Genomic DNA, 72089 nt, shown 5'->3' with positions numbered 1-72089 from the left:
CCAGACTATATTTTGACTCCATAGAAAAACACAAGGAAGTTAGTCAAGTTCCACATTGTGCCCGCAGTACAGACAAAGGAAAATGAAGGAATGGTAATGCTTACAACAGAACATTTACCACTTCATCCTCACACCACGTTACAAGTATCTGTACTCAAGACTGTATCCTAACTCATTTGTTTATTACAGCATATGATACAAGCACAGTTGGTACACCCTCATACACTTTCCTAATGTAAAATCATAGCACTTAAAGTTTCTTCTACTTAGTAAAATCGAAAGCATATGTATACTTAATTTTCTATAACCAAATATTTCTAACGTAATTTTATGTTTATTTTCCTATGAGCAACTGAAATGGATTTCATTTGAGAAAACATCTGTAAGAACAGCCCTGCCTACTACATTTTTTGCTTGTTCCATTTTATTGCTTGCCAACATTATACAAGCCATTTTTTTTTTTTAAATCTTAGATGCATGTGGCATTTCAGTAATATACTCATGGTAATATGCATTCCTCCAGTCTTGGCTAGATAATTTGTACTTGTGTTAAGTGTGTAATTTTGATAGCAAATATATAGTAAGTTAGGTTGAATAATACTGGGAACAATGTTAAATTCCAATGCACATAACCTTCCTTTGTTTGCAATTACGGCTTTTGATATATACCACATGTATTCTCATCTCTGGTATGCAATTCTAATTCACAACATGTGTTTCTCTCCAACTTCCTTTGTAATTCAATATAAAAACCATACACACTGGACTAGAGAAATGGCTCATCCGTTAAGACACTTGCCTACAAATCATAATGACCTGGGTTGGATTCCTCACTACCCATATACAGCCAGACACACAGTGATACATGCATCTGCTGTATGCTTGTATGTTTCTCTTCCCCCTATCTCTTTCTGTTGGCAAGTAAATGAATAATAAATAACTAGGTGAATTAAAATATTTTTAAAAAATGTGCATGTGCACAAATCACCACATTGAAGGATCATTGCAGGAGACAGTGCAATCACACTTCTCACTTTCCACTTTTGCACTTGGTATTCAGAGTCTGACCGTTGTTTGCTTTTGTCTCTAATCTTTCTGCATGAACTTAATATAAGATTTCAGAAATTATATTCATAATGAACTAAGTTTTAGTGGTGACTTATAAGCTGGAGTCACTCCCATTTTTAGGCGTCTATTTATTCTACTCTTCAGGTTCTCTTATGGTTCATCTCCATGGAGTCTTCTGAGTCTACTCAAACATCTACAGTTATTTGAATACAGGATACAGTGTCTAAAGAAATTAAATGTGTCAAATATTTTTGAAGTACCCTAAATAGGAACAGGAAAAAAAATAGAACAAGCTCATAAACTATAATAAAAAATTGTGTCTTCAGATATGAGATCATGTATTCTTCCAGATATTTAAGGAGGAGATAGCCTTGACATTACCTGAATCACTCCACAACAGAGGAAGAAAGAGTAACCTTCCAAATGACCTTGATTTGATCCAGTATAACAAGCATATTCTCAGGACAACCATATATATAAGATGTGCATGTGTGTGTGTGTGTGTGTGTGTGTGTGTGTGTATGTGTTTAATTATGAATTCTAATTCCTGTCACAATTGCAAGTGTAAAGTCCTACGAAAAAGGTAACAAAAATTAAACTGAAATAAAAAATAAAATAAATGAAGTAATTTTCTAGTGCTTATATCAGGAATTTAAATACAATGCATAGTTGAAATATCAAACTATGTGATTTTTTTTTTCATAGTACTAGGGAAGATGAAAAGGAATATGAACAACTCACTTTCTGAAAAGGAATTTGTTTGACATAAATCAGAGGAGGATTAATTATGAAATGTCTAAGATTAATTTGAGCAACATCAATAAAGGTAAATTGTTGAGAATGTTTCACCTGAATTTCTAAAAATATATTTTCTTGATTTATTTTCTTGCAGAGAGAGACAGAGAAGACAGGGAGAGAGAAAGAGAAATAGAGATAACAACAGAGCCTCGAGCCACCATGTACACACTCCCTTTACTTGGGTACTAGGGAATCAAACCATAGACATTAGGCTTTGCAGGCAAGAGCCTTAACTGCTGAGTTATCTCTCCAGCCCTGCACCATCTGAATTCATAAATACCCATCACCATGGGCATCCTGCACTTCATGGCCTCATGAAGTTTTTAGTTCATCTAATGGTGTAAATAGAACTCTTATGCCGTCCATATTGGCTTTCCAATGATCATAAAGACTTATATTGTGCACTTTCCTGCTGTATTTATAAACATAGTCCCATCAGAAGTTTCTAAACTCAGAACCTTAACTTTGCTTTTTATAATTCCCTTATTTATCTTCTATATCTTCATAGGTAGATATTTACTTGCTGAATATGACACCGTTTCACTCATTTCAAGTATCTTTCTTAAGTATAAGGCTGTGGCTGTGATGTCACCCCAATACTAAGACGGACCCAAAACAAACACAGTCAGTATATTTCAATGTAATCCATTGCTTCATAAAATTACAAATAATGGAAAATTTCTATACAAAAGAGATAAGAGTGCAATCTAATGGGAGGAATGATAAATAGTGCTGTTTGTCTTTCTGCACAGGAACTCATGTTGCCCAGCACCACAATGATTATTTAAACCAAGTGAATGTGCCCATATCTGGGGTCTTGATGCCTCTCACTTCTTTTGTAGAAAACTATAATTTCAAGATAAGTGAAAAACAAAGCACCAGAATCCCTATGGAGCCTTTAGGGGCACCTCATTTTTATAGGTATATTTTATAGTTGGACAAGGAGTTCTAGTGGACAGAAAATACACATCATAGAGACATACTTCAGAACAGTGATTCTTGACTTTCATAATTACAACTTAGAAACTTAAAAAAAATGTAAGTTCTAAGATACAGTTATCTATTTTTTTAATAGATAATGATATAAGTGTCCTTTTAAAAGTTTTGTGAAGGTTAAGGTACAATTCATATGATTAAAAATATGCTGGAAACACTTTAATAATACCTATAAATTGTAGATATTATCATTACTACAAACCATTCATGAGGTATATTTTAAAATTAGAGTTCTTTCTTGTCTTGTGATACATCATAAATGCAAATGATTTCTAGGGCTTGGAAAAATTGATCTGATATTCCTGGAATTTATGTTGGGCTCATGGTAAATGACTGGACTAGGCCTCGAACTGCCCATTTCCTGACTAAAACATTCATACTGTATGTCCACCTGAATGCCCACCTGCAGGAAAAAGAAGCTGCAGTCTGCATCAGTTAATGTGGACAGCAAGAAATTGCTAAGTCTGGGGCTGTGGCAGAGAATGACTGGAGTTATGAACTTAAACTAGACCCTATGGGCCCAGGAAAGGGGATACTTGTGTTAATCTCTGAACAATGGCATCAGCTCTACTGAGACCTAATGCCTCTCGTGGGTCAAACAAGAAGGTGTTGGTATTCCATATGGGCACAAACTAAAATAAATTAATAATAAACTGAATGAAAAACTTCAATATCCAAAAATTCATAGTATGTCTGTAATACATGAACTTAGAAATTAATAAGGTCAGGGAGTGATAAATATTAATCACTATAATTCAAGAAACATTGGAAGAATTTTGAAAATATTACAACTTTTTAAAAAGTTCTAAAAGAAAGGCTATACATATACATATATATCTAACAAACAGAGTCCAGGAACAAAATACTTAATACATCACAATTAGAATATAGGCATAAAAAGAAAGAACATATAGGTTGTTGAGGTTGTAGTCAGAATATATGAATATATCTGTTGCTACAGAAAATACAATAGCCCAAGCCTGTACCAAGAAATTTACATCCAGGCCACTGTTAACAGGTGAAAGCCTTTATAGTAACAAGGCATACATGACAAGAAAACAAATAGTCAAGAAGACTTGTGTTTTCAATAGACATACATATACTCTTTAATCCAAAATAACACCAAAACATCATACACTTATTTAAAAGAAGTCTACAATTTGACACAAAGGGGATTAAATCAACCAAATGACACACAAATTTTATATTAACATGGGAAGAACTACATCATTTATAAATTAAAGTTTTATAAGTACACCCCCCAAACAATGAGAAAGTTCAGAAAAAAATACATATTTATATTTAACACTTAACATTATATATCTATTTAAATGTGCACATTTTTAAGTACTGTCCACGAACATGTTTTAAAAGTATTTTAACATCAGTAATAATGAGAAGCCTCAACATCAACATGAGGTGTTATATGCCATTGCATGTTAAAAAGGGGGGGAGGGATTCTGATCAACTGCTTGATTTTGAGAGAAAGACAAAGGAGAAAAGTGATGAGTCCTAGTCATTACATTTTGATAGGAATGGGGCCACTTTCAGTAAATTAGGATTATTTACACAGCACATAGACATCTACCTTAAGGAAATCCCACTATTCCAAACTCTGAGTATAATTATTTATTTGGATAAGTGTTCACTAACAACTAAGATATTGACTCCTCATATAGCTCACAAATGCAAAAAGTAGAAAAAAATAAACATATCATGGGCTGTAGAGATGGTTTACAGATTAAGGTGTTTGCCTATAAAGCCAAAGGACCCAGGTTTGATTCCCCAGGACCCATGTCAGCCAGACGCACAAGATGGCCCATGCTTCTGGAGTTCATTTGCAGTGACTAGAGGCCCTCTCATACCCATTCTCTCTCTCTTTCTCTCTCCCTGATTCTTCCTTACTCTGTCAAATAAATAAATAAAAATTAAAAAATAAAAAAGGCAAAAGAAATATATCTTTAAGCATATCTTTAGAGGTAGATATTAAACCTGTTTCTGCTTTCAAATCTGATAATTTAGAAAAGCAAATTAAACATTGGTCCAGCCTATCCAGTAGAGTTCTGTATAGATATTACTATATGCATTTGAGTAAGCAAGGCAAAAAACCCCAAAATTATTTTGAATAAGTCATAGGCATATATATGTTTTGTTGTTGTTGTTGTTAGGGTCTCAACCTAGTCCAGACTGACCTGGAATTCTCTGTGTAGTCTTAGGGTGCCTAGACTTCAACTCACGGTGATCCTCCTACCTCTCTCCCCTGAGTGCTGTGATTAATGATGAGCACCACCATGCCCATTGATAAATATGTTTTTGTTTCTCTCAAGCATCAGTATTGCTTTCAAGACCACTGAGGGAATGGGTGATGAAGAAATATAAATTTGGGACTGGAGATATAGCTCAGTGTTTCAAGGCATTTGTCAGCAGAGCCTAACTACCTGGGTTTTATTCCTCATTGCCTAAGTAAAGCCAGATGCACAAAGTGGCAAATATATCTGAAGTTTGTTGGTAGAAGCCCTGCATGTACATTTTCTGACTTCCTCTCTTTCTGTTTCTTCTCTCTGCTTGCGAATAAATAAAATTTAAAAAAAATAAAGAAATACTATGTGTTTCAGTTGCTACTTAGAAGGTAAAATTAACTCTGTGATCAGTATTTAATTTATAATAAACTATACAGCAACAGTATGGAAGAGCATAGACCATGTGTAGATATTACATGCTATCAGACACCACTAAGGACACAATCTCTTAAATACATCTGATCCAAATTCTTGAATTTATATTTTACAACAAATTGTGTTATTGTAGAGGATGTCACCTACTGTGGAGATGATTTCTTCAGAAGCACAAAGAAAGAATTTGGAGCCACCTGGAAACAGTGAGATGTACCTTTGTGTCATTGATGGGAACAAATAAAATGATTCAGGATAAGTGGGTGTGTAAGGACCATATGAATCTGACATGGAGAAGGTGCATAGGCTTTCCTCATTTAGAAAATCAAATAGACAAGCGCATTCTATGACAGGTGGTGTGACTGTGAAATGCAGATTAAATGTAGAGAAACGGAAACCTGTGACGTAAACATGGGGGCTAGAGCAGATCAGGGGAATGCGGGCACACGTATGCGTAGCTATGTCCTGAGTGAACCACTGTGAGTTTACAACTTAACTTTCCTTGTTTCTTTCTAAATATCTATTTTGTACATGTCATGCTATGGGGATGCTAAATATTTTAATTAAAATATCATAAAGTCTAGATATAAACCATAAAAGAGTTTTGCCCTGAATATGATCAGAATGCTTCAAAACAAACTCCAGAAGAATGGAGAGTTGTAAGGCAATTTCCCAAAGCTGACATATAAGAAACAACAAAAAGGAATTATAAACTATAAATTGCAAAGGAAGTGTATCATATGCGTAGATGAGGCATAGGGTCTAAAAGTCATGAGGAAAATCATATTGGGCATATCACTGAAAGGTGCCTTATAATGCATTTACTAGTATTTTAGCATTAAGTTTAGAGAAGGTTTTCTTTTTCACCTATGAAGTAACTGAATGGAGGGTTGTACACAACTTCTCAAGGCTTCATTATGACTAAGCAACATCTTTAATGTGGGTTGTAACTTCTTTCTTCTTTAAATATTTTTATTCATTCATCTGCAAGCAAAGAGGTAGAAAGAAAGTGAGAGACAAAGGAGAATGTGCAATGCAGGGCCCCTCCCTCTTACAAACAGACTCTAGATGCATATGCTACTTTGTGCATCTGGCCTTAGCTGGATACTGAGGAACCAAACTCAGACCAACAGGTTTTGTGATTAATCTCTGAGCCATCTCCCCAATCCCTAGGTTCTAACTTCTTTCTAAGAGGCACATGTTCCACATGTTCCACCTCTGCAACTTGGGTAACTATGATTTACCTCCCCAAACTATTGTATGTTAGCTGAGACCATTCTTAATAGCAGCAAACAGGTGAGACTATTTCTAACACCAAATGTAAGGGCAGTTTATACATATATACAAAAAAATCAATCTTACCATGCTATGTGCATGACTTTTAAATTAAGAACATCTGTGTGATGTTGTAGTTTGGAGACCATAAGCCATTATCAGAAAAAGTTAATGAAAATCAATATATCAGTAGCCATGTTGAGTCAAAATCAATGTATTTTATATTTTCACCTAATGTAGTAAGATTGATTTCCCCTTTTCATATGCCCACTGATGAATAGAAATGCAGATATTCCTAAGTGTATAACACAGAGCGAGAAAGGTGTAAGGTTTCAGTGTTCCTTGCAAGCAGCAGAAGCAATGGTTCAGCAAGGGCTGTGTGGATAGAATCAGGAAAGTCCTCCCTGCTTTCAGAATTACTCCATCAAGCAAATACCTTTACCGAGCACTGGAGCCCGCGGCTTGCCTCTTTCTATATGAGATGTCTGAATTATGTTGACAATCTAATAATGCGAGTGAGTAGCTAACGGCTGATGCAGACCTTCATGAGTTAGTACTGCTGCTACAAACTTTGCAACATTAATGGCATCATGGAGATAAATGAGACTAATATAGTTTGAAAATGATCATCTTTCTCATTTTAAAGAAAGATTTAAGATGTATAAATATTATATATTTACATGCATTTGCTCATTATTCATATTAGGTGTCCCAGTACAGTGAGCATTGCATATAAAGTAGGAAAAAACAATCATGATATACATTTTTTTTTGTGAAATTCAAGCTGGCATTTTCTTTCAAAAGCTAATCAAAATACAATAATTAATAAATAGATTTTCAAATTGTGAGTTTTAAGAGAAAAAAGATGAGAACATTTTTCTTCTTTTATACTATAGATATAATATCTTTTCTGAAAAAAATCCATAAAAATAATTTATGAAATGGTTTTCAAGTGTGTAAGCACATACATATAATAAGATGTTCATGTGTGAATTGAATACCATCAAAATAATGCACAGTGCAGCATTCTCACAAATGCTGATGAGCTGATTTCATTCAAATTTAAGTGGTAACTTATTAAAGTAAAGGGAACTTGGTATTACAGATTTGAAAGAGCATTTATTATAAGATGGATGGTGTTTGATATGAATTCCTTAATATTTAAATACTTACTATATTAACTAAATAATCAGTAAGAAAGTAACACAAGCAGGGTATGGTGGCACACACCTTTAATGCCAACACTCAGGAAGCAGAAGTGGCGGGATTGCTGTGACTTCAAGGCCACCCTGAGACTACATAATTTATTCCAGGTCAGCCTGATCAAGAATGAGACCCTACCTCAAAAAAAAAAAATAATAAAATAAATAAATAAAAGTAAAATAAATAAATAAATAAATAAAAGCAAAAAAAAAAAAAAGAAAGAATCACAAACCAAACCACATTACTTGTGATCAATCTATTTAAACTAATTCTGCACACAGTTATTTGTGAAAGCATTTCTATTTATGATAAACAATTCCTTTCACAACACAAATAAAATTACCCAACAGAACAAATCTAGAAAAAAGGTCACAGTATAGGGCTAGAGAGATGGCTTAGTGGTTAAGCACTTGCCTGTGAAGCCTAAGGACCCCCATTCGAGGCTAGATTCCCCAGGACCCATGTTAGCCAGACGCACAAGGGGGCACATGTGTTTGGAGTTCATTTGCAGTGGCTGGAAGCCCTGGCGTGCCCATTCTCTCTCACTTTCTCTTTGCCTCTTTCTCTGTCTGTGACTTTCAAATAAATAAATAAACGTAAAACAAAACTATTTAGAAAAAAAAAAGGTCACAGTATGAACTAGGGGGACATTTTAATCTAGGCATGCAAGGTTAAATTACCATTATTAAAACTCATTTTAGCCACTTACAGATGTGCTCTTGTTTGGGTTTAGAAATGTTATGGAGGATGTCCTTGCACAGACAGTGTGTGGGTGGTGCAGTGGTCTCGAGTGTGTAGTCTAGACAAACCCCTGTACCTGGGCTCCTCCCAGCTCCCCAGTCTGGGTTGCCTATACTGATCTGTGTCCTGGAAGGCTTGGAATTAAGTAGGCCAGATCCCTGTTCCCTTGTTTCTCCCAGTCACCTGGTTCTGGTAGTTCCCATTGTGCCTTGCTTGGGGAGGCCTGGTCCCTCTGTGACCTGTGGAATCAGGCCTTTTGCTCTGGTATACTGACTGGCCACTAGGTACTAACATCCCTGTTTACCCGAGTCAGAGGGTGAATGGGCCAAAGGACAAAAACTTGCTTCCTCCTCAATAAAATAGTCTTTGTAAAATGGGTAGAAAACAATGCAAAAAAGCCAACAAAAGTCAGAAAACTGAGAGATCTCTATGAAGGATGCAAGCCTCAAGTGAAATCATAGAGAAATCAACATAAATTCATTTCCAAAATGAAAGCACAACAACTAATGAGAACCTGATTAAAAAAAAAAAATTGCTGAACTTGTAAGAAACTATCAAAGAACCAACAATCATATCAGAAAAATATCATCTATAGTGTTCAGCTTTTTACAGTAGGTATAACTTGATTGAAGAAAATGTTAGAACCTCCCAAAGAGATATGAATGTATTGAAGGTAAGTCAAGAAATGGAAGATGTGAAAAACTGATTGATTAAGCTTAATGAAGACTTGATCAAATGAAAGAATGAACCTTCTTCAAAATTGACTATAAAGTAGGCCAAAAAATGTGCCTTCATAAAGCCATAAAATTGAAGTAACTTCCTGCATCTTGCCAAATCACAGTGCTCTAAAGCTAGACATCCACAGATTGAGACACATCAAGAACTCTATCAGCTCCTGGAGACTAAGCAACACACTTTTCAACAATGAATGGGTCATGGAAGAAATCAAAACAGAAATTGTAAAATTCTTAGAATTGAATGATAATGAAAACACAATCTAATAAAACTTATGGGACTCAAGGAAGGCAGTCATAAGGGGAAAATTCATAGCCCTAAATGCCTTCATTACAAAGAGAGAGAGAGAGAGATCTCAAATCAATAACCTGACTTTCCACCTAAAGGAGCTGGAAAACCAAGAAGAATAGAACTCAAAGAGCTCAGACAGAAAGAAATAATCAAGATTAGAGCAGAAATTATTGAACTTAAAATTTAGAAAACCATTTTAAAAAATTGACGAAATGGGCTGGAGAGATGGCTTAGTGGTTAAGCACTTGCCTGCAAAGCCTAAGGACCATGGTTTGAGGCTAGATTCCCCGGGACACACGTTAGCCAGATGCACAAGGGGGTGCAAACATCTGGAGTATGTTTGCAATGGTCGGAGGCCCTGGCACACCCATCCTCCATATATATATTGCCCTGTTTCTCTCTCTGTGTCTATCACTTTCAAATAAATAAATAAAAATAAACAAAAAAATGATGAAATGAAGGACTGGTTCTTTTAAAAAACAAACAAGATTGGCAAACTCCTCGTCAAACTGATCAAGCAAAAAAAAAAAAAAAAAAAAAAGGAAAGAGATAGAGAGAAGTTTCAAATAAAAAAAATCAGAAATTTAAAAAGATAGATCAGGGCTGGAGAGATGGCTTAGCAGTTAAGCACTTGCCTGTGAAGCCTAAGGACCCTGGTTCAATGCTTGATTCCCCAGGATCCATGTTAGACAGATGCACAAGGTGGCACAGGCATCTGGAGTTCATTTGCAGTGGCTGGAAGCCCTGGCATGCCCATTCTCTCTCGCACACACGCACTCTCTCTCTCTCCCTACTTCTCTCTGTCTGTTGCTCTCAAATAACTAAATTAGAAAAAAAAAAATCATTAAAAAAAGAAAGATCACAACAGACATCAATGGAATTGGAAGAATCATCAGGATATACTTCCAAAACTTCTACTCTAGAAAATTAAATAATCTGGAAGAAATGGATGAATTCCTAGACACATACCACCTACTAAAACTAAATTTAGAGCAGATTATTCTCTAAGCAAACCTATCACATCCACAGAGATTGAAAAGCTAATAAAAAAACCTCTCCAAAGAGAAAAGTCCAGGACCAGATGGCTTCTCAGCTGAATTCTATAAAACCTTCATGGAAGAACTGAATCAAATTTTTCTCAAACTATTCCACATAATCAGAGACTAGGGAATCCTCCCTGACTTCTTTCATGAAGCTCACATCACCCTAATACCAAAACCAGATAGAGATTACAGGATTATATCCCTAATGAAATTAGATGCAAAGATCCTGAACAAAACCCTTGCAAACCAAATTCAACAACACATCAAAAGCATTACACACTTTGAACAAGGAGGCTTCATCCCAGGGATGCAGGGATGGTTTAACATGCAGAAATTGGTCAAAGTAATACACCACCTAAATAAACTGAGCCATAAGAATGACATGATCATCTCAATTGGTGTAGAGAAGGCCTTTGATAAAATACAACATGACTTCATGATCAAAACACTGGAAAGAATAGGCATGGAAGGTTTATACCTCAACACAATAAAGGTTATACATAAAGATCCTAAGTCCCAAATAATATTTAAGGGGGAAAAATTCAAGGAGTTCCCAATGAGATTGGGAACAAGGCAGAGGTACCCACTCTCACCACTGCGCTTTAATATCTGCTTGATCTTTGACAAAGTTGCCAATTTTGTTTACTGGAGGAAAGACAGCATCTTCAACAAATGGTGTTGGGCAAATTGGATTACCATATGCAGAAAAATGAAATTAGCGCCACTCATTTCACTATACACAAAAGTCGGGAGCAAATGTATTAATATCTCAATATAAAACTTGAAATTCTTCAACTACTGGAAGAAAAATATGAGGCACTCTACATGGTATAGAACTGGGAAAAGACTTCCTGAACAAAACTCCAGTAGCCACGGAAATTAAATAAGCTTTCAACCAATAGGATCTCTTCAGCTAAAAAGCTATTTTACATGCCATAAGCAGAGCCAATAGAACACCCACTGAATAGGAGAAAATCTTTGCCAGTTATGCCACTGATAGAAGCCTAATATTTAGAATCTACAAAGAATTAAAAAAAAAAACAAAACTAAACAATGAAAAAAAAAATCAAACAACCCACTCCGAAAGTGGGACAGAGAACTAAATAGGGAGTTCTCAGAGGAACAACTATTAGATTCCACCTTACCCTAGCAAGGATAACAAACATTAAAAATCAAATGAAAACAAATGTTCAGGAGACCGTCGAGAAATAGGAACACTCATTTACTGTTGGTAGGAATGTAAGCTGGTACAACCACTGTCGAAATCAATATGGAGACTCTGGAAAAGGATAAATATAGGGTTACAAGCAGATACTAGTTATTACCTAAGTGACAATTTACCCTACAAGCTCCACATCTTAGTTCAGAGATATTTGATAAAACATATTTATAGCTGCTCAATTCATAATAGCTAAACAATGAAATCAACCCAGGTGCACATCATTGGAAGAACAGTTAACCAAGATGTGGTATATCTACATAATGAGATTCTACTCAGCAGTAAGAAAAAAATGGCACATTGAAATTTGTAGACAAATGGTTGAATTTGGAACAGACCGTTCTATGTGAGCTCACCCAATCACAGAAAGACAAATGTCACATGATCTCACTCCTCTGCATTTCCCACCCCTTATCAGCCTGAGATACTGACATAACTGAATAGCATCTTGAGACTTGGACAATAGGAAGGGTAGGGCTTTGGGGAAGGGATGGGTAGGGAGGATATAAAACTGAAGCCACATTGAAATGGTACCATAGAAGTCAGACTAAAAGGTGGAACCCTCAAGACGACCTTAGAAGGAGCACTTGAATCAAAGGGCCCTGGAGAGAGTGAGAAAAAACCTAAACTCAAATTTCTCCTGTTCCTCTTTCTTCTCTATCTCTTCCTTTTTTTCTTTCCCCTTGGCACTAGCTTGTAATTCTTTATACCAGAATATGGTCTACAACCAACATGAACTGTTGATAACAGAGCCCTACAATATCTCCCCACACAAGCAAGACACATTTCTGTCAGAGCACTTGTTTATTCACGAAAGGTTAATGGTAAGACCATACTGCTTGAAGACACCAAATGCTGTTAGCACAGCCCATAGAGAGACCTGGTTGGAATCTGGAGAAGAGCATGTCCCCAGACAATTAGCCCATCTAGTGATGAAAGGTGCTGCATGAGCTACTAGGCAAAAGTTGCCAACATCTGCCCAAGCAACTCAAAGTTGAAGCTACTCAGAAGCTAACATCCTGATGAGATGCTCACATAAGAGCAATTGTGGCACACAGCCATGGTGGGTAACCAATGCTCTTGCATTAGCTAACAGATCCTCTCAGTGGAAAAGAAACTGTATCTTGAAATGAAAAACAAGCCAGGATCATATCCAGATAATGATTCTGCTATTCACTGTCAAGCTCCCACTAACCCTAGACCATGAGAGGGTCTAAACTCTTTATTTCTCTCTAAATTAATAATGGTTATCCCATCTAACCAGTGATGACTTCAATGTCTGTTGGAGAATCTGCTTCTGGTGCATTCCACCCCAGCCCCAGCTGAAACCACAGAGGAATTAGGGAAATGAGCAAGTGTGCTGATTTCTTAGTGAATCTGATACCAGCACAGGGTGATGGAGGTAGACACTGAGGACACTCAACACCTACCACACCAGAGATCCAGAGGCTCCCAAGTGCCCATCACTGCAGGAGACTTAAAATTCTCCCAGCATGACTCAGGGAATTTTACAGAAGAGGGTGGTGGAAAGATTGTTAGAGCCACAAGTCGGGACATTTTTCACAGAGACATTGTCTCTCCTTACCACCATAATACATGACTCACAATCCCCATGGGATTGCATCCCCAAGGAGAAATGCCTCTTAAGAAAAGGAGCAGGGAAGAGGGAAAGGATGGTACCAACATGTTTTGTTTACATACAAAGTATGCCCGTATCTAATAAAAAGATGAAAGAAAAAATAAGTAAATAAAAACACTGATGAAGGAAAAAAGAAGCTTGTGTAAAAATATATGACCAAGGGGAAATAAAAAATGTAAATAATACTCCCTTGCACACATCACAGAGATTTCCTCCTGAAGTATGAAAAAATGAGGAAGTGACAAATGACAAATTCAAATGTGATAAGCTGCACACGTTAAGAATCAAGAAGCAGCTTGCAGCCACTAATGATTCTTGGACATTGCATGAAAACTTGCCAGAGAGGTAATAGGTATCAATTACATTCTGTGACAAGCAGGTCGCTTGCCAAGGTCTGGTTCACTGGGCGCTGTTGTATTATCCACACAAGTGTTCATTCTAGGTAAGTAATGTGAGCAATTGTTGCTGAAAAGCATTTTGGTATGTTACTGTTAAGAATGAAAAATGAATGAGGAAAAAAAATCACAAGATGATCAGGTAAGCATCTTCCTGCTCTTTAAGTCGAGCCAAATCTATCAGGCCTCGGTAAATTTCATAAAAATAACTTAAAACAGAAATAAGAACATGTTCCTAGAATAATTATATCTTCCTCTTCTTCCTAATCCTTTATCTTAGTGTCATCTCCCTGGCATTGCATTGGAACTGACATTCCTGGTTCTGTCTCGCTGCATGCCATGTGGCTGTCCTGTCCTGGCCAAATTTCTTCTTACTTTCGTGACTCTGTCTTGCAAGTTTTTTTTTTTTTCTTTGTTGTTGTTGTAATTGTTTTGATGACAGATAGATAGATAGATAGATAGATAGATAGATAGATAGATAGATAGATAGACAGATAACAGGTTATATATTTTTATTCCCTTTGCATATCTCCTAACTCCTAGGAACCCTCCTCACTGGGGTCATGGTATTCACCGTGAGGTCGTGAATGTCTCAGTCTGTACCTATGGGGGGGGGGGCATGTCTTAGAGTACTTCTTTCCACTCTGTGGCTCTTAACAATTTTTCTGCCCCCTCATTCACAATGTCCCCTCAACCATGGGAGGTCTGTTGTCACTCGGAATTAGTATAGAGTTCTTTGGAGGCTCTGAGTTTCTGCTTTCATAGGTTTTTAATTAATCTTTATGTCTATCACTCTTACCCTCGGACTGGTTGTCAGACTAGCAGGAAGAGCAGTATTCATGATGGCTCTTCCCGTGCAATGTCTCCAGGGCCCTGGCAGGTGTGATAGAGGTGGTAAGTGGGATGATGGACAGTCAGCTATCTTTTTGACTTATGTATAGATTTAGTCTCTCTTCTGTTTTCTCTGCCATCTGTAAAATAAAACAGACACTTCAAAGAAGCATGGAGCAGTTTGGGTTAAAGCAGTTATGTAAAGTTGGTTAAAATTCTGGTGTGCTGGCCCACTCTTTCCTGACCATGGGATTCTGACTTGGTTTCCATTCAATTAGGGTTCAGTCTTTTCTTCCCTTGTCCTGTCTTTTTCAACAATACCAGCAATAGGCAAACAGAAGCATTCAACAACTGTGAAACCAGCTTCATTCCAGCCATTTAAAGCATTGCCTTACACTGCCTCTGCAATTGTACCAAGAGATTCATTATCTTCATGTTTAAAGAAAGTGAGAGTTGGGCTGGAGAGGTGGCTTAGCGGTTAAGCACTTGCCTGTGAAGCCTAAGGACTCTGGTTTGAGGCTCAATTCTCCAGGGACCCACGTTAGCCAGATGCACAAGGGGGCGCACGCATCTGGAGTTCGTTTGCGGTGGCTGGAGGCCCTGGCGCGCCCATTCTCTCTCTGTCTCTCTGCCTCTTTCTCTCTCTGTCTGTTGCTCTCAAGTAAATAAATAAAAATAAACAAAATAATTTTAAAAAAAGAAAGTGAGAGTTGATTTATATAATATTGTACGAGAATATTGATGAAAGAAAATGGTAGGCATTGATAGAAAATAAAGTGCATTCATCAATGAATAAACTATCTTTTCATTTGAATTATAAATTCAGTAACCTGTAATGATAGGAATTTTGATTCACATTATTTAAAAAAATATATTTACTTATTTCAGAGAGAGAGACAGAGAGAGCATGCCAGGGCCTCTAGACACTGTAAATGTGCATGTGGCTTATGTGGGGTTTGTGTAATTGAACCTGGGTCCTTAGGATTTGTAGACATGCACCTTATGAAGGCTTCTCTCCTTTTCTTATTTCACGTTCTTTAGTATCTGATCTATTTTCATTGGTTTGTAATATGAGGGGAATTAGATGCATGGCATGGGAAAAGAAGAAGCGCAGTGCTAAGAACTTGTTGAAACAGAGCTGAATTGATCTTGTGGAAACCTATTAAAAGTTTATAGATATTCTACATTGTTTCAGCAAATATCCAATAATCATATGTACAATATTTTGTCTCAATATACAACAACAAAAACCCAAACATTCATATTTGAATGCTCCTAACTCCTTTGAAGATAGGCTTGGGTATGAGATCTAGAAATAATAGTTGATCTGGAGTTGATAATTGTAGGTCCAGGCATGTGGCTCAGTTGTAGCACATTTGCCTAGCTTGCATGAGGCCCAGGGTTAGATGTGCAGTACTGCAAAACAGACTTTTTACAAATTCTTATTAATTCTTTAGTTTTGTTGAGGTCTTAACCTGAGTGTCACCGATTTCTCATTTCTTTATCATTTTTACATATACGAGTGTGTGTGTGTGTGTGTGTGTGTGTGTGTGTGTGTGTGTGGTGTGTGTGTCCCTACCTCAGCAGCAGAATTTTAGTATAATAGTTTGAGGCCATGTAGTAAACCTGTTTCACTTTATTATTTATAGTGGAGGTTTTAATCGGCATCCTGAAATCTATGCTGACATGAGAGAAACTTAGGTCATCCTGTGAGTCATATAATAATCAACATTCAATTAGTTATTGAATATTATGACTCAGATAAATATAACATCAATGTTCGTTTAGATATATGCTTATGTGGGAAGGTATCTTGTCTAGCCTGACTTTAGAAAATATTTACTTATTTATTTGCAAGTAAAGAGAGACAGAGAGAAGGCAGAGGGAGGAGGAAAAAGAGAAAGAAAGAGAGAGAGAGAGAGAGAGAGAGAGAGAGAGAGAGAGAGAGAGAGAGAAAATTGGCATGCCAGGGCCCCTAACCACTGTAAATCAATTGCAGATGCATGCAACACTGCCTATGACTTTATGTGGATACTGTAGAGTCAAACCCAGGTTGATAGGTTTTGCAAGCAATCTCCTTAACTTCTGGGCCATCTTTCCAGACCCTAATCTGATTTTTATCTTTTAGCATATTTTCACATATAGGAAAGAAGATCCACCTGTTATTGCTTTTGTTGTCTTTAGTCAAGCCTAGCCTTGAGCAAAGCAGGCTAAACAAAATTAGATGAAGGCAATAAAGGAAGAAAACTGTTCACTCCATCCTCGACCCTGAGCAGCCTCCTACAGTAAGGCAGTTTTCCCTGTGCAACTTGCCTCCAGTGTTTATGGGATTTTCTCCTCTCACTTCATGATCATTGAGGTTATTTGGTGTTTGAGACACAATTCCAAGTGTAGTTACCTTAACTTTTAACTCCCATTTATTAATGTGGTGGCTGCAGGAAAAAAGGATTCGGAGAATAAGGAGAGGGAAGTAATGCGTATCCGGAAGGAGGTGGTCGCTTGAAATCTCAGGTTTGCTTATATTTCATGTCTGCTTCTCACTTTCCTCATTGCCTGTGTGTCCACGGAAGCTGTATGTAGAAGTCCTGTTACACTTTTGTGCAACATTTAAGAGTACTTTTCTCGGTGGCTGAAAGACTATTCAAACATCAGGGAACAGGCCTCCATTATGTGGGACTTTACTGTGCATTAACTCTTCAGGGGTGGTGACATTTTATTTTTCCATTCATTTACAAAGTACAGATTATTTCTGTCCATAAAGGTGACTTGTTTACACCCATTTAGTCTGACATATATGAAGGGGATTGGGAGGAAAAATGCCACAGACCTATTTGAGGGCTCCGAGCTGTTCTAGGTTTTATGGAAGAAATTGTCCCACGTAGTGAAATAATTTCAACAAACCTCCCATGTTTAGGAAAATGGTAATGGTGATAGTATTTTTTTTTAAATATATTTTTTTAATTTTATTTATTTATTTATTTATTTGAGAGCGACAGACACAGAGAGAAAGACAGATAGAGAGAGAGAGAGAATGGGCGCGCCAGGGCTTCCAGCCTCTGCAAACGAACTCCAGACGCGTGCGCCCCCTTGTGCATCTGGCTAACATGGGACCTGGGGAACCGAGCCTCGAACCGGGGTCCTTAGGCTTCACAGGCAAGCGCTTAACCGCTAAGCCATCTCTCCAGCCCGGTGATAGTATTTTTAAATCTAAGTGATCATAATTCCTTTTAATTTAAAAGTTTACCAAGGATTTGCAAATGTATTTGTATATTTTCTATAACCACAAGAGGAGTAACAAGTCTATGTGGAATATTCCCTGCTCTGAGACACTCTCTACTTTCTGTTTCTGCTTTTACAGAACCCCTTATTCTAATTGAGAAGTTAATAGGCATTGTGTGAAATATTTTGAAGGTATTAACAACTGTGTCCTATGCCCATACCTTTGATATCAATGATGGTGTGAACTTTTGATACCTCCTTTTGTTTCAAGAATCTTTGATGGATTCAAAGAGTAGCAGTCAGAGTTTATTTTCCAACCCATTAACTTATGACACCTCTTGAAGCCTTTAAGTTATGATTTCAATCTTCGCAACCTCTCATATAACTTACCTCTCTCCTAAAGTTCTTTACCATGTAGATTTAAGAACTTCAATTGGCACATTCAATATTCTATGGAGAGATCTTTGGCGAAATTCATATTTTAGCTACTTTTTCCACCTGCCAAGTTCTTGCAAGTTACTGTTCTGCCAAATGTTTCACAACTAGATAAATAAGTTGTCAGGTTTTCTAGCATCAGCCATCACTTCTGCACCATTTCTCCTCTTCCAAGAGTGTCCTTGGTGGTTTTTTTCATTATCACCCAATTATAAAGCCAGTTCTATATTTATGTTTAGAGGAAGCAGTCCTCTAGTCATTCAGTAATGCTTGCCTAGAGTGATTTCAGAGTTTCTTTGTACTGGGCATTCTATACTACCAATTTTTAGCTTCTCACTGGGATTATTATAATATCTACTCTCAATCCCCATTATGTGTTTAAAATACAACTTCAGCATAAGTAGGTTTTTGTATATTGGAGAATACTTCAAGCCTGATGCACTTTTGATTTAGAAATGTTGGGTCCTGTATACAAGATGTAACTTGATTTTGAAGGACAGAAAGTAATGGTTGATTGAATTATCAACCTCAGTCATTATTTCTACATGCATTTTTTTTCAGATTATTATTGTCATATCTTCCCGCAAATGAAAGCATGATTCCACACCATTAGTACTGGGCCAGGCAAAGGTTTTGTGTTGGAAGTGGAGTCTGGAGGGGTCAGTAGCTTGTCAACTTCAGAAAGTGTGTGAATTTCGAGTTTCCTTCTTTTGTTTCTTCTATTACCACATATAAGCATGCTCCTTCTTCCTCTTAGCCTGAAATGCACAATGTCAGTTTTCATGCATATCTGAGCCAGTATGTTCTAGCACACAGATAAAGTGTTTAGATAAGCATGGAACTTGCAGCATGTCAACAAACCTGTTCTTTGCCACCTTTAACATCATGTAGGTGATATTACAGGAGTCTTGTCAGTGGATCTATTCAGTTTGGAATGATTTTAATGCATGAATAGTTGACTACCAATATACTTGACCTGGTAACAGTGGAGATAAGCTGAGGGCTGAACCTATACTAACTTAATTGTTTTCTGTTTTAGAATGCTCGTGATGTTTACCAATTATTTATCTTTCTGAACCAATACATTTTTGGTTTTCATGCTTCAATGATAAGAACTACATAATATATCAGGAACAAATAGAGTCAATTCACTTGTATTGTCATAACTCCTCAGGACATATATTCAGCCAGTGGCCAAATTATGGTTGTCTTTTATTGATGAACAGGGTATGTTCAAGAAGTTCTAAAAATACCAAGTTAATATTTGTGCAATCAGAGAGTCGCTAATAGAATCAGGATCACATGCATCTCAAGACCAATAGACATGACTGAGGCCCAATTTCAGAAAAATTTTATGTTATATTTAATTTCTATGTGAAAATTTTGCTTATAGGGTTTCCTAAGTTTTCAAGGAGATTCTTATCAATTTCTTCTAATTCTTAGAAATCAGGACTTTTTTTGTTTGCTTGTTTGTTTGTTTTTGTTTATTAGGTAAGGTCTTACTCTGGCCCAGGCTAAAGCACTATGTAGTCTCAGGAGGGCCTTGAACTCATGGGGATCCTCCTACCTCTGCCTCCCAAGTGCTGGGATTAAAGGCGTGCACCACCACACCCGGCAGAAATCCGGACTTCTATGAAGCAAGCATTATTTGATGATTAGTGAATAGTCATTATGGAATGAATGACGGTGTATATGATCACCTTCAAACCATGGGAATGTAGGCTGGTCAGCAGAGCCTTGTCCAGCATGAGTAATGGCCTGGGTACAACCCCAGCCCTTCATAAACTGGCTGTGGCAAACCCAATCTCAGCACCCCTGAGCTCAGAGGAGGAGGTTCAAAAGTTGGGCTGGAGAGATCATCCAGCAGTTAAAGCTCTTGCATATAAAGCCTAAAACCTCTGTCTCAGTTCCCCAGTACTCAGGTAAAGTCAGATGCACTAAGTGGTGCATGAATCAGTAGTTCCTCTGCAGTCGCTGGAGGCCCTGCGGCACCCATTCTCATTCTCTCTCTCTATCTCTTTGTCTCTTGCTATCTCCTTGCAAATATGTAAATAAATAAAAATAAAAGGTTTTTTTTTTTTTGGTGTGTGTGTGTGGGGGGGGGGCTGGAGGCATGGCTTAGCGACTAAGGCATTTGCCTGAAAATCCAAAGGAACCAGGTTCTATTCCCTAGATCCCACGTTAGCCAGATACACAAAGGGGCAATGTGTCTGGAGTTTGTTTGCAGTGGTTGGAAGCTGTGGCATGCCCATTCTCTCTCTCTTTCTCTGTCAAATAAATAAAATAAAATATTTTAAAAATTTTAAATAGTATAATTAAGAAAAATAAATTGGGTTTTGAAATGGGAGCATAATAAGCAAGGCTTACAGACTCAGAAAGACAAGTTTCACCTGTTTTTTTGTTTTTTTTTTTCTCCTGTGTAGATCTAGATTTTGATATATGTGAATGTAAAAAGAGGGACTATGTATGGAAGAAGAAATGTAAAAGGATGAAGAAAGGAAAGAGAGGGTTATTAGGTAGCAGAATTCATAGCTAACAATAACTATACACACACCTATGTCATATAATTTATATATGTGTAATACTACACACATAGGATTAATTATATTTATATATAATTTACACACACACATATGACATATATATGGCACAACTACTATTCAGTTGGCCATGGTATTTTGTATCTATTAATGGGACCAGAAGGGGGCACACTGGGGCCAAGAGGGTATCAGCGGTGAGTGAATAAAAATGTCCAGCACAGTGATTCATGTAGAACTGCACACCCCTCAGTGCAGATTGAAAGTCACTATTTTCTAAGATCACTACAAATATAATAATAACAAAAGTACCAGTAAAAACATCTGAATCTGAAGCTTCTCTGTACACTTTATTCCTAGAGTGGGTTCATCACTGTCAGGATGAGAGCTGTTTGCGGGAGGGCACATTTGTTACCCATGTGTGTCTGCGTGCATGCTTCTGTTTATGTCTGGAACTGGGAATGTTTTACTAAAAGCATTATTGGTCATTTTGACAAAGGTTCTCAGGATCCTCTTTCTGGCTTTGAACTCACTATGTAGCCAAGGATGCCCGTGATCATGTGCTGAAGAGATGACTTAATGGTTCAGGTGCTTGCCTGTGAATGTTAAGGACCCAGGTTCGATTCCCCAGTACCCTTTTCCAGTATGTATGGAGTTACTTTTCAGTGGCTTGAGGCCCTGGCAGACCCATTTTTTTCCTCTCTCTTCTCTTTCTCTCCCTCAAATGAATAAGTAAATAAATATTATTTTTTAAAATCCATCAATGTCTGCAAGACCAAGCTGCTAAGAGGTAGCTTAAAGGTGTGGGCTATTACTTACAACTGGCAAGAGTTAACCATCTGTTTTATCTCGGCACTATTACAAGTTTACTCCCCTTCTGTTATGTGACAAATGCACTTGCACTATTGTATTTCCTTGACCTGTCACAGGTCAGTTCAATACACCAGCATAAAAGAAGGAAGGTGAGGGGGAAATGAGATACAATACTCTATATCTACAGCTCATTTTTTTGAAAATATAACTCTAAGGAGAATATAATCATCACCTCTAGAATACTTTCAGGGTTAAGAAGTGAATTACAAGTGATGACATTTGAGTATCAGGCTTGTCAAAACAAGATTATAATGACTTGGAAGTTTCAGTGGAAAATTTCAAGTTTACAGCTAATTTTAAGCACTTACACACACTCACATAAACACACATGATTATATTCCAAGATTTAAATAGAACTATTTATCACTGCAAGAAACTGTTACAGATTTTAGATGGCTTTTTGCCATTGTAGTAAGATGAATGATGAATTAGATGCAAGGCAGGGTTCCTTAATAATTTATTGGGTCATGAGTTATGGTTTTGTTCAATTGAAAATTATTACATGGGTTTGCCTCAGGCAAGGACCAAAGCATATGGAAAAGAAAATAGATTAAGCAAACATTCCATGAATTTAATCATTTCAAACAGTGTACTGGATAAAGGCTCTGATGCAGTTGCCATTAATTCAGGGGACAATTTCACCTCCACACATCATAATCACAAGATAGGAATTGGCATGACAGCTCTGTAAATGGGATATTCATACTGATTTCTGTGTGTAAGTCATTACTTTCACTTAATGTTTGTCTCATGAATTAGGGTAAAGGAGACTGCGGAAGGCAAAGCTTGTGATTTATTTTTAATAGAAACTTAATATTTTTATCTCCTATCATTTATTCATTTACTTGGTAATCCATTCAACACACTTAACTTTCTCTCAAAGTTAATATTCATAGCTCACTATGGAGAGTACTTTTAAAAAGCTAGAGAGATGCATCATTCAGTGGGCAAAACACTTGCACGAATGGCCTAATGAACCAGGTTCAATTGCCCAGTGCACACGTAAAGCCAGGTGGACAGTGAGACATGCATCTGGGGTTTCTCTGTAGTGTCTAGTGGCCCTAGCATGCCCATTCATAGTCTTTCTAAATCTCTCTCTTTCTCTCCCACTCTCTTCATCCTGTTTCCCTTCTCTCTGTCACTCATTTCTCTCTCTCTGCATGGAAATAAATAAATAAAATCTATTTGGAAATTTTAAAAAGTTATTTTAAGTGAATTTGTGTCAGTATACTCGTGGATAGAACACTTTCACGTGGGTATGTTTTTTAAGTTAAGATACCCGAGACATTTATATTTGGCCAAATAATTACATTAGTCTATCTAAGTAGAATTACACATGTATGTGGAGTGTGTGTGTGTGTGTGTGTTAACCTTATTTTATTATTTAGTTAGTTAGCATGGCTTAATATTTTTTTTAAAAAGGGAGATATATTATTCTGTATACAATGGGGTAAGGTTTTGTCAGAAATCTAGCATCTATAGTAAGGAACATAAATTAAATAAATTTGCTTACACATATGTGTTTGCTTGTTGTGTATCAAAGGCTTGTTTTGGAAAGATTGTTATGCCGCAAGTTGTTCTCCCCTAGTGAGTCCCGGGACAAGAGCACCAGCGCTGCCCAAGAAAACAGAATCCACTGATTCTCATTCGTTTGAATTCCCTTCCTCAAAATCCTAAAGTGAGTGTCAGTATTTCTGAACACAAGAATCCAAAAGTGGAAGAATGGAGTAGTGGGTCATGTTTGGGTTTCATTTTGGCAGGTTGTCGACCAAGAGGCATCATTGTCTGTGACTGACACTCAGCTTCTACCTGGCTTAGATGATAGGCAGCCGACATTCCAACTATTTATTGACAAGCTGGGTGCAGCTGAGTCTAAAGACTGTACTTTATAGCATTTCAGTGTTTATAATCCATTATCAATTATTTTAGAAAGTTACTTATGTGAGGAAAAATGGATTAGAATGTGAGAAAGGCCAGTGATATGGAAGAATGTCCAAGGAAGCAATATCTAAAATTGTGAAGACATTTCTTCAAAATGTTTAAAGAAATCACCTAGACCAAATTCTATTGATGTGATTGAAAACTAGGTTTATTAATTTAAAACTTAAAATAACTACAATAATAAAGACCTTGCAAAAATCATTTAAATTGACTTAATTATAGTTAACAGACTAACTTCTAAGAAATAGCTACGTTGTTATCATTCTTTGATAAAATATTGTTGATTTTATATTTTCTTTGCAAAAAATATGTTCTAAGCCAGGCATGGTGGCACATGCCTTTAATCCCAGCACTCTGGAGGAAGAGGTAGGAGGGTAACCTTGAGTTTGAGGCCATGCTGGGACTACAGAGTGACTTCCAGGCCAGCCTAGCCTAGTGTGAGACCCAACCTCAAAAAAAAAAAAAAAAAAAAAATCAATGTTCTGAAACTCTCATTTGAGTTGCCTACTTTTTCTTAAAATTCCCAATACTTTTTTTTCAGCATATTTATTTATAGGAAAATGATTGCTTGAAGGCTGGAGAGATTGCTCAGCAGTTAAGGCACTTGCTTGCAAAGCCTAACAACCTAGGTTCAATTCCCCAGTATTAACAAAAGCTAAAGGCACAAAGTGGCATATGAAACTGGAATTCATTTGCAGCAGCTGGAGGCCCTGGCATAGTCATTCTTCTTACCTTTCTCTCTTCTTTCCATCTCCTTCTCTGCTTGCAAATAAATAAATATATTTTTTTTAAAAAAGTGATTGGTAAAAACATAAAGTTACCAAACATTGATAAAATGCAACTTAACATATTTTTAATTAATCTTCACTGTATTAGTTTTCTTTCAATCCCTCTTTTTTCCTATTTATGTGGTTAGCTCTTGATAAGTAGACATTGTCATGGGTCTGCAAACTGCACAAAATAATAGAGCCAAAGGACTGGCAGCATTTATTGTAAGAAGATACAAGGGGGCCGTGTACTTCTCATTTTCACATCACCATGGGTGCAGAGAAAAGAGATAACTAACTTTGTAAATTGCATGCCATTGGAATTTGAGAAGAAAGGAAAATGTGTCATGGATTCTTTTTAGAAAGGTCAGGAATAGAGTCTAATGAGATGGAGAGGGTAGAATCTGATTCAGAAGATGGGGAACATTGCAGGCAAATGTTAGTGGGCAGCGTTCAGGATCTTACTGGGCTACCTCTTGATTGAAAGAAGAATATCACAACGTGGCCTCGTCTCTGTCTTTAAAAAATACCTGAGCACCTCTTTCCATAAGTTTGATTTTTCTTCCTGTGGTGTACAAGTTCTTAGTTGTGATGGAGAGAGCTGTTAGTAGATACAAATTCATTTATTGGCAAATACTTAGAAGGGATTCTTTTTTTTTTTTTGAAATATTCACTTTTCTTTTAAAATATTTCATTTTATTTTATTTTATTTCATTTTATTTTTGTTTTTGAGAACGAGGGAGTAAGAGAGAGAAACAGAGAGAGAGAATGGGTATGCCAGGGCCTCTAGGTGCTGCAAATAAACCCCAGAATCATGTGTCATCTTTTGTATCTGACTTATGAGGGTCCCTGGGGTCTTTGCCTTTGCAGGCAAGTGCCTTAACCACTAAACCATCTCTCTAGCCCAAAGGATGTATTTTATCCAAAAGAAAAATTCCTTAATCCTTGTGCTAAACAACAACAAAAATAACACATGAGAAGAAACCTGATATTGAGCAGCCTGTCTATTTTAAATTATCTATACTCACTTGTTCTACCCAATGTCTATAGGAGTACAATAATAATTCTTTTTTTTTTTATAAATTTTTTATTTATTTATTTGAGAGCGACAGACAGAGAGAAAGACAGATAGAGGGAGAGAGAGAATGGGCACGCCAGGGCTTCCAGCCTCTGCAAACGAACTCCAGACGCGTGCGCCCCCTTGTGCATCTGGCTAACGTGGGACCTGGGGAACCGAGCCTCGAACCGGGGTCCTTAGGCTTCACAGGCAAGCGCTTAACCGCTAAGCCATCTCTCCAGCCCAATAATAATTCTTTTAATAGGCACTTGTTGTACATTAGAACAATGGACGTGGGGTGGAGACGTTCTTGTGACTGAAAATAGAAGTTACTAAACATGGGAGATGGGGAAGAAAGGTGTCGCTGGAGCTCAGTGAATTACAGTGGTGCGAGAAGCAGTTCATCTCAAGCTGGAGCTGAGGATAAACCAGACCCAGGTAAAGACCAAGAAACAGGAGGGAAACTGTGCCAACTTTACTTTCACCCTCATTCCCCGTGCCAGCCTCTTCCATCTTGGAAATTACTCCAGTAACCACAGCCAACAAGAAAATGAGAGATGAACACTAGATGATATCTTCCTTGAACAGAAGCAAGCAAAATAATAATAATCATAAAGTTATGAGTCTGCCATTGGCAAAATACCTGTCAGGGCTAAAAGGCAAGACTTTGCAGCTGAAGACACCCCGGGCTGTTGCCTTAGGACATCAAGATACCATGTTGGAACCTAGAAGGAAGACATTTCCCTCCTAATTAGCTGGAGGCTAATAGTCACCAGCAGTGTAAATAAACAGAGTTGTCTCCATGTCATGCAAATAATGAATTCAAGAACTGCTCCCTTATGTTTTCCAGAGGACAGTGCTTTAAATTCACTAGCAATGGTAATTATTTATCTATATATGACCACAGTTTGAGAATGATTGAGTAGATGTGATGAGTTCCACCAAGACTCACAAACTTAGGGATGGAAAGATAGCCCAGTGGCTAAAAGTATTTGTTCTCAATCTGCTGGCTCAGTTTTGATTCACCAGTCCCCATGTAAAGCCAGATGCACAAAGTGGCACAGGCATTTGGAGTCCCCCCAACCCCACCTTGGCAAGAGATTCTAGTGTACCCATAATCACTATTTCTCTTTCTCTCCTTGCAAACAAATTGTGAATAAAACCTAAAACACCTCACAAAACTTGTGAACTTAACACTAATCGTCCATAGAAGAGCTCATCACACTTAATGTATTATCCTGGAGTCTATGGGATTGCTTTAGTAACATTCATTTTTCAATTTCCTCAATAACATTGGCTAAAAATTAGAGTGGCAATGGTAATAATCCAATCAGACTTAAAATTCTATGAAATGAAAGAAAAATGGATTCCAACCAATTTAATACAAGACTGTCTTGATTTAGCAATGCTTTGAGAGGGATAGGGAGATGGTTTGTTAGTTAAGGATTTGCCTGCAAAGCCAAAAGACCCAGGTTCAATTCTTCAGAATGAGTGTAAGCCAGATGAACAAGGTGATACATGTGTTTGGTGTTCTTTTGCAGTGGCTAGAGGCCATAACATGCCCATTCTATCCATGTCTCTTTCTCTCTCTCTTTTTCTCTCTTCCTCCCCCTCTCTGTCCCTCTCCATTTCTCTCTCTTTCAAATAAATAAAAATATAATATGAAAATAGAATGGTTTGAGAAATCATATAGTTTTAGGAAGTCTGAAATCATATATTTCTGTTACTACTTAATGCTTTCTTTAAATCTTTCACTATGCTCTGGAAGACAGGGTGTGCAATTTTCCTGTTATGAATAACATGTATGTGTTTGTAAATATTCACTACAAATTTCAAAATTATGTGAGAGAGCCTTTTGCTTTATTTTAGTATATTCTATATCTATATTATTCTTAAAATTCAAGCATGGAGGTACATTATTCAGTCAGTACATTTTATATTGCAATCATAAGGCTTATAATTTTTATATACTGTGTAAAAGATGTGCTTCCTAAAAATGTATAATTTTACTTAAATAACATATTTAAATTCTTGAGCACACACTAATATATGCATTTAATTTGTACACCAGCATATTCCTGATGCAGTCCATATGAACTAGCTTTATCCTAAGTATTTTTTTTTCAGGTACAATCTTTTCATAAAGGAGAAATAAAGAAGATATGTTCACGATGAGGTGGTCCTGCAGATTCCCGTTTACAGGGGATTTGTAACTGAGTCCATAGTTGTTATGGTGAACAGAGCTGCAGAATCACTGAAGGGGATCACAGAAATATGTCTGCTTATAATGTGTAATGAAAGCCTCTTAACAAGGCAACCGGGAAAGTTGTCAACTCAAGCCTTCAGTCTTTGAATAATTTTTAGTTCAGTGCTAAAGAAAAATAAGCACAAATATGACAATCTTGTGATAAACTGCTCTTTTTCTGTATTTTTAGAAAATATAAATTTATTTTAGTGGTCACAATAATCATGTATTTCTAGATCATATTCAAAGTTAGAGATTTCAAATTTTACATTCATATTGATGTTCTTTTTATAATATATATCTAATAATGTTGTTAGTATGTTTAGTTCATCATTATTTTATTTTCATTTATTTATTTACTTATTCGTTTATTTATTTATTTATTTATTTGAGAGTGACAGAGAGAGAGAGAGAGAGAGAGAGAGAGAGAGAGAGAGAGAGGCAGATAAAGAAAGACAGAGAATGGGCACACCAGGGCTTCGAGCCATTGCCAATGAACTCCAGACGCTTGTGCATCTGGCTAATGTGAGTCCTGGGGAATCAAGCCTTGAACCAGGTTTCTTAGGCTTCACAGGCAAGCACTTAACCACTAAGCCATCTCTCCAGCCCTCGTCATTATTTTTAAGTAACATTTTCTCATAGTATATACATGCATTCTCATTGAAAAAGTCAGGGAAAATGCTAAAATGTTGCAATAATTCATCCAGAAATGAGACTGGATACTTGTAAGATCTTGACATTTCTTCTAACTAAGCATTCATATCTTCAATATACTTTCCTTTGTTACATACCAGTCAACAAAAATGAGCAAGATACAGTTAATTTTGCATAGAAAAACATAGCATGGAAAACAATACCCCCAAGTAGAGCCCATCTTTAAATGGTAGTTCCAAATCTTAGTACCTATTTTAAAAAGACTCTGAATGTCCAAGTGGATGATCATATATTCACTGGTGAGAGTGGGCAGGCAAAGTGTCTGCCAGTCCAGTGACTCATGGGTATGAAGAGATGTTTGGAGGGAAGAATTAAGTTGGTGGCTGGAGATGGTGCACTGTAGCACTATAAAAAAAAAGAAAAAAGAAAAAAAAAAAGAAAAAGAAAAGAAAAGAAAGAAAGAAACTCAATCAAAGGAAAACAGCTGGGGAGTTATGATTTCCTCGTCATGATTTTGTAAAATATATTAATATAACCATTTTAATACTTTTTGTATAATGGGATTTAAAATATAGTTTGCTCCATGAATACAATAAATCAGAGATTTATAGAAAAAAACTTAGAGGATGTTCTATAAAATAAAAGGGTAACATTTGATGAATACAGAAACTAATTTTACTGAATTAAGTCTGGGCCCCACAGTCCCTGGTGGACTCTGCCTCTTTCTTGGTGTAGAGGAAGCGTGTTTCCTCTCATGCCCAGCCTTCTAGATCCCTCTGTAGCACGTTGACAGTGTTATCAAATTGTGTTGTAGTCAGCTCATGTTGCTGTGACAAACACCCAAACCAGGCACAGTTTAGACAAGGAAGCAGTTTATTTCAGTTTATACTTGGGCGGGGGGGGAGGGGGGGTCTGTCAGATCCAGTCGGGGAGTCACCATCACATAGCCAGCACCACAAGCAAGCAAGCACACAAGGGAAAGGAGCAGGAAAGTTGGCAGAGCTCATAAGGCCTTGCATACCTTTGACTAGAAGTCATTCCCATCCCCAGCAATTCCTCCTCCAGCCAGGTAGCTGGAGACAGACTTAGTCAAACACCTGATTCTATTGGTGGGGCGGGGGAGGGCTCATACATTAAAACTACCACAATCTGGTGTCGACCAATTTAATAATCTACCAGAAGAAATTGTACTAAATTCCAAAAGCCACAGAGGTAGTATATGGTTGGGAGGCTGAACTTTGTACATGAATTCCTCCCTATCTAGAGAAAGTAACCCATGCCTTTTTAATTATTCATGCCAATATGCAGATCTGGGGGATGAAGCCAACTAAGGAGTCATACCCAGCAAGTTGGGCTCTTTGCCATACACTAGCCCTCTGTGAATAACTGTAGCATGGGCAAAATGCTTGTATATGTGGATGTTTGCATGCAGAATATACCCCATAGCCTATGTGTTTGTAAATAGGCCTCATATTGGATCCCCAGACGGTGAAGGCTTTGAGCTGTAGAACCTTTCTGGAGGAGTGTTACTAGGCGTGGACCTTGAGATTCTCTGTTTCATCCCTCTGGTGCCAGTGCTCACTGTTCGCTCCCTCTCTGGTGCTGTGACAAGATACAACACCTGCTATGGTTTGTCTGCCATGAAGCAACTCTCCCTCAAAACTGTAAGCCAGAATAAAACCCTCCACCTCGTCAGTTCCTTCTGGCCTTGAGTTCTGTCCCAATAGTGAGAAGTTATCTGGCTTAGCTTATATGGAGTATTTTGTAGAACCTTGGTTTTCACCGTCATAATTCCCTACTGTAAAGAATACAGAGTTTGATGTTAGGTTAGGTATTTGAGTATTCATGACTGATGCCAATTCAATTACGTCTATAGATTTCTAAATCCATATCATAAAATTATAAGACCATAATTTGGAGAGTATATCCTTTATGCTATATTTTTCAGATGTAACATGTAACATTATTACAGCATTACCAAAATGGCCTGCCATATGGCTATGAAATTAAAGGGAGTAATAATTTATATTTTAATTTTACTTTGACATTGATAACTCTGGAATATTCAATCTATGTTAAATGAGACTGATAGTCAATGACTTCATTTAAATTTAAACACGAATGTATACAGAAGAATTAAAACCAATGACTTTGATTTTCCTTTTTTGGAGTTACTATGAAATTATTTGATTTACTCTTCTTAACAGCTTGAGTCTATCCATTAGACTTTGAAAAGGCAAGATGATGTTTCATTATAATTAAAATCTAATAATCTAGTAAGAAGCTAGCTAAATTTGAATCACTAATGGGTAATGCCTTTGGTTGCAGAAGAATGAATAAAATCTTTCAGTGCTTGACTCTTTGACTTTTGAAAGACATATTTTCTATATAGATACTAAAAACTAATCACTCTGTCCTCTTCAATAAATAGTGTAAATCACTGGAGCCAATATAAATCATTTTATTACCAAGTGACACTTTAGAAAAGTCTAAGCTTGTGCACAGTATTTCCCCATCAATTATTATTTTATTTTCCTTAACTGTAGACAATTACTTGCATCCTTCTATCCATCTAAAGTTACAACGTTTTGTTTTGATTTTTTATCCTCAGATTTGCTTCTTTAACAGAAAATAGCTTGGTTGTTTTAGGAATGAATGATCTGTAATGTAAAATACACATAACAGTATTTGTTGTAGCTATTCCCCTTGCTCTTCTAGAGGTACTATTGGTTTGTTTATATGCCCTTTCACACTTCATATTTATTGTGCTTCCAGAGGTGTCATTTTTCCATATAGTGTTTCGGGATAGGACGAGGCTTGCCTGCATTTACTTATAATGAGTATCCAGAAATAGATTCCTACTCTAGCTCTGTAGACCTGGCCAACCAATTAGAAGGAAAAAGTGTGAACCCTGTTCGAATTAGTGAACCCACACTTTGGCTTAGCTATTCCATCATACCTTGTATGAAATTATTGTTATTCTTATACCTGCCCCCTTCATACAGGAAGGTTACCTGTGTCAGTTTGGAGTGCAGGGAGTTCAGTGTGTTCTCCTCATAGGAAGCCTGGTTTTTAATAACAAAGGCCATCAAGTTTGATTCATTAAATTAGTAAACAATGGTCTAACCCAGCCATTCTGTTTGAATACATTTCTTTCCTTAGAAATTCTATATGTGTCATTCTACTTGGAGTGAAGGCCTATTGGTAATTTAATGGGTCAAATGTAAGTATAGTTTCATTTCTATTTTTGGAGCTCTTGCTATAGCCCAATTTTCTGAAGAACTCAGATAATTTGAATTTTATATAAAGTTAAATAATAGAATGGAAGGGCTGAAGAGATGGCTTAGCAGTTAAGCACTTGCCTGTGGAGCCTAAGGACCCTGGTTAGAGGCTCAATTCCCCAGGACCCACATTAGCAAGATGCACAAGGGGGTGCACACTTCTGGGGTTTATTTGCAGTGGCTGGAGGCCCTGGTGCACCCATTCTATCTCTCTATCTGCCTCTTTCTCTCTCTGTCTGTCCTTCTCAAATAAATAAAAATAACAAAATAAAAAAAAATAGAATGGAAGACTTTCTCCTTGATGGGAAATTGTATTCAATTTTTATAATTTATTTATTTATTTTAGCAAGAAAGAGCGAGAGAGCCAATGGAAAAAGAACTCCAGACATATGGGTCATCTTGTGCATCTCATTTACATGGGTACTGGGGAATTGAATCTGGGTCCTTAGTCTTTACAGACAAGCACCTTAATGGCTAAGCCATCCCTCCAGCCCATACTGATTTTTTTTTTAATATTTCCAGTATAAAATAGAGTATTATACTGGTTTTGTCACTTTTTTCAAAAGCCAAATTTCACTCTAGCCGAGGTTGAAATTAAACTCCCTCTGTAGCCCCAGGGTGAGTTTATCCTTGTATTTTTATGTACATTGATACGCTTATATTTTTAGAAGTGTATCTGTGACCTTATTTGAGCCTTAACAAATGTGAGACTCAATTGTGCACCACATCTTGGTGAGCATAAATTTGCATCCTTCAAGCTTCAATTCAAGTGAAGACTTCTTCAGTTTCTTTGCTGCCCTACAATGTTTTCATCCTGAAAATGAAGCTACAATTATTAGGCTATTTTACCCCAATATATATTGAGTTGAATTTGGGAGACTTGCTACTGGAACCACACCAGTACTATTTAAACCTATATTCATGACTTTGTACATTTAGGGTTTCCATTCTTACTTTTCTTATATTACAAATGAGGTAACTCATACCTATTTTATAGCACTGCTCAGTTCTAATCGAGTTAGGGTAGAAAAGTTCTTAGAACTCTACCTCATACATAAACATGATTTCAGTTAATACTATCCAGGTTCAGTAATATAGTTCAGTAGAATTTCAAATATAAGCTATTCCTGAGGCAGTTTTCATTTCTCTTGTCTGAAGTTAATATGAAAATAATGCACCAATCATTTACAGATTTCATATACAATGCACATGTTGTATGATCCTGGAAATGCATTAATAAAAAAAAAAAACTTTTCAAGGTCATTTTCTTTTTAAGGTCTGTTGACAAGTATTATGTAGAAAATTCTACTAGAAATGCTAGAAAGTATTTGTGAAGTTGGCAGGTTCCTTCCATACTGATTTCTAGTTAACATTCTTATTCAAGCCTAACTTAAGCTCTTCTCAAACATGGGTCATTTGATGTAATAATTCACTGTTACAGTTTCCTTGAAGATAAATTGCTGATTTTCTCCCTAAACTCTCCATGCTGTCTGCCCATTTTCAGCTGATGGCCTTACCCGAGGAGAACCCTAACTGATACCCCACAGTCAAATCTCCCTAGCAACACACACACACTAGACGCTCAGCCTTGTCTTCTGGTCCAACCATAGGTTATACCCTCCCTATATTTTCCTGGGTCTAGTGTTGTCAGCCTCTCAAATTCACAGACCCATGGTTATCTACCTCCCACATGTTTGATTTCACACTCACAGCAACATGCCCAAAGTTAGAGGTAGAAATGCAGAGATGCCCAACGGTCAACATATCTGTCTCACAAATATGACTACCTGACCTGTAAGGCTGGAGGGTGTAACACAAGCATCTGTGAGCCCGGTGCTCCTAGAATAAGAATGGTGGTGGAAAAAGAAAAAAAAAAAATACTGGAAGTTTTTGGAAACTATAGCAATGAACAAGAGATGCTGTCTTAAAGGAGAGGTCTGTTTATGATGAATAGCCAACTCCAAAGGTGGTTCTCTGGGCCAGAGTTGCCATGGGCTCCTCTGCGCTCCTAAGAAAGCAAAAACCCCATCAATTACGCACAATTTGAGGATTCAGGTAGTGATGATGACTTCTGCAACTGCACTTTTAAACAAGAACTCCAAAACAGTATCAAAGGAGTTAAAGCAAGAAAAAACAAAACCTAACCCAAAGAATCCCCAGAAAGAAGACATTCAGAGAAAACACCTTAAAAAATAAAATAAAATAAAATAAAAAAACAGAGTGTGGTGGCCCACACCTTTAATCCCAGCACTCGGGAGGCAGAGACAGGAGGATCGCCGTGAGTTTGAGGCCACCCTGAGACTCCATAGTGAATTCCAGGTTAGTCTGGGCTAGAGTGAGACTCTGCCTCGAAAAACCAAAATAAATAAATACATAAAGAAAATAAAATAAAAAGGTGGCTTTAGATGACAAGGTCTTTCAGAGAGGCCTAGAAGTTGCGCTGCCCTTATCAGTGAAGGACTCTCAACAGACCACAACCACGTGCCGCAGTCTCAAGATAACAGCATTGCCAATGGAGAGCACAGTAAAGTGGAAATAACACACACGTGTCCTCACATCTCTAACAGCAATTGTTTAGATTTGGACAAGGTCACGGAGGAGGAGGAGGAAGAGGAGGAGGGAAAAGACATGCTGCGTCTGAAGCCCGGGCTCAGCAGAGGAAGTCTTTGTCTGGTCCATACACTTGCAGACTCTGACTTGCGTGCAGACATTCTCACACACAAGAAATGCTCGCTCACATGTAGACACAGGACACACACACACAAGGAAGCCGGAAGCAGAACTTTGTTAAAATGTTACGGCTCTCTTTATGCTCGATCTCACTTTCACGTTTTGTAAAGGTATGCCCCCCCGCCCCCCCACACACACTGAGGCATCATTTGACATGTGAAGAGTTTTGACAAGTGACATGAGAGCAAAGGTGACATGTGGAAGCAGTAGATGGTGCAAGCTTTCCTCACTGCGGCTCTGCTGTCACACCAGGGGCTGGTCGAGACAAGGCTTAGTGCGCTGGAGAGATGACTTAGTGGTTAAGACTTCAGCCTGACCAGCCAGAGCAGTCTAAGGACCCACGTTTGGTTACCTGTTATCCACAGAACCCACAAAAGCATGAGTTGACGCATGTGTCTGGAGTGTTTTCAGTGGCTACAGGCCCCAGCATGCCTAGTCTCTCTCTCTCTCTCTTTCTTTCTTTTTCTTTGCCTCTTTCACTCTGTCTTAAAATAAATAAATAAATAAAATATTATAAAACATTAAACAAAGAAAAGGCGTGTTATTTCAAACAGGAATGAAATAATCAGGATAGATGACCAAGACAAAGTGTCCCACAATAATATTGATGAAAGAAACAGCGCTCCTGAGTGTGCTGATGAGGTCATTAAGATAGGGGCACATTTGAGTCTGATTCTCATGTTCTCATCCTCTGATCTGAAATATAATCACCGTTCGAGTTAATAGAACCTTAGAGATCCTACTGACCTAACACACTCATAAAATAGAAATACTTTTATTGTGATTGCATGCTATTAATCTCTACCTTGTTAGTTCTGTGGTGTTAGGCAGATGGGTCTTGTCTTAACTCTGTTTGCTTCAAATTATTCATGAAAATATTACAAATTCTGGTGTTGTCCGTTTCTTAAGGGGTCAATATAAGCAGATGAAAAGCTTATGCAACTGTCTGAAAATATATCCCAAACAGCTCAAATCACAAATACTTTCAGGAGTTAAGTTAATAAAAATGATTATTTCATTATCAACATTCATACCAAGCATTATCAGATTTATACCAAGTCATAGTCAATAGGAGACACAAGCTTACAACAAATAGAGAAGAGAGACATTGGCACTGATCTGCTTTAAGTTACAAAGCATACAAATTAGTAAAATAAAGTGTAACATAAATTACTTAAGACATAGATAAGGCAGAACTTTAAAAATGTATGCAAGGTTGAATGGAAGGAACGATGAGATATCAATAAAGTTCTGCTTTAAGAGGTGGATGACCACAGAAGCAGTGAGTGAGAATTTCCAGCAGAAGCATGAGTCATGGTGAAATATTTGGGAACCATGAGCACATCACAGTGACAGAATTGTCAAGTGTGTGAAGGGGTGAGTAAAAGAGAATTTCATGAGAATGCGTGGCACATGGTACATTCCTAATGCTAGTGAGACAGTCAAATTTCACGTTGTGTCCTAATTTAATCTGTAAGATTTGGAAATGCATACTAAATAGATGGATACTTCATGTAAAAAGTGGCACTGACTTTCCAGCACCTTGCATTCTATTGCAGAGGAGAACAGCATATATATGTCATGGTTTCAGTACCATATACTTTCTAATCTGAGAGGACAGTTTCAATTTCACCTGAACTAGGTAGACTATTATACCTGGAAAAATTATATAAGACCTGTGGGATTGTATAGGAGTTGAAATCTGATATGACAATAAAGATATTATACATTCTCTTAGGATGTGCTTTTATTGACATTTGACCTCATGACAGAAAGTAAAGAGACATCACTCTTCTATCTAGTTTTCTTTTAATAATGAGTCATATCTGGGAGAATAATAAAATAAACTCAAATAATTATCAAAAACAAACTGAACTGATTATTCAAATGCTGCAAAATACTGAGGGAATACATTTTGCCAGAGGATTTGATCATGCTTTTGCAAATAGAAGATGCAATTGCAAATTTATTAACATTTTATGTGGACATATTTCTCTCAACTTCTCACTCAGAAAGTTGAACAGATAATTATAAGTGGGAGGGTTTCATTTCAACAAAATGATTCATAAAATAATGTAGCCATCTGTGTTTTGACAAAAAAATGCAACTAATTATACTGTTATTCTGACTGACTTCATTTTATTCTATTTCCTTGTTTAATTTTTTGAAACAAACAACTTAGCAACACTTTGAAGCAGACAATAATTTCCTTGGCAGTAAGACATTTGAGATTTAATATGTGTAGTTCAATGGCTCCATGATAGCTATTATCCTTGCATTCATTTTTGTCTGTTTAGTCAAAGAATATTTACCATATACTTTGAGTATGCAAGAAATTGTTCTGCAATTTAGGTTAATAGAGTGAATTAGGACCTTCCAGTATCAGCCTGCATATATCTTACCTCTCTTATATCACACCTGATCCATACTTCATAAGAGCTAGTGTAACTATGAGCTCCCACCCTAATTTCTACATGAGGAGACTATATCTAATTCTATATAGGTGTAAACATATTGAAACCATGTGTTTTACAATCATTTGTTCTTTCATGTTCTCATTGATATCATGAGTTCTTAATTTATATCTAAACTTCAGAATTTTATTACATTATTTTATATATAAGCGTGTGATATGTATGTGTCATGATTGTTTCTTTGATGTGTTGTGTGTGTGTGTGTGTGTGTGTGTGTGTGTGTGTGTACACACAGAGGATAGAGGTTGGGTGTCCTCAGGAGAAAATAGTAAATTTTACTTATTATTTTTGTTAACATAAAGTTAGCTGTATGTTAAGGCTGGGGATCCAGTTCTCCAAAAGTATCCAGTGTGTTTGCTTCTAAGGAGAAAGGTTTGTCACTTGTTTGTTTATAGGACCACTTGATTTAAGATTCAATACATTCCTTAGTCACACAGGGCCCTTCATTCCTATGTTCTGATGCTGTTCTACGTGGGTCTTTGGGTCCTCTGGGGCTGGCTGTGGTTCCCTCAAAAGCGCCCAGGAAACCCTGGTGGTGAGTGCATAAAGAATCACTTTCGGGAGACAGTCTCTGTGAACAGCTTACTTCAATCAATAAAGAAAGAGATTTATAAGCAGTTGAGGGTCCTAAGGGGATTGGATGTACAAGGTTGCTTGTCGATGCCTAATTAGCATAAGGGGATGCACATTCCAGCACTAGGCAATGGCAAAGGGGAGGTATAGGGTACAGGGGATGGGCTGTGCAAAGGTGGCAGGCTGATACCATAAAAGGAGTTTCCTAGACAACTGGCCAAAGGTCACAGGGCAAAGCCTATGTTCAGCTGTGCTGGGCTTGGAGAGGGAGTGGCCTCTTGTAGCCCCGGGAGTCCTTAGCCATGCTTGGCAGCTCAGGCCTGTCTACTGAAGGTTGCTGCAGCCTGTGCCTGGCAGTGCCCAACAGTTCTATATTGTAGAAATTAAGCTTACATAAAAATGAGAACAGCATCATTTGGACTGCTGCTTAAGAAAAATTTGAATGCTTGTTCACTGTTTAACATTTGTTTTGAGGAAATTCACATAATGGAACATGTGGTGATGATCACCATAAGCATATCACATTCTGTACTATTATGAAATAACTACCGAACTAGGCAGGCTGTGCGGCTTTTATCTGAAGCTGGTATACATATACCATAAAGTAAAATATGTCACATTTACCGATAAGACTTACATCACATTTTGTGAAAACAGAAAGACAAATAATTCTATTCACATAATCCATTTAAGCATGATCAAGTAAATGTCTATATATGTATAATTAAACATAATGCCACTAATATGCTCTTTCTTCTCAGGACAAACAGTTCTTTCATACCTCTCTGAAAGACAAAAATCATTTCTTTCAATTTTAAAATTAAATTATAATGAAATATTTTGTATGAAAAGTATTTGTGATCAGACACATATACGAACATTTGCAATGTCATAGTTCATTTCTATATAAGTGCCTTAAATTTTTATAAATTTGGTGCTTGGAGGGGAGAAGATAGCTTAATAAAGTACTTGCCTTGCATGCCTCATGACCTAAGCCTGATCTTTATAACCAAGATAAAAATGTCAGGTATGGTAGTGTATGTACTATATATGTACATGAATGTATATGTATGGTAGTATATGTATATACCTACTTAGCATTGGAAAGGCACAGACAAGTGGATTCCTGTGACTTGCTGACTAGAAAGTGTAGCATAATTGGTGAGATCCAGAAATTGAGAACCCTTGTCTTGGAGAACAGTGGTGGGTGACATGGCCGTGGAGTGACACCAGAGATTGCTTTCTCAATGCACGCAGTACCTCACGACTACCAGAATACACACGCTCACACACATACACAGACATGCAAGCACATTTTCACACAGGCATTCTGTTGAGACATTCAATATTCATACGTGGAACTTGAAAATCATTCCTTGTGGCCATGGTTACAATGGGTAAGACTGATTCATTGCATAGAAATTCCATTAACTTATGTGATTACAGAGAATAACTGTAATAAATTCATCAATATTTAATTATATAATACATATGAACATTTTATTTTTGCCTTAATGCATATTAAATAGAAATTTCACAAAGACAGTAGACCTGTGAAGTTTTACATACATTTACATCATCATTGAAAATAATTATACTAATTATTTTAAAGAGCAAAAATATGGTTTCTGTTCTCTGCTTTATTATTTTTATGAGTAATATGTAAAGCAAAACAAATTATAAGTGTGTCTCTATGCACACAGCTAAATATTGGTTTGGAGTAAAATTGTTCAGTCATATTAAACCATTTATATTATATTGTTTCATGTATTTCTCCATCTTGTGAACAGCCTTACTTCTCTTGCCAAGATATATGCAAATTAATATATAGACACAGATACCTATGCTTCATCCAAATGATTCTAAAACCTAAGAATGAATTAACTATGGGGTTACAACCAATTTTACCAAAGAAAGATCTTTGATGTGTCTATCATAGAAATTTCATTTTTACCAGTTTGGTCTATGAATAAATTAGGTGTAGTTTTTTTTTTGTCAGTGAGAATTTTTCTAGTTTCTTATGGAGAAATCAGGAATTGCAACTATACAAGTATTGCTCTTCACTTTTTGTTGGACCCTTTCTAATATGATATACTGATATAATAAAGTGGGAACATTATGAATGGATGCAGCAGAATAATATGAAATTTAAAATAGAGCTGTTACCATGGCAAATGTCAATTAAGTATTTTCCAGGTACTGGGCTGCTTTGCAAAAATATTCATAGCCACTTTCATTCATAATAGAAAAATAAAAGAACTGACTATCCAAATAACTTGATATGTATTATGGAGACCGGAAAATATTTTGAAAACTTAATCATTTCATCTTCTCTTAGTCTATTTCACATCTCAAACTCCAAAACACTATGAGAGTCCAAAAAAACCATTAGAAAATATGCAGTTCCACATTAGAAAAATTACTGCAACACAGTTGCATCCTTAATCATATGAACTGATTGGAGACTGGAATACATCTGAAGCATCACATATTTGTTTGATTTTAAGAATAGTTTATGAAGTTCTTGCATCAAAAATTCCCCACAATTGGCATTTCCATAGAGGTGTGTGTGTTTTATCAAGCAGCAGATAACTGCATGTCTTCTTGATTCTTTGGAGGTAGAATGGAGTGAGAAATAGTCTAAGAAAAACATATAACAAAACATTGTGTGCAATACAAAAACCAAAAAGATACTCACTACAGACCCAGACTGTGATAGTCTGTGGAAGAGGGAAAGGGAAGCAGATTTAAGCTGTACCCTGTGCTGAGCAATATTCAGTAATAGGAACAAAAGAGATTATTTTGAAAAAAGTGAATGTGCCAGTCATGGTTAGTTGTAAAGGATGAAAGGAAGCCAGACCATCAGAAGGCATTGCAAGTGACCTAGTTCTCCTTGAAGAAAACCAAGAAGCAAGATAATGCTTCCACGTGGTCTCAAATCCACTGCAAGTGGCTTCTACACATGGCATGAATTGAGTGCTGTAAACACAACTGAATTTCAAACCCTTGAAAAACTAAAAGTCTAGTTGAAATGCAACAATCAGGTGAAACAGGAAATCTCTTCAGGGAACCCAGTTTCGTGAGAAAGAATACAAGTTGTTTGCTTTAGTAAAGAAAAGTCATGGACCCATGTTGATGAGAAACCCTCACTGTAATTAACCTCACACTTTCTGCTCACATATTATCATGAACATAGCAGAAACTTAATAATTCTGCATTAAATTATGGCCTATGAGTGGAATAAAAATTGATGCATGGGATGAGACATAAATTTCAAGTTTTGAAATGGTATTAGTCTGGAGTCAAAATGACTAGTATAATTGAAAATATGCCTATTATCAGCACATAGTATAGATGTCATCTAGAAAACAATCTCAATCAATTTAAGTCCTTATTTAAAAATTTGATTTAGAAAACAGGAATATTTAAAACTTAATTTGTCACATCAATGACAAACGAGAATATATTTGGTGGGGAACAGACTACTATGAGTAAGCAATATTTACATTCCTGGAGAGTAGGATGAAGGGTTTGCTGTTCAAACATGAAGAGCCTAGATCCCAGTATCCGTGTAAAAAGCCAGGATGGTGGTGCAGGCTGGCAATTCTAGCTTTGAGAAGTTGGAGGCACGTGGGTACCTTACCTAGTCCAGAAGATTCAGTGAGTTGTACATTCCATGAGAAAGCCTCGCTCAAGAGGGTAATTAGGAAAAGAACAGAGGAGAATGCCCAACATTGACATCTAGCCTCCTCACATGTGCATCCACACATGCATTCACATTCACATATGTGTGCCCCCATTCACACACACACACACACACACACACACACTCAAACCAAAAGTTAAATCTTAAATAATATAGTGAAATATAAAAGCATCTATAAGACATGTTTCATTTTCTGATTGTGATTGATCCTCATTATTTTCCTGATGAAATTTTTATGTACTGGAATATGCTTGCTAGTCACTCAGTATTTGGTTTGGCAATCATATATTTTGTTAAACATTGTTTTTTTTTCTAATCATCTCAAGTGCATTATCTCATCTTAGGTGCAGAAACTATCTCGAGGGAAAAAAAAATAGCAGAATACATTAGCTGTTAGTATGAACTCATACCAAAGACCAACTTGCAATAGCCTATATCTCCTTCTAGAAAACCAGAGTTTTATTTTGCAGTATGCATGTTAAGAAGAGAGATTTTCAAATTTGACAAATGCTTAATTTGTTTGTGAACTAATTTCTTTCCCCCATCACTTTTATTTAGGTATGATTTACTTGTAAGAATTATATATATTTAGGACTTGAGAAATGGCTTAGCTTTAAGGTGCTTGACTACAAAGCCAAAAGACCCAGGTTGGATTCCCTAGTACCCATGTAAGCCAGAGGCACATGGTGGCACTTGTGTCTGGAGTTCATTTGCAGTGGCTAGAAACCCAGAGATGCCCATTTTTTAATATATATGCCTGTCCCCCCTCTCTTATCTCTAATAGATAGATAGATAGATAGATAGATAGATAGATAGATAGATAGATAGATAGACAGACAGACAGATAGATGGATGGGACAATATGGGCGAAGCTAGTTCTCAGAATCTGAGTGGCAAATAAATGAAGGATTTACTACATATTTTATATCTAGAACTCTGTGCTTGAAGTACATAAGGCAAACCTTGTTTTGCCCAAGGAATGTGCAAGAGCAGTTATGACTAAGAGAACCTGATGTGATAAGGGATGTGTTCTACCTCTGTATAGTCTAATTCAGAAGGCAGTAGTATTTGGTAAATGAGTAGTGCAGTGGACAAAATGATTTTCAACATTTTATAATTTTAAATTAATTACAATTAACTTCGAATGGCCAGGTATAAAGAAACACTTAGAGCTGCCATGTATAAGGAGAGGGAGGATGAATGAATTCTCCTGCAAGATCATTTTGAATAGCAGCAAACTTGCTGACATGGTCCTATGAACTTTTTGGCCTCCAGAACTGAGAGAACAAATTTATGCTTTTTTAGCAAATTACTAATTCATTATGGCATGCTAAGATCTCAATATAGATGATTTTCCTAAAATATTATATAAGTGGACCAAGAGACAAAAAGCATGAGAAAGAAGAACTTATTCATTGCAAAATTAGATGAATTTAATATCAAATAGACATCTGTGGCCCTCGTGGAATAATACCGCATTGGCTATTGTACTTTGTAAGCAAAACTCTTAAACAGTGTGGTTTTACTGCTGGTCCTGGCCGAGCCTTCTTCAACCTCTGCACCTACCATGTGAGTTATTCTATTTCAGCTATTGTCTGCCTTAGTCTAACCAGAAATTATTCAATCGTCTACAAATTAGAACATTGATAGGAATAGGAATAATAAGACTTAGGAAAAATGTAACTTGGAGAAGATATAATCATCGAGAGTGATATTAACAATCACACTTGACTAGTTATCTGGAAGGTTACGTAACAGATGAAAATAATTACTTTCACAATATTATTGAACAAAATAATTTTTCAGATATAGAATGCAAATACTGATTTATTTAAAATTAAAAAAAAATAAATGAACAATATAGGTACTAGTTTTGTTTCTCATTTCTAGGACAAAATACCTGACTAAAATAAATTTAAGGAAAAGCCAGGCACAGTAGCCCAAGCCTTTAATCCCACCATTGAGTAGGCAGAGGTAGTAGGATTGTCATGAGTTCACAGCCTGCATGGATCAAAGTGGGTGAGTAGGTAACAGGCTGAAGAATGAGGACCCACAGGTCCAGGTATCAAGAGTGTGAGGCAGCAGGCTGCGGGAAGTTCCTAGTGCGGAAGCGGAGACTGAACAGCGCTGGTGATAAGTTTGGCCTCTCCTTTCTGCCCTGGCCAGGAGCTCTGACTTTGGAATGGTGCCTCCCACAAGGCGGGGGTGGGGGTGTTTCCTACTTCCATCACCTTAATCCTAAACAGGCATGCTTAGAGGCTAATCTTTCATTGCCATAGTTAGAGCTGGTTTCCTGAGTGACACTTGATCCTTTCAGTTAAGCAATCCATGTAGACTGTCTTCATGAGTACCTGTATGCATATTTCTCATAGACAGAATGTAAATGAACAAGATACACATGCAATAAAATCAGAAAAAAATATATAATTTAAAGAGCTATAGTGACATATATTTTAAGTAAATGACCCAAATTCATGTGTAATAATTGATTTTGATTTGACATGAATTTGAGAAGAAAACAATTCAATTCTGAATTTGTATGGAAACGTGTATAGTTATTTATCTAGAAGGTGTGGCAGTAATCAATGTGTGTCACTTCAGAATATGTTTACCTTAGATAAAGCTGTTTTAATTTCTCAAGGATAATGAATAAATATAGGAACAAATACTCTTGGACACAGTCCCATAGGGCCATGTTGTTTATTGTACAGTTTCCAGGACCTAACTGTACAGTTGACAAGATAACTGCCCATGTCTATGGTCTTATTGTACCACATGAATCTAGAACCTCAGAGACTGTGGGACTTTGCTATGCGTTTTTATTATACATGCAAGATATTTAAAGATGTGTTTATAGTCTACAAAATAGGAGACATTTTCTACTTTTATTTTTGTATGAATTATTATGTATCATGCATTTTATATAAAATATTTATATAAAATAATATTATATATGTATTTTATATAAAATTATATATATGCTTATGTTTCTATATATACATGAAATTTCTGATTACTTAAACAGTCAGTGAAATGTGGATGAATATTAATCATAAAGACTGTGTTGAACTGATATAATTCAGTTTATTCAATTAATGTAGTCTTAGTGATCATCTACTATTTGTAAGTCAAGATGGTAAGGGTCTACAATATGTCATTAAAATATAAGACATATGAGATGTCCTTTTGATCCATTAAAAATATGAATGAGGGCTGGAGAGATGGCTTAGTGGTTAAGCACTTGCCTGTGAAGCCTAAGGATCCCAGTTTGAGGCTTGATTCCCCAGGACCCACATTAGCCAGATGCACAAGGGGGCGCACACATCTGGAGTTTGTTTGCAGTGGCTGGAGGACCTGGCGTGCCCATTCTCTCACTCACACTGCAGACACAAGTTAACTTCTCTGGGCAGTTGTCAGGAATGGTTTCCCACACTGCTGTGGTTGAGTCATTTATTTCATAAGAGTCTATCTCATTTGCTTCAACTTGGGCCCTTCAAGGACTAGCTGCATATTTCCATCATATTCCTAGTGTGATTTTATAAAGCCCACTTTTGTTTTGATGACTTGGTGACCTAATCTACCCTCATATATCCAATTTATTTGCACACATGTTTCATTTAATACAAAATAAGTGAATACATAGATACATTATGTGATTCAGATTTTCAAAGACATTTAAACTTGATTTCTGCTGTTGTGAATAATTTAACTATGTTTTTCATCAAGATTAAGTGTTATGGAAAATATAATTTTACATACTTATTCTATTTGATTTATTAGTTTACATATGTATTTTTCAATAATGAAAGTTTATGTTTAATTTGTGAGAAAGGTAAAAGCAGATAATCAATAAGAGCAAATATGTTCATGGTGCTTTTCAGAAATTATATCTTTACCTTAGTGCCTCTGATTCTTGACCCTGATTTTGAACCAATTGGCTATATCGCTTTTTACACATAGGGTCCATATTGTCAGACAGGGCTCTTCTATCATAGTTCTCGCCCTGTCAGATGTACAATTTACCATGATGGGACCATATCAAAATAGAAAATGAGAAGAGTCTGGACTTTGCGTCTAATTCAACTTATGCATTTATTTGTATAAGAAAGAAAGTTGGGTGTGCTATAGGTCATGTCCATAATTTGGAACACAGTACAAGGAAATTAAAGTAATAGCTTTGAAGTTTCTCAAGTTCTTTCTAAATTAATACAGTTAATTAAAAAAAAAAGAAACTAAGTTCTGATTAGGAGTCATAAAGATGTCCTGTACTAAGAGAGAGATGCAATGATGATGATGGTGATGGTGATGATGACAATGATGCCTGTGATAGTGATGATGAAGAAGATAACGGTGATAATGTTCGTGACACCTGTTTGGCCCATGCTGACTGACAACTACTGTTCTGAGATCTTTGCATATGTTGGCTCATATTTTGTCCTTGGGTCAACCTTGCATAATGGATACTGTTATTTTATCCATTATTTTGGATCATTAAACAAAGCATAACCATATTGGCAAACTCCCCTCAGTGTGTACATCTGGTGAATGACACAGTTAATGCATTAAATCCAGTTCCACTGCACAAGAGGACAGAATCTCTCTCCCAAGGCTGACAACTTATTTGCAAAAACCAATTACCTCAGTTATTACAATAGTCACAAAGCAAATATCTGTTTTCTCTCAGTAAAACTCAGAACATATTTAAATCTATACTAAACTGTGATGATTGTACCTGCAGTACAGTAGGAAAACATCACTTGTCACATGATAATATAATAAAAAGTATTTTCTGTTACATGTAATTAGAGAACCATGACAGACTAAAATCCTAAAGGACAAGGATTCAATTGTCACCTAATACTTGAGTTAATTTCTTTGTGATATCTTTTTTTCTGTGCCTAGCTTTGTTTTCACGTCACGATCAGTAAACTTACTCCTAATTCAACCATAGTGTGTCTAGTGCATCATTTCCACAGTCATTTCAAAAATAAATATTTCTAATTAAAGTATTCTAAAAGTTATGCTATATTTATGACATAAAATAATTCAAACTTCTGTTCTAATACCATAACGTTTTATACGTGAAACATGAAATCATTTTATTATATAGAATTCAATACATAGAACAGATTTTGAAAAAAAAAAAAAACTCCCATAAAAAGGCAGATGTAACATTTTAGAGAAATAAAGTCTCCTTAATTTTTTCTCTCAAGCTATACTTGTAACATTTCAAAACTTGTAAAATTAGAATACATATTGTAATAAGTTTCTGGTGCATATTAGTGTAGTGCTGTATTATAATCCTACACATTATGAGAATGGCGCATAAAATGAGAGGGTTTATTTTAGAAAATTCACTGTCTCTTTGTTGGAAGTCAGGCTTTCTGTTAGTATCTTTTCCTTAAATATTTCAAGATGCTGAACTGAACACTTGATGACATGGTAGGGGACGTTTGGATAAACATAAACTTGAGGTTAATTAAATGTGTAGTAATTTTGAATTTTAACTTTATTATGAATCTGTCAGGGTTACATGCTGCTCTGTTTTATTTTCCTGCCTTGAATTGCCTTTCTGGATGAATCTGCTATGAAAATTAAACTTTAAAATCTAGCTGCGTCTGATACCCATGTCACTTATTGTACTAACATTCTTAGAATTTTCCTGCCATTTGTGGATACAATCAGAATGTAATCATATTTCATCCAAGATATACCTCCTATCAGATGCAAATTATTTTTCTTATATTTCAAAATGCTTATTTCTTCACACTTGTATATGTGGTAGGGTTCATGTCTATGTTTGGTATGTCCCTATGCATGTGGATACGTATATGTATTTTCAGGTAAACATGCATAAGCATGTGCATGTGTGGAGGCCAAAGGTTGATTTCATGAATCTTCAACTTATTGTTTGAAACAGGGCCTCTCATTGGTTTATGGTTTACTCATTGCACTAGGCTAGCTATCAAGCAAGGCCCCAAAATCTTCTTGTATCCTCATTATTTTGATTAAGGGTGTATGCAACTAAGAATTTAGGTGAATGGTGGGATGTGGCCTCAGACTCTCATGTGTGCAAAGCAGGTAATTTATGGTCTAAGCTATTGCCCCAGCCTGATTTCCATGATGCTTCAAGCACTTCTGGACATGAATACCTTATTCCTCTTGTTTCTTATGAGGTTACTAATGTTTTCTTTCTTCAGTTCTTTCCCTGAAATTGAGGGTTGTCTTTGCAACAATTCATTCCCTTGCCACACTATTCAGTTTCAGTAGAAAAAAATGAAAGAAATAAACATAAAGGACTCATGATAAATAAGCCAGGATTCAAAAGAAGAATTTTGATTAATTCACACATTAAGTACAGCATTAGAAGAAAATGGAACCAGAGAGAGAAACCAAACTGTACAATATAGCTGCCTTATTTTAGAAACTATATACAGGAACCTTACTATTTCTGAAATTTCATTCATAATAATACATATGCATACAGTTTCAAATAGTCAACATTTTCTTTATTTGTGTGCTATCGATTTATGTAGTATTATATTTGTCTACATAATTAATATAAATTATTTTTATGCTCCAATTGAAATATATGCTTGCAAGTAATATTTGCTTTCTTATTTATCTTGTAATAGTTTATTCTTTATTCTTTCTTTGAAGTATAAATACCTTATTTTCATTCTGTTATAGTAGATGTGTATGTTGCCTACATATTAGTCTACAGTGCCATTTGGAGCACAGGTAAGTAGAGATAACATTGTTTTTATTGTTATCATTTTGTTCTTTTTTATTTTTGCTAACTAAAGATTATTTTCATTTTTTAAATTATCATAAAAATAAGATATCCTTACAGTATTTCCATACAATTATTGTTTTGGTTAATTCTTTCACCATACTACTCTTTTTGGATTGTTTATCTTTCTTAATATATAAATTAAGGTTCTTAGTAGAACATGGTGGTGTACACCTTTAATCTCAGCATTTGGGAGGCGGAGTTAGAAGGATCACTGTGACTTTAAGGCCAGCATGGGACTACAGAGTGCCTTGTTAGTCTGTTCTCAGTGAGACCCTACCAAAACAGAAGAAGAAGGAGGAGGAAGAAGAAGAAGAGGAGAAAAGAAGAGAGGAGGAAAGCAAAGGAAGGAAAAGAAAAGAAAAAAATGTTCTTATAATTAAGCATCTACTTATGGTTAGGTACTTTGTTATATATCATTGCTCATATTTAAACTAGATTGGAGAGAGCTAAGGTACAAGGGGATCAGGTAACTAGGCAACTTAAGTATTGAGAATGAGAAATTGGGTAAAGTGTCAGGAGATCAACTAGGGAACAGAATTGCATGTCTTAATCCATTTTCCTGCTTACAGTGGACTGTGTGAAACTAGGGAGCTTATAGCACAGAGAGGTATTGCTCTTTGTCGAAAGGCTGGGTCCACCAGGTACAAAGCACTGGTATCTGGGGAGGGTCCTCTTGTGTCAACACCCCATGTTGGATAGTAGAGCAAACATGACAGGTACCCCTCTCCCTCCATAACATTCCTCCATTCAGGAGAGGGGGGCATGGACAGAAGATCACTGACCCCAGGATCGTTTTGGCAATGACAATATGGCAAACACAAAAGTAAAGCATGAAAGAAAGACCCACACTGCCTTTCAGTATAGTCATGCTGAGATAGTATATGAGTAAACCATTCAAGAGAGGCAAGTACATGCTGAGTACCACCTAAAGGCCCTACCTGATGATCCTGTTGCAATTTCAATTATACTTCCATGGGATTCTGAAAAAAACATTCAAGTCAGAGTGTTTGGTTATTTCACAAAAGTTAAAATTGATAAGCAGAAGAGTTGGAAATCCTCAGTCTTAGAAGCACTGGGAGGTCTAATTAAATTTGTATCCCATTAATTTCATTTTCATTAAAGTCTAAAGATATAATAGGAATGGAAATGAAAATGATTAAATTTTGACCAAGTATTATTTTAAAACCAAAAACTTCAAATAAATGGAAGTCTTCATTGTGCATGATTTTTTAAATTGAATTGAGCTTTAATTTCTAACTATTAAAAATATAGCTTCCAAAAACTTTTACATAGTAATGTTCATACACAAATACAGATAATTTAAGTCTTACAGGATTTGTTAATATTTTGAGCTTTTCATTTAAAGAAAAAGTTATTCCTGCTCAAAATAAATAAAAATATTTTCAGAAATTCAACTGCTAGATACTTTTCTGGGAACAGTATTTTGTGTGTGTGTGTGTGTGTGTGTGTGTGTGTGTGTGTGTGTGTGTGTGAAATGGTCTAAATTGGACAGACTTTTACAACAATACTTACTGGTTGCAGGCATAAGAATCACTGGAGAGATGGCTCAGCAGTGAGTGCACTTGTTGTGCATGCATAATGATCTGAGGCCTCTTCGGTTCTCATCTCTGACACCCATGTCATAGCTGAGTTTGGCCACACATGCCTGTAACCCAGTGACACATGGTAGCGTAGAAAGGGAAACAGCAGGACTCTCAGAATAGTAATATGCTGAGTAATAACAGAGCTTAGAGAGTAGTGAAATGAGGCAAGATTGAGATGATTTGGAAGTCAATTGTGATGGCAAGCACAATCAATGTAGAGCACGTTTCTCTCCCTGAAAGTAGTGGTGTAACTGTCTGTAAGACCACCAAGACATCAGGTCATCAGCAATGACTCCTGTGCCACTTTCACTTGTAGTAAAGGAGGAAAGCTTATGTGATTGTGGGCTTGGCTTGTAATTCTGATCTGACAAGCTGCATTCTGTGTGGTAGAGTTTGGATTAGCTTATATATATATAGTCTTTAGTTTTTTTGGCTATATAAGCTATAAAAATAATGACCTATGTTGAATATCTAAATGAGTCCTGAACTGATTACATTAGTTTTCCTTAGTGAGTATGCATAAATACATACGTGCACACACATATGTAGACACACATCTACGTGCAAGTAATTTTAATTCTCTGGGAGAAAAGATTCTTTCAAAAGGTTTACTACTAATGTTACCTGGCTCATTCCCTGCTACTCTCTCCTTTGCGAGTAAAAACTACGCTGTGTGCTAAGTCTCTGCATTTTTCTACCCCTAATACGATTTTCAGTGCAACCTTTCCTCCATTTTAGTGAGCAGGTGGTCAAACTTTCAGATCTGGAACACTTTTCCTCCTTAATGAAACATTAGCTTTTCATAGTATCATATATATATGTGTGTGTGTGTGTGTGTGTGTGTGTGTGTGTGTGTATATGTGTGTGTGTGTGTGTGTGTGTGTGTGTATATATATATATATATATATATGTATATATATATATATATATTTATTTATATAACAAGGGAGATAGATGTACTTTCTTAATGTTGTATATCCTAATCATTAAGCAAATGTCATATAACTGTAACTGTGGGTAACATAATGACCATGAAGGCTTATGGCATGATGATAGCCATGTAGGAGTTGGAGTGATCATTCTCAAACTTAGAACTTGGTATCGGTTCTGCTTTCCATTGAGTTTTCAGTGGGACTCATCCTTTCAGGCAAGTTTTCACTCTAGACAAAGCTGCCCTGGGACTCACTATGATCCTCACACTTCAACATCCCCATGGCTGGGATTACAGATGTGGGCCACCACATTGGGCTCTCAATTCTCATTGAAGGCAAGAGAGCAGCTCCTTAAGAGATCAAGGGTGAAGGAGATTGAAACACAGGACAATCAACTCTTACCAAATCAGACGTCTAGATACACAGAGGCCCCCAGGACCTCATCACTGAAGCAGACCTAAAATGAACCCAACATGGCTCAGGGAAATTTTCAGAAGAGGGGGCAGGAAGAATGTCAGAGCCACACATTGGGTCATGATATGCAGAGACATTTCCTCCTACCCATAACTGAAGTCTAACTCCACAATGCACGACCCATATACCCCAACAAGGAGGGGCCAGGGGGAAGGGAGAGGATGGGAAGGAGGCTAACAATGGTAACAACTTGCCTATATTCACTGAGTACAAAACTAATTAATAAAAAAAAAATTTAAAATACAAGATTTCAAAAAAAAAAAAGATGGGATCTGGGGCTGCAGAGATGGCTCAATCATCAAGGTTATTGCAAAAATAATCACTGAGGGGGCAGAGGAGAAAAGCCCAGTGACTCCCCCACCCGACCTCCAGATATTATCAACTAGAGTGCACACTTGAAATGGCCACTTTCTAAAAAAAAAATTAAAAAGAGAGAGAGAAAGAAAATAAAGAAAAAAATATAGGTAATGATGACGATGATAAATAGATAGATGATAGAAAATAGATAGATAGATAGACAGACAGACAGACAGACAGACAGACAGATAGATAGATAGATAGATAGATAGGCTCTTCACTATTATTTTCAGTGTGTAGAGACAAGGAACACTGGAGGCTCACCTATAAGTTGACTTGAATATTTAATGTCTGTTCACTTCTCTGCCTGCATTTGCCTGAGAAACTATTTTGTTCTGTCAGTCACCAGATGTGACCCTGACTCAGCGGGGAGGAGTTTTAAAAGAAAACTCCTCCTCCTCTTTCCCTTCACTGAGGATGAAAGTTACACTTAGCAGCGGTTTCATGCCTTGTCTGTGCAGACAAATTCTGTAAATTCTCTTTTCTCATATTTTATTTCCAAATTATGGAAATGATGGATCATATCTCCCATTTTTTTGTTGTGCAAATAATTCTTAGTTAGAAAGCAGTGCTGTGTGCACTATCAGGCGAGTGAATAATACGATCCATTTGTTTAATGGTGATGATCAGAGCAGCTCCTGAAGAGGAAGTGCTTGGTCGATCGGGGAAGAAACTCTCTCCTCTCTTCCCAGGGATGCACTGTAATGAACAGGGAACAGGCGCATTGTTGGTCCTGCGGAAGTTGGGCCATGTGGAGAGCTCATTAGTCATGATGCTGTCCCACTGAGAGCTCCAAAGGTGTTAGGGCTCTATTAGCCTCAGTGAAATTAAATCTGTTTTGTTGAGCCCATACATAATCTGATATCATAATCAAAAATCAATTCTCTGCAGCCAAGTGGAAATCACTGGTAGGCGACTGGATGTTGACTGATAGTCAGAAATCAAATTGATCTGATCTACCTATATAGATCAGTTGGCCCGTATAGATAATGAATGTCACAGAATGCTGCCATGAGACTCAAATCATGCATATCAGTGTTCACTGTCCTTGAGACAATGTCACATGTCTTTATTGGTCATGATTTATACTCTGGATATCTGGCTAGGCTCTCTCATGTACGCCTTAGTTTAAGCCATTTTAACTACCAGAATTGTAATATTTAATGGATGCTCAATCTTGACCATTAAATCTGTAAAGATTTTTCCCATATTTTATTTGTTTATTTGAGAGAGATAAAGAGAGACAGAAGGAAAGAAAAAGAGTGAAATAGAGAGAGAAAGAATGGGTATATCAGAGACTGTAGCCACTGAAAACAAACTTCAGATGCATGTGCCACCTTGTGCATCTGGCTGAAGTGGGTGCTGGGGAACTGAACCTAGGTCCTTGGACTTCACATGCAAGCACATTCAAAATGCCACTTTGTACATTTGGCTTTATGTGGGTACTGGGGCATTGAACCCAGGCTCTAAGACTTTGCTAGCAAGCACTTTAACCACTTAGCCATCTCTCCAACCTTATAGTTATTTATTTTCAACTAAATGTCTAAACATATGTAACCTTATTTTCCATTCATATATGTCAATCCTTTGGAATGAACATATTAAAGTTTTCCCTGTGTTAATGCTATGAATTATATCTGTGAAAGTTTGCAAGTTATAATAATTCTTTTATCTGTAGAGGAAACACAATTTTGATATTTTCTCTTATAGATCTCATTTGATTTGTCAGTGCTACTTTGCCACCTCAGCAGGTCTTACCTGGATGCCCAGAGGTTGAATGTATTATGTAGGTTCCACACTCCCCAGTATGAGGCTGTATTGGGAATCCAACACTGTAGAGGGTACAGGTAGGGCTTCCATCTTACTGTACGTAATCTGCCAATGTTTTCTTGGGGGTTTTGCATTTGTACTCATGAATATAATGGTCCTGACATTATCTTTTCTTGCAATGTAATATTTTGCTTTTGTTGTTATTACTGTGCTGCTTCTATGGAAAAATGTTAGCATTATTTCTCCATATAAAATCAATTTGTACCCCAGGAATCCCACTTTCATTTAATTTGATCTTAATGTTTGCTGTACATATTTAAAGGAGAGAAGGTATGATTGTTTAAGATCCTGTGCTACTGGGTTTTGTTTAGGAAGTCTTTTTCCATTCCTATATCATGGAAAGTTCCTCCTATATTTTCTTCCAGTAGTAGCCTAGTTTCTGGTCTTATATTGAGGTCTTTGATCCATTTGGACTTGAGTGTTGTGTATGGCATTATGTGTGGATCAAGTTTCAATTTCCTACATATGGTTATCCAGTTTGTCCAGCACCATTTGTTGAAGATGCTGTCTTTTTTCTAGCCTATATTGTTAGGACCTTTGTCAAATATCAAGTAGCTGTAGTTGCGTGACCCAAAGTATGAATCCTCAATTCTATTCTATTGGTCTATACTCCTGTTTTTATGCCAGTACTATGTTGTTTTTATTACTATGGCTTTGTAATATAGCTTTAGATCAGGTATGGTGATGCTTCCAGAGGTACTTCTTTTGCTGAGGATATGTTTGGATATCTGAGGCCTTCTGCCTTTCCATATGAATTTTGAGATCATTTTTTTCTATCTCTATGAAGAACAATAAAAGAATAGAGATAGATAAATAAAGATTGTGGAAAGGATAAAAGCTTTAATGGAAGGTTATTTGTCAAAGGAATGTTTGTATCTTGACTATCATATAATATTTTCAGTAAAAAAGCCTTTATATCTCCTTGTATACATTAAGCATGAATACTGAAGTAATAAACTATTAAAACTAGAAAAACAGAAGCATGTAATGTTGTATCTTTAAAATAATCAATGTCATATCACTTCTTGGGAGTGAATAGTAGTATGTATGAGATTTTAAGCAGAGATAATCATTATTGTGCCTGTAAGAAATCCACCTGAAACACTTTGATAGGTCACCTCTATTCACATAGTTTTTCATAGACTTCAAAGACCTAGACAACAGTTTTAAGTTGGAGTTTAATGTCAGTGGCTGATGTTTCTTTCTTTTTTTAAAATATATTTTATTTATTTATTTATTTGAGAGAGAGAAAGACGAAGAATGAGAGAAGGGAGAGGGAGAGAATGGGTGCACCAGGGCCTCCAGCCACTGCAAAGAAATTCCAGATGCATGTGCCCCCTTGTGCATCTGGCTTATATGGGTGCTGGGGAATAGAACCAAGATCCTTTGGCTCTTCAGGCAAATGCCTTAACTGCTAAGCTATCTCTCCAGCCCTAGTGGCTGGCTTTTTAATTGTGTGGTCTATATCATGATAATTATAAATGTGTCTGTAAATCTATCATATTACATTATAAATGATAAACCTCAGCATATGGGGCTGGAGAGATGACTTAGTGGTCAAGGGGCTTGCCTGTGAAACCTAAGGATCCATGTTTGACTCTCCAGATCCCACGTAAGCCAGACAAACAAGAGGCAAGTACAAGGTTGCACATGCCCACTAAGTGGCAAAAATGTCTGGAGTTCGAATGCAATAGCTGAGGCTTTAGCATGCCAATTCTCTCTTTCTCTCTCTCCAAAATAAAAATAAATAATAATAATAATAATAATAATAATAATAATAATAAATCTCGAATGATTTTTTAAAAACCTCAGCATTCCTGGGTGCTGAGTCATGTAGCCCTGAGAGAGAGAGAATCTTAGTTAGGGTTTTATTCCAAAGCAGTCTTCCTCCCCAGCACTGGGATTCAAACATCTCTAGATAGGTGGGAGTTTCCAATGCCTTCAATGCCAGGGACTTTTTCGGGGTTTCCTCACCACATTGTTCTCATTTCTCCTCTTCTAGGGCACACAGAGTCTGTCATATCAGAGGTTTGTGGCACGCTGGAACCCAGGAATATTGATTCTGAAATGCATGAATGAAATGTCATCCTACTTTCCTAGCCCTGTTTCCTGAGGGGCACTGCTTCACCTCTACCCCTACTACCCTGGTCATTGGAATATTATTAAAACTTGATAAATTATATCACTAGAGTTCTCTGATCTTGATGACACCTTTCATATTAGGGTTTAAAGGTAGAAAGTCACTTTTCAATTGTGTTGTCAAAAGTAACATGAGTGTTATAAATGTGCCATGAAGATCTACTATATTTCATTATAATTGATAAAACTCTTGACATAAGGTGTTATCTCTCAACACCCTGAAGACACTTGCTGTGGCAGTGCATTTAGAAATGGATATATGACAAATGATGCTGTGGGTAGGAGAACAGGAGGATAAAATCTTTTCTGCCTGTCCTCTTCAACATCAGTTCCCTTGCATTGCTGTCTGAAATAGAAGGGACATATCTGCATATCCACAGCACATTGACCTTGGTTAATGGTTTCGTCATTGTACAAATCCTCAGTGAAAACAGTTTCCCCTGGGTTACAACTACTTCTATAGGTAGCCGTGAAGACAGCAAAATGTCATGAGTCTTAAAGATGAATTAAAACATTTTAGGTACATCTTAGTTTCAGGGCAAGACACTAAACATGATAGATGACTGAAACAGACATTTATGAAACCTGGATTCTTGGATAACTTAAGTAGGCATTTAAGAGAGCTGGTTTCCTTTTGCCTTGAATAAATAACTTCGAATTAGTGACTTTACTTCCCTCGCAGATAATATTTTTCTTCTCTTCATATTGGGTTTCATGATTTTTAAAGTCTGCTAAACATAAATTTTAAAATCTCTTGATTATAGAAATGCTAGTAAGAAAGCAAAGTCAATTAAGGCAAGATGTATAAAAATTTCTCTACCATAAGTACATACATTTCATATATGAAAACTCTGTCATAATTTAAGCACAAATATAATGTTGATAACTATGCTAATTTACTACAATGGAAGTAGAGAGGCATAGAATCACTGATAGGCAAGTTGAGAAATAAGGGAAACTTGATGCTCAAGTTATCCCTGAGAATCAAGACCTGCAGTCCATCCTGGTTGGCCAGGCTGCCTGAAAATGTCGCCAGCACTCTCTAAAGTTTTCTTTTGATCCTGCACCTTGTTGAGGATTATCTTGAACTCTTAAGTGCAGCTCGGTTTCTATACTGCTTCCTATTAGAAAAGCAAATGTATTTATAAGGTGTCCCCAGAGTTTATTAAATTTATTACTTTACATTGTTGCTTGTATGATGACCCTTTTTTCTTTAATAAGCCATTTAGTGAGTATTATGTGAATTTACTAAGTGATCTGATGATTAGAAAGATGTTACCTACTTGACCAAATTCATGTAACTAAATAGCTAGAAGTAATTCCCTATGGAAACTTTTTTTTCTAACTTGGCCTATAAGGTAAGACATACCAAAGCTTAATTTCAGATTCACAATAAACTGTAAAATAATGAGTTAACTGTTTAAATTTAATTCCTTAATGTTTATCTGGACAATGAATAGACAGAGACATAACCAAAAACTATTGTCTTTGTAGAAGATGCAGGAACGTTTGGGTACAAATACATTTCAAGTAGCTTAAGATGTTTGGATGAACAGTTAACCACACTCTTTAATAAATGAGGTTTATGTCATTTGAAATAGGTTCCCAGGCAATGCATCTGTTATTCAGGGTATGTTGGAGATGGCAGGCATGCCATTTCAGGGTGACGAGGAATCGAGTGCTGAAGAGCTGCATGACACAGTTCCAGCCCAGCTGTCTCTTCCTTGAAGTCCAATGAGGCCCCTCTATAGAAAAATCTTTGGCTCTCTATGCTACAGATATCTATGGGTTTCTGTATAATGTTTGTCTTTCTCTGTCTTTCACTTGGTGTACCAATCTCTAAGGCTACTTTTCCAGCAAAAATTGGTGTTAGTGAAGTGTTGGTCAATGTATCTGAAAGAGGCTCTGGCATAGAATTGCAAAAACAAGAAAATAGGTCAGAGATCAATGCTTTCCTTAAAGGCCTTAAAGAAAGTCAGGCATGGAGTACAGGACACTGAGGAGGAAACAATGAACCTCCTGGAACAATGTAAAACTTGTTCTATGACTAATTTTTCTAAATGGTGGCAATTGCAGCAAACTATGACTCTTTACCAAGAATCCTTACAGAAAAACAACTGAAGTCAGAAAGAGTTCAATTGGGGGATCAAAGTCTAAGTATTAGAGAGACATGAAAAGGAAAATTCAAAACAAATGATTGAGAGATAAATGGATCTATTGGATCAGTGGTTAAGGATGGGAACCCCCATTTGTGGTTGTTTTGTCTCTCACCTTTAATATAACAATTGAAAGTAGAAGTTCGGGAAATCACAAGTGCTTGACCGCACATATATGGGGAAAGTGTGAAAACAGTTAATCATTATAGGGGCCTGATGACTTCACTTGAGGTGAATAATTATGGGATTGTTTGATAAAAAGGAATAACAAAAAGTTTCTAGGAACTCTGTGATACTGTACCTTTCTTGAAGTTTGTTCTTGTATGACGTGATCAGAAAATAAAAGACTGAGGCTAAGAGCTGTGGCAGCAGAGAGAGAAAGATGGAGAAGCTCAGCTGCCTTCAGCATTAACCTGTCAGCTTGTACCAGAATTTGACTTCACACCTCTCTTTGGGGACGCTCCTTCAAGCTAGGGCTGGACCCTGGGAAGGGAAGAGGGGCACAAGGAGCTCCAAGTGGAAAGTCCAGTGGTACCTGACTTCGTACAACCAAGAGCCCTTTTCTCCAGATGAGTAGAGGTAGAGGCCATGATGGCTGCATGGGTGTGATTAGCTATGGGACTTGAAGGGTTTATTGACTTATCTAAACTTCAACCTGTTATAATTTACTTGGAATAACAATACTTGTCTCAGGTGATCATGGAAGTTGAATGTACAAATGGCTGGAATGGGGCTGAAGTGATTGCTTAGCCATTAAGGCATTTGCCAATGAATCCTAAAGACCCAGGTTTGATTCTCCAGGTCACACATAAGCCAGATGCACATAGTGGCACATGCACCTGGAGTTCATTTGTAGTGGATAGAAGCCCTGGCATGCTCATTCTCACTCACTCTTTATCTCTCTCTCCCTTTCTCTGTCTTAAATACGTACATACATAAATAAATAAATATATAGAGTTAATTCAAAGGGCTAAAATATATAGGTGATGACTTTATACTTGTTGACCAAAGATGGATATTTCATGTGCTCTAATCACTTATTCTCTTAGGTATTCACAATGTTCTTGCTGAAATATTTTCCCTGGGAGAAGTGGACATACACCCTTCACCCAAATAAAATACAGATGATAGACTGAAGCATGATTACACAAAGCCAGTGTGGGTAAGCTCATTGGGGTCACTTACCAAGCAGGGTGTGGGGTTACTCACAGGAGCATGGGGGACTCAGCCGTATCACCAGAGCTCTCATGCCAGCATAGGTGAGGACTCACTGAAGCTGTGTCTCTGGAGTTCAACCTGCATTGAGCTAAGCTTGCTGGAGAGACTCTATACCTCCAGAAAGAGTTTTGCAACTTTTTCAGTTTTGATAATTGCTGCCCAACACTGGTCAGGGCCTGCCCCTCAATAGTTGTTTACCCTTCCTATAACCTTGGTGAGTGGTCATGTGACCTTTTAAGTTTCAGCTCTCAGACTTGCTGGCCTGCTGATTCCCTCCTGCAGGAGAGGTTATTTTAATTCGGAAGTATTTCCCATATAGCAAACATATATTTGCACACAACTAAGCCCTAGTTATAAAGTAGTTATAGACTACAGACCAATTGAGCAATAGGGAACTGTAGTGATGAACTATAAGAACAAAACAGTGGGAATGAACTATGGGAAAGAGCTAGGAATATTACTTATGGACCTTACAAATAGATTTTGTGACATTATTTCTGTGAGATGCTAACTTCTTTGCTTGCAATTTGTTCTTAATTTGACCTTATATTTGCAATCCACCAGCGTAAAGCAATGTGACTACCTTTCCTCTACCTTGGATTACCTTTGGCCAAAACAGTACAGATGCCCAATATTAGCAAGCAAGGTTGAGAGATGCTGACTGATCTTAAAAGATACTCTGCAGTCCTGCCTAAGAGGCCTGGTTAGACTGTTGACTCATAACAAACACACGTGCATAAGAGGTGCTGACCACAATGCTAACGACAATGAGGTCAGTCTGTAAGGGCCCACAGACCTGATGGAGGAAAAAGGTGGGCTTAATGCTATTGCTGTTATGATCAGAGGGGATGTGTGTTCCAGATCAGCAGAGTCCAAAATGCTCTACCCTTAAATCCCTTCCTTTAAGAAATGCTTAAGCAAGGGACTGGAGAGATGGCTTAGCAGTGAAGGTGCTTGCCTGTGAAGCCAAAGGATCTAGGTTCAAACCAGCAGGACCAACATAAGCCAGATGCACAAGGTGGCACATGCATCTGGAATTCGTTTTCAATGGCTGGAAGCCCTTGCATGCCAATTCTCTCTCTGTCTCTCTCTTTACCTCCTCCCCTCTCTCAGATAAATAAATAACAAAATATTTAAAAAGAAATACTTAAGAATGTCAGAAGATAGCCTTTACTCATTCAATGTATTACTTATTCACATATCACTGGGTTTTCACTATTCAATAAAATTGTCAGTAAGTTCCTATATGCAGAGGAAGCCACAGCCAGTTATATCAGAGCAGCATAACAGATGCAGCAGGTTTACCAATGGTTCAAACTAAACCTCCCTTCAGTTTCTTTTCCCTTAGGCTGCTTTGAGAGGCAGCTAGCTCACTCCTGTGATGGAAGGGCTGGCAGTGAGTTCTCTCACCTCTCAGGCTCTGGTCCTAGAAGTGGAGACTGCAGGTCTCTACTTTCTATCCATACATGGGAAAACGTTGAAGGATTTCCAAATCCTGTTAAAATCTGAGTGAAATATCCAGTTTTATTTTGATTGTATTTTTTACACGAGTTTCACACTGAAGTCAGCATGGTATGTTTTCACAATCACATGCACACTGTATTGTTGCCACAACTGTAAGAAAAAAGTCATCCCTTAAGTGAGATGTGTGCTGATATATGAACTTAACACCCACTGTGGTTTTGTCCTTATTTCAGAGTCCATACATTCATAATATCTGTGACATAATATGCTAGCTACTGTGGTAGGCTACACATTTCTCATTTTAGCTGTTACTGCAGTTATTTTCAAGAGACAAGTCTCCTTGAGATTGTATTTTACCATTGAGCCCACACAATTTTCTCTTAGCTCAGTAATTAGAACATTGCTTAACACTTCATTCTGTGCTCTGTTACAGTTGATACATATTTAATTAACTAGGTAAATGAATATAGAATTGTAAGCACAATTCCTGATGCCAAATATTAGTGATGCTTCTATGATTTTTTCAAGTATGTTCAGTTGCTCTATTTTCTAAACCTCCTGAGATATGACCTTTAGGGGCTCTGAGATTGTGCCTGACCTTATGAACACATGGCCTGCAATCCAAGGTAGGAGAAGTTAATAGATGAGAGATGCAGACATGAGAATGTGAGCCTTGGTAAGGGCAACAGCTGTGGTATAAAGGTTGATAAAATTACTTGTCCTATATATGAATCTATATTATGATATTGGCTCCATCCACTAATTAAACAGAGTTTATAATTTAAACCTAGAAACATAAAAGTAATTTATAATAAATAATTAAAAGGCTTTCCCTATCATAGTTATTTATATCATAATGAGCCCATTATTCTTTGCTATATAAATTCATTCAAACTCAATGGCAAGCAAATAGAAAGGACAATTAAAATTATGGTCACTGTGAAACAAAGGTGATGAATTTTGCCTCTGTAAATGTTTCAATATATTTTGTAAATTATTCAGATTTTTTTTACAGCCATAATATTAATGACTGACAATTATATTTTACAATGTTCATAAAAAGGCTATATATAAAATACATAGAATAGAACATTTAACATATTATCATTAAAATCATGAACTCTAGTAATTCTGTATAGTTTTATAACTGTGAAATTTATTACCTGGAAACTTGCAAATTAACATACCTCCATGTTTTAGCATTTTCATCAATACAATGGGAATGATATTTTTTCTCCCTTATGGAATATTGGTGAGGGCAAAAATATGAATCATGTAGATTTCACTAGAAGGATCACATTATTCAATAACCAATGAGCAACACATTTTATAATAAAAATAATTATTATATAACTTATGTACTTTTCAAGTAAAATAAAATTAACCTGGAAAAACTTCAGTTTCAGACTCACCAAGCATCATGGCTTGACACTAAGGAGCTTGATGGAGAAGGATCATGGTGAGTTCCAGGCCAGTCTGGGTTTGAGAATGAGTTCCAAGTCAGCCTGACTTAGAATGACAACCTGCCTCAGAAAATTAATAAAGAAAAAAAAACTGATAAACATAAATGCTAAATATTTAATTACCTCAATCTCACTAGAAAAATAAAATAAACAATGGGTAAAATAGACATGAAAAAGAAAATGATGGGCTGGAGAAATGGCTTAGTGGTTAAGGTTGCTTGCATGCAAAACCAAAGGACCCCAGTTCTATTCACCAGGACCCATGCAAGCAAGATGCACAAGGTGGAGGATGTGGCTGGAGTTTGTTTATAGCAGGTGGAATACCCAGCATGCTGATCTCCACCCCCCCCAACATCTCTTTCTCTCTCTCTCTCAAATAAGTAAACAAAATAAAATATTAAAGAACTGAAAAAATGTTCTATCAGAATTATTTTCATTATTAAAGACACTCTTACATCAGAATAAAATAACTTAATTGCTTCTTAGGATTTAACAACATGTTTGGTAGAATTTAAGAGGAAAGCCATATGACCCTTGGATTCTGTTCTAGTATTTTATTTTTATTTATGGAAGAGAGAGAGAGAGAAAGAGAATGGACATTACAGGACCCCTAGCCACTGCAAATGAAATCCAAATGCTTGCATCACCTCGTGCATCTAGAGTATGTGGGTACTGGTTAATCAAATCTGGGTCCTTAGCCTTTGCAGGCAAGTGCCTTAATCACTAAGCCATCTTTCCAACCCCAATACTGGGGGTTCTTCCAGAGATTTTTTTTATATTAATCATTCAATACCTTTCTTTGTCCTTGGTATGAGAAGGCTTTATATTTGTATGTTTTACGATCTTGGTGAGTTTGTTTGTGCATAGTTATTCACAGGACTGTATGATTCTTTGTTTCTTTTAGTGTTAGTAGAAAGGTCTCCATTTTCATCTCAGATCTTATTTGAACCTTCTTGTAGTACTTTTTAGTTATGCTAGAGAAGGCTTTTTCAATCTTTTTTTTTTTTTTTTGCTTGTAAGTAAAAATACTTTACCTTTTTGATATTTAGTACTGCTGCTCTTTTCTTCTTACTCTTCAGGGGATCTAACTCAGGGGCCAGTGGATGCAGGCCAGTGCTCTAGCATGGGACTATGTCCACAGCAAACTTTTTTTTTTAATCTTTTTTTTTAAATTTTATTTATTTATTTATTTATTTGAGAGCAACAGACAGAGAGAAAGACAGATAGAGGGAGAGAAAGGGAATGGGCGCCCCAGGGCTTCCAGCCTCTGCAAACGAACTCCAGACGCGTGCGCCCCCTTGTGCATCTGGCTAACGTGGGACCTGGGGAACCGAGCCTCGAACCGGGGTCCTTAGGCTCCACAGGCAAGCGCTTAACCGCTAAGCCATCTCTCCAGCCCAACAGCAAACTTTTATACAATATATTCAGGATGTAAATCAAAGACTAACATAGGTATTAAATAAAATATAACTTACAGTGTTATAAAGAGACATAACTTACCAGTATCATTATTCAAATAATAATTATTAAATTACAGTCAATAATAAGCTAACAATAGTGCCTTACATGCACTATTCTAAAATAATTGAATAAATGCTTCATTTGGAAAGAAATGCATTTGGTAATTATTATTACCATCTTCATGCAATGGAGGTCAAACAAAAAGGTCTAAAGGCATAGTGTATGTTGTCATTATATTGTTAGGAGTAATGCTTCTATAGAGAAATATTGTTTCATAGTTCTCTCCACTTAACAGTTTTAAAAATGTATTTAGGCTGGAGAGATGGCTCAGTGTTTAAAGGCATTTTTTTGCACAATCTGATGTCCAGGGCTCAATTTTCCAGAATCCACATAAAACCAGATGCACAAAATGGTACATGCATCTGGCATTCATTAACAGTGGAGTCACTGGCATACCTATATTATTATACCTATATTATTTCTCTCCCTCTCTTTTCTATCTTTATTTGCCTTTCTCTTCCCCTCCTTCCCTTCCCCTCTTACTCTTGTTAATTTGCAAAGAAAAATATTTTTTTAAATGAAGTAGTGAATCATCTGGAGTTCATTGGCTGAGGCAATACGTCTTCAGTGTTCAATTTTTCTCTCTCTTTCTCTCTTCCCCTATTTGTAAATAAATAAATAAGATACTTAAAAAATAAAATAAAATATAATCAATAGCATATAAAGAAATGAAAAGTAGGACTACCATTGAAAAACCCAAACAAAATCAAAATGAAACAGATGAAATTTTTCCATCTTTCACTGAAACCCAGGGACTGTCTGAGATTTGGAAGACAGGTATGGCTCTGATAACAAAATTAATCTTTCTTATGTAATTTCCTACAAAGTTCTTTTTTCCCCCATTTCCAATTTTCCTTCTGGCTTCATTTCTGACCCTTTTTCAAATGCCTGTTGATAATGAAATCACTAAACCCTATTTACTCACCACCCTTGTGGGACTGGCTGGCTCATACAATTCCTTGCTGGGCCTTGACTTGATTCATGCCTTGGAATGTAAGAGTCTGAGAGATGCATTCCATTTTGTTTTCCACAGCCAGTTTCAATATCAACTTATAAGCAGACAAATAGTGTTTAATATACTTCTCTGGCAGGCAATAATCCTTTACCCCAAGGCCTTTTGCTTGAGATTGAACAAAAGCTGAGTCAGAAGGTTTTATTTGGGTTGATCCCTCTGCTGCTCTTTTAACTGAGGCTGATGAAAAGTTTTACAAGTTGAAATATGCGTGGTAGCAAAATCTTAACATACATATATTTTTTTCTATTTTAAGGCTTTTATATTTAAATATTTGCTTTGCCATATTATATTTTTAAACATCATATAAATAGGATGAAAATAAATATTTGAGGGAAATATATAATTGCAACTTAAATAGTGAATAGATACTTATATTTTATTATCTCTCCATGATAACGGAAAGATAATTTTTCTTGTCAAATTTAAGTACTTGGCTGGAGAGATGGCTTAGCGGTTAAGGCACTTGCCTGTGAAGCCGAAGGACTCAAGATTGACTCTCCAGGTCCCCCATAAGCCAGAGACTCCAGGTTATGCAAGCATGCAAGGCAGCACATGCAAAAAAGCTGGAGTGTGCATCTGGAGTTAGATTACAGAGGCTTAGTGGCTGGAGGACCTGGTATACCAACTCTGTCTCTCTCTACACCCTTCCCCTGTCTTGCTCTCTCTCTGATAATAACACAACAAATAAATAAATAAATAAATACGGTGTAAGCACTAGATAAAGGAAAAATAAACACCTCTAAATAAACATATTTTTAGCTCTCACATCACTTGGCTTTATGAATCAAGGCCAGGATTTGGAAGGAAGAAATTTAGCAGAATAATTTTCACTCATAAGTTTTTTTTTTACTAATATGTTATACCAAACTGGCAGAGCTTCTTTAGCTGCGATTATCTTGTTTTGAAGCAGTATGTCCCTGTAACTCATGCTGACCTGGTACTCAAGACTATAGCCCATGCTGGCTACTCCGACCTCTACGTCCCGAGTGCGGCAGTAAAGGTGGTCATCACCATCCCTGGCTTTCTTTAGCTTTTGATCAACCACAAAAGTAATTCATACTAAACACAGATATCTTAATTACATTAATAATAGAGGGATAAATTATTAAGGATAAAGTAAAATAAAAGCATCGATGAATATACATGCATTTTTCTTATTTTAATTTTTGATATGTGGTGATTTTAAATGTTTTATTTTGTAACATTCAAGCCCTATAACTAGTGCCACTTATGTTTGTGTGCATTATTGTCCATATATTGCTAACATAATTTATTCAAGGATTCTTTGAACCTTGGGGCTACATGTCTCCTTTTATCAAATATGTTCACCTTTAAATATGTTTGATTCTGTAATTTTCTATCCATTCTGTCTTATACCTTCTCAACACCATGCTTTATGTATATTAATGTAGCTGTCAGTTAAATCTGAAAATTATGTTTTCTCAATCTAAGTCGTTATCATTGTGTGTGCTTTTCTAAATGTTATGTCTTTTTTTTTAAATCACTACAGTCAGTTTGTTAACATTCCAAAAACAGCTGTGATGAACTTGAGACACCATAGTGAATTCCAGGTCAGCCTGGATTAGAGTGAGACCCCTACCTTGAAAAACAAAAACAAAAACCAAACAAAATGAGGTATAGAATGTAAAACCTGCAGTAACCTCCCATTACTTGAACAAAAATGACACTGAGGATTACTTGTAGGAAGAAGAATTAAGAATGGGGCAGTTCTCATCAGATACCATATGCTTGTGGGGCACAAGCAACATAACTCACCATCATAATGGGAGTATCACATAAGAATGCCTTAGTTGGCAAATGCACCTTTTAACACAGAAGGTCAAATTATGAAGGTCAAATAATACTGATGCCAGTAGACAACCCATGGAATAGATGAAGTAGGATCTTTTTATGAAAATGAAACAAAAGATAGGTAATCCAAAATTTCAAAATGAGAGGAGAATGGCCTGGAGAGATGGATCTGAGTTAAAAGTACTTACTTGCAAAGCCTATTGGCCTGGGCTCAAGTATCCAGTGCCTACCTAAAGCCAGATGCACAAAGTGGTAAATGCATCTGGAATCTGCTTACAGTGACCAGAGGCCATGGTGCATCCTTACTCTGTCTCTCTCAAATAAATGAATAAATTAATTTAAAAAAATACAGAGGATAGTAAGGAAAATATAACTATAGTAATTTTTTCTTCTAGAAATTAAGGTTGATATGAAACTATTAATATAAATTTATAATTTTCCAGAAATATATTTAATTAATTCTCATTGCCAAGTTATAGCAGAAAGTTAGTTCAAAAGTCTGAGTCATTCCAAATGCATGCATTATTTTCACAGTAACCCATAGTTCATAAATAAGAAAATCATTAATATTCTGAACAAGTGTACTGTAACTTCTAAGTATTTAAAACCATTAGTACAACTTTCAAAGATCTATTATGATATTATAAAGTAAAATGCATTTTAATATTCACAATGCCAATCACGTCATTTTATTACAAAGGTAATGATTATTTTCTGGAAGAAAAATTTAAAAACATATTTAGTAGCTTATAGCGTGAATACTATTTCAAGCATATGACTTCTTATTGGCAATGTTTCAGTCCCATAAAAATTAAGTCATGAAAAATGAAGTTGATTGGCTTTACCTTAACTTTTGCATACTGAAAAAGGGAATACTAAGAACATCCCTGAAAGAAAAATAACTCGTTACCTAAGATTTATTACAGAATTATAGTTGATGTCCTGAGAATCGGAGTGATGCCAAATTTCCACAGGTTCCCATGTCTAGTTGCTGACCTGCATGGAATTCCATAATTCTACCTCCCTACTGTTACGGTACATGCTTGTCGATGGGCCACAAAGGCATTACACATTATCTCCTAAAAATGTTTCTAGAATAGTTCCCTGTAGCAAGCAATCCCATCAGCCTGAAATCATAAACTTATCTCAGCCATCTCCAGCACCTTTGATACATTTATTGTTTATTTTGCTTTGTTGTTTCAAGGTACATGTTCACTCTAGCCCAGGCTGACCTGGAATTCACTATGTAATCTCAGAGTGGCCTCAAACTCATTGTGATCCTCCTACCTCTGCCTCCCCAGTGATGGGATTAAAGGCATATGCCACCATGCCAGGCTTAAGATCTCTCTCTCTTTATCTTCAAAGCTATAACTGTTGGTTTTCAGCCCTTTAATCTCATTTAGCTCATCTATTTTATCTTTCTGAACATTTTATATGTCAGTGTTCTTAGAATGTCTCAGAAGGCGCCAGAGGAAACAAGGTCAGGAGAAAGAAACATGAAGCCAGTGAGCCTGGAATTCCAAAACGCGAAGGCCATACTCTCCAGAGAGGTCGAGACACAATCTGAAGGAGGTACAGCAGGCTGTGCTGACACACCCTGCCTTCCAGGGGCCTCCCATGACAACCTAAAATGAAGTCGCGTGAGGGGCAGTTTGGAATGTGGAATCACTAGAGTTGGAGGTCAAAATCCATTTCATTAGTATAATGTGATTTTAAGGTAAATGTAAGGAAAACGTGCCTTTGATTTTTTTTGTTTATGAGCTAGTTGTTATTGTCTCTCAGGTAAAGTTCTTATAGTTTTTATTTTATTTCCGCCTACTGACAACATATTTTTATTTCTTCACATAGATCATTGTGTATTTCTTAATCCACATGAAATGCAAATTTTAATTAATAATCTATTTTAAATTTACAATGTATCAACCTGGCAATTAATTAATCCACTTATATGTTAACATATCAATAAGCAAGACTTCTACAGGTGCTGAATATCTACCAACTCATGATAAAATATGACTGGATTAGACTAGATGTGTCTGGTGATAAGCCAAACTGTAATCCTCTCACAGTACCATTTGGAAACTCTTGAACGTTCACACCTAAAGGAAGCTGTACAATTGTAAGATTTGTACCTGGAAGAGAAGGTTGAGTGGGCCTGAGAAATGTTCCATAATGGATTATATCCTTTATGAAAGAAAACCATGTGAATTTGATTTCAATAAAGGATATTACTTTCTTTAATATTCTAATGATAATTATATTGAAGCATATTTTTAACAAGTATGGATATTTGAATATTCATTCAAGAGTACATAAATATGCTACGTTGTTTCTTAAGGAGCTATTTAGAGTATAGTAACATTAATAAAAGAAACAAAACAAAACAAAAAGAAATAGTTTTTATCTTGCAAAAATTTGGAAGACAGTTTATTGTACTTTGATAAGAGATGGGTATTGGTTTATTATCTTTACACTGTAATTGAAACTCAAGAAATTACCACTCTACTGGAAAAATATACTTCTACACATCCCTCTTTTCCACAGTGAAAACATTTTCCACCTAGGAAGACAAAAGAAGCATTTTTTGTTGTCTAAAATGTCATAATGTGTAGTGATAATAGTGACCTCTTCTATTATTTTGATAGTATGAAACTTATTGAATTCAAGTTCTTTAAACTATATTCCTTGCTCAGCCTAATGAAATACTGAATACATTAGCCAAGAGAGGAAGGTACTGCTAAGTTCCTAGTAATGTGAATTAAAAAAAAAAAAAGACTTTAGGGAACATTGCATATATCTGAAATAATTTATTATTTTCTTTCTATAGAACAGTTCATATAGAAGGTTAATATTAGGTTTTAAAAAGAATCTATGTGATGGTGTAGTACACTCATATTTTACTCAAAAGATCAATCATAATCATTTTTTATTTCATATACTTCCAGTATTTAATATCTACAGGAAATTTTTGGGTTTAAATCTTCATGTTGTGCATAAGCTATAGTTATTACAGATATATAATAGAAACTGAACATAACTATGATTTACAAAAATTCATAAAAATAGTTATATTTGATTTAGCAAGTCAATAATTCAATTTTGAGATTATTTATATTATGCTATTTTTATTATGTGTGTAGCTGGATATAAATCAAAATAAGGCTATATCTTTGTGCCTACCTAATTGTCATCTGAAAAAAAATTCCTAGTTCACAATAACAAAATTACTGGTCTTGTGACCTTTGCATTTCAAAAGAAATACATCAACTAGATGAGCGAACTAAGAGCTATGTAATTAAAAGTGTTGGAATATTATGTAAGATTTGTGAGAACATAATTGACATGTCCATCACAGCCACTGGAGAGTATTCCTCACAGTAAGGAAGTTTTCTGTTTATTCATGTCCGATGTAGTGTTTTCCCCAGAAAAATGCTAACATATGCCAGTTCACCTTAGGGCATAGACTACAGACCAAAGCACAACTGAACTGAAATCAGTTTGGAAAACCAATGAATTTATAGGTGTTAATCACAGAGCAGAGTGAGGGGTAATTATCAGAGCATGGGTAACTCAGAGGCAGCTGAATGACCAAAAAGCCCAACCCAGCATAAGCTACATCTCTGGGGCATAAACCTGGGTGTTCAGGGGGTCTCTCCCATGAAGTTATTTTGCGTCTGGCTACTACATGTGACCTAGAGATGCGAACAGGAGTTCTTAGGCTTTACAGGCAAGCGCCTTAACCACTCTGGAGCCCAGCAGTCATATATATTTGGGGGTGGGGTGGGGACGGAATGCCTCTGGGCATGATGTCTCGACCTGTGGCTCTTCCAATCTTTCCTCCCCCTGTTCCCAAAATTCTGAGATGTGGTGGGTGAGTTTTAAGTGTACTTCAGTGATGAGCTCTTAGGAGCCTCTGGATCTCTGCTTTGGTGGGTACTGAGTATCCTCAGGGTCTGTCTCCTTCACCCTGGTGCTGATACCAGGTTCAGTATGGAAGCAGCACTCTTGCTCGTCTCCCCAATTCCTCTGTGGTTTCAGCTGAGGCTCGGCTCATGTGTGAGGGGTACTTTATCTTCTCGGGTCTCACTACCTTCTGAAAAAAGAGAAGATTCTCCATCAGAGAGTGAAGTCAACATAGTTTAAGTGGGATAAGCACTATTAGTTTATGGAGAATTTGATGTATGTAGCCCCTCTTTAGGCCAATAGCTAGTGAGAGCTTGACCCTGGAGAGCATAATCATTGTCTCTATAGGATTCTGACCTGGTTCCCAATTCCAGATATGGGTTCATTTATACTGAGCAGATCCTGTAGCCAATCAGAAAGCTATTGATTACACACCAAGGCTGTGTGCCACTATTGCCCAAGCGTGTACATCCTGTCAGGGTGTTCACTTATGAGTTGCTTAGACCTCTGGTTGCTCAAACTGTTGCTGGCCACTTTCCCCAGTAAATCATGTACTGCCTTCCAGCACGAGGTGGGCTAACTGTCTGGGGACTGGCTTTCTACCACGTGTGAGCCAGGTGTCTCCATGTTCTGTGTCAGCAGTAGATGGTGTCTTCAGCAATAGGATCTCACTTTTTGCTTCGGGCAGGTAATCAAGTTCCTTGACAGAAACCTATCTTATTTGGAGGACCTCTTAAGTCTCTCTAATCAACAGCTTGTTGTGGGCAGAAATGATTTCTGGTACTGGGAGTTACAAGCCAAAGACCAAAAAGGAAAATAAAATTAAGTTTAGGTTTCAGCCCACCCTCTCTGGGGTCTTGCTTTTCGGGTGCTCCCCCCTTACTCCTTTTGAGGGATATATCTTTTAGCTATTTCCAAGGATTAAGGTCTCTATGGCACCTTTAAAGAGTCGTTTGAAACACAACACTTCCTCAAGTGAGCATGACAGCTCTGATTCTTGTTCTCCCCCATTCTATCAATAAAATGTCTGTAGGTATTCCCATTGACCATAAAGTTTCATCACATATTTTCAGTATAGTTTATTTGTGTCACAAGTATTGGCAGGTGGACTTCAGCTTGCATTTAGTTGCTATTTCTTTTCAGAGGCTTTTTGAATGTCTGCCTTTGCAGTTGCTTGAGAAGTGTCAAATGCAATTGGAAGCTTAAAATCTTGGGAAACATCTATCAAGATACACCTTTATCTAGTAGATGTAAGGATTTGGAGGAAGCAGTTTACTATACATCACATCAAAAAAAAAATAAAATAAAATAAGTAAAGGGCTGGAAAAACTGGCTAAGAGGTTAAAGCAATTGCCTGCAAAGCCATAGGACCTACGTTCGATTCCCCAGGATTCACATAAAGCAGATGCACATGGAGGCACATGCATTTGGACTTTGTTGGCTGGAGGCCCTGGCACGCCCATTCTCTCTCTGTCTTTCACTTTCTACCTCTTTTTTTTCACTCTTTCTCAAATAAATGAACTATATTTTAAAAATTTTATAATGTGCTCATAATGAATACTACTGTTACATGCCAATTATGAATGTTTGCATGTGGAAATGATCCCAGCTTTATCTAATTTCTGAGGTCAAACACGTTTATGTTAAGAAAACAAATTAAAGACAAATAATTTGTTGGATAGTTTAGCCATAATGAAAATATATAAAATGTTTAAAAATAAGCACACATGCCAATATTTTACACCAAAATATTTATTACTTAGTATAAAAAAAGTTTTAGTATGTTTGCCTTTGTTGTTATAATTTTAATGAAGAGAAGTTTATTTGAGGGTGGGAAATTCCAGATCCACAATCATGTCTGGTAAGTTCTTTTGTTCTTAAGGGAACTCGGCACACTCCAAATTGGCGAATTGAAGATCCTGGGCCAGGCCATGCTTCTTGCTTTTATAAAATCAACTAAATATCAACTTGTTGTATTTAGTATACACACACACACACACACACACA

This window comes from Jaculus jaculus, chromosome 15 (genome assembly GCF_020740685.1).
Source record: "Jaculus jaculus isolate mJacJac1 chromosome 15, mJacJac1.mat.Y.cur, whole genome shotgun sequence".
Classification (NCBI taxonomy): Eukaryota; Metazoa; Chordata; class Mammalia; order Rodentia; family Dipodidae; genus Jaculus; species Jaculus jaculus.
This window is presented reverse-complemented; position numbering follows the sequence as displayed.